Source organism: Carex rostrata, chromosome 11, assembly GCF_964058835.1.
Source record: "Carex rostrata chromosome 11, lpCarRost1.2, whole genome shotgun sequence".
In the NCBI taxonomy this organism is placed as follows: Eukaryota; Viridiplantae; Streptophyta; class Magnoliopsida; order Poales; family Cyperaceae; genus Carex; species Carex rostrata.
The window spans coordinates 2,370,934-2,433,162 of NC_135928.1; the positions used below are offsets into that span (position 1 = coordinate 2,370,934).

The 62,229-nt window shown below is 34.6% G+C and overlaps 4 protein-coding genes and 1 long non-coding RNA gene across 7 annotated transcripts; 3 read left to right on the plus strand and 2 right to left on the minus strand.

Moving 5' to 3' along the window:
* Positions 1–2,777: 2,777 nt before the first annotated feature.
* On the minus strand, positions 2,778–5,642 carry LOC144561856 (uncharacterized). Its single transcript, XM_078310955.1, has 5 exons — positions 5,400–5,642; positions 5,160–5,242; positions 4,328–4,513; positions 3,548–3,641; positions 2,778–3,331 (listed from the first exon to the last, which is right to left on the minus strand). The coding sequence occupies exons 1-4, from the start codon at positions 5,520–5,522 to the stop codon at positions 3,620–3,622; spliced, it is 414 nt and encodes a 137-aa protein (XP_078167081.1). The 5' UTR covers positions 5,523–5,642; the 3' UTR covers positions 2,778–3,331; positions 3,548–3,619.
* Positions 5,643–11,049: 5,407 nt separating this feature from the next.
* Positions 11,050–49,430, plus strand: LOC144562227 (putative ATP-dependent DNA helicase CHR719). 2 transcript variants are annotated; one of them, XM_078311410.1, is made up of 13 exons: positions 11,050–11,471; positions 12,663–12,804; positions 13,728–13,792; positions 14,540–14,734; positions 15,206–15,355; positions 16,119–16,517; positions 17,203–17,462; positions 18,368–18,586; positions 19,406–19,607; positions 19,944–20,097; positions 20,465–21,064; positions 21,432–21,594; positions 48,805–49,430. In XM_078311410.1, exons 1-13 carry the CDS (start codon positions 11,256–11,258, stop codon positions 49,205–49,207), a joined length of 3,168 nt encoding a protein of 1,055 aa, XP_078167536.1. In that variant the 5' UTR covers positions 11,050–11,255; the 3' UTR covers positions 49,208–49,430. The 2 variants fall into 2 exon arrangements, with proteins under 2 accessions (XP_078167536.1, XP_078167535.1); XM_078311409.1 differs by lacking the exon at positions 48,805–49,430 and adding an exon at positions 22,048–22,669.
* Positions 30,293–31,162, plus strand: LOC144562342 (uncharacterized). Its single transcript, XR_013514065.1, has 3 exons — positions 30,293–30,421; positions 30,551–30,662; positions 31,062–31,162. It is a non-coding gene; the product is annotated as an uncharacterized LOC144562342 (long non-coding RNA).
* Positions 43,841–48,106, plus strand: LOC144562228 (putative ATP-dependent DNA helicase CHR719). 2 transcript variants are annotated; one of them, XR_013514011.1, is made up of 6 exons: positions 43,841–44,467; positions 45,069–45,110; positions 45,686–45,752; positions 46,163–46,323; positions 46,849–47,067; positions 47,965–48,106. XR_013514011.1 is itself a non-coding variant. In XM_078311411.1 (3 exons), the coding sequence occupies exons 1-3, from the start codon at positions 46,268–46,270 to the stop codon at positions 48,041–48,043; spliced, it is 354 nt and encodes a 117-aa protein (XP_078167537.1). In that variant the 5' UTR covers positions 46,181–46,267; the 3' UTR covers positions 48,044–48,106. The 2 variants fall into 2 exon arrangements, 1 of the variants encoding a protein (XP_078167537.1); XM_078311411.1 differs by lacking the exons at positions 43,841–44,467; positions 45,069–45,110; positions 45,686–45,752 and having other exon boundaries at positions 46,181–46,323.
* A 1,045-nt stretch (positions 49,431–50,475) lies between the features above and the next one.
* On the minus strand, positions 50,476–51,549 carry LOC144561920 (histone-lysine N-methyltransferase ASHR2-like). Its single transcript, XM_078311027.1, has one exon. The coding sequence runs from the start codon at positions 51,547–51,549 to the stop codon at positions 50,476–50,478; it is 1,074 nt and encodes a 357-aa protein (XP_078167153.1).
* Between the last annotated feature and the right edge of the window lie 10,680 nt (positions 51,550–62,229).

The window sequence follows — 62,229 nt, forward strand, 5'->3', positions numbered from 1 at the left end:
ACTGTATACGTCTGTCACACAAAAGTTGAGATATATATCTCAGAGGATTAGCTATCATTAATTTGGTTTCTTCGAATAATTGCTTAGTTAGAGCCTTTGTATTTCCATAGCTAAAACTTGTATTTGATTTTGTACTATCTTTCATTATTTTCTTATTTGAACTTTGTAATCACTTAGCTACTGATAAATTAGTTGCCAGGCTGTTAGGAACTTAGCATGTAATTTTACATTTGTTAGCTTAATGAAATTTCAAAGCCCACGGGCTTTTCCCTAAAAAAAAAAAAGCTATTATTAATTTTTTAGTATGACCTTTCCAATTTGAAAAGGGTTCTTTACTTTATTTTTCTATTGTGCACACATGGCTCAATTATTCAAATAGAAATGAAAGTCAGACAGCCGGTTCATGATTTTTGTTTTTATAATTTACGTTGAAACCCTTTAACTTTGTTATATTATTATAGGGGGGTTATATATATAAAAGAAACAAATTAGTAAGATTTTTATATACTTAGTAATAAAATTTAAAAAACTTGGGATGGCTTAGCACCTCCCGGCCATTACTATGATTTGCCCCTGCCAACAACAGTTTGGAACCGTCCTAATTGCTGAGGATTTGGAAGAGATTTGAAACCTTGTTTTTTTTTTTGGAGTTGATAATAGTACCTGCGCTACAGTACTCGCACTGTACTCGCAGGGGGGACCGTCGAAAATTAAATGTGAAAATATAACTTCTTGTGGGGATCACAAAAACTGCACACTTCAATTTTTTTCCCTAAAGTATTAATACCTATGAACATAAGTATTTATACCTATGTACGAAAGTATTTATACCTATGATATGAACAATTATTTATTACGTGAATTCTTAAAGCGCGTAGATAACAATACTCGCGCTACAGTACCCGGGGACCACTAAAAATTAAATGCATAAATATAACTTTCTACAGAGACCGCAAAAACTCCACAATTTAATTTTTTTTTTCTAAATTATTAATATCTATGCAATTTTCTCTTTCAAATGAGATTCATGATGACGTACTTTCAGGCTCGTAGTCACGCAAGTGTTTATACTCGCCGTACAAGTATTTATATCTACACTTGCAAGTATTTTTTACATATGATACTGAAAGTATTAATATCTAAATAGTGAAAGTATTTATACTTATACACTGAAGTATTTATAGCTATGAGGTCAACTGTGTTTGTTAGAGAAAGGTTGACGCGGGAATGATTGGGGAATTCGAAAAGAGATTATCATAACAAGTTATGCATCAAAGTATTAATATCTTACTTTTTTAAGTTCTAATATCTTATCTTCTAAGTATTTATATCTACGAAGGTATAAATATTTAAGTATTTTTTACATACGACACTGAAAGTATTAATATCTAAGCATTGAAAATATTTATATCTATGCACTGAAATATTTATATCTATACACTGAAGTATTTATATCTATGCACTGAAATATTTATTTTTATGAAGTCAACTATTTTTGTTAGAGAAAGGTTGATGCGGAATTAGTGCTGGGACTTTGAAAGGAGACCATATAATTAGTGGAGACCATAGAGAAAGGGTGCTGCTGGGATTTTAGAATAATAATTAGTTGAGACTATATAATATCTTTTTAGAATAATAATTAATAGACACAATATAATTAGTGGGGACCATAATACATTATTCTTTTAAGTGCAGGGTACTGTAGAGCGGGTACTGAAATAATTATTCTTTTTTTTGGCTATATTAGTATTTTGTATGGGAATATGCTAATATGCTATGCGTAGCATAGAGGGCCTCTGTGCAACGACTCAATATTCGACTTTTCAAAATCCTAACGGTCGATCCGAACCGTTCATCTTGTTCTTCATATTAATATGTGTTTGGAGACCAAATTTTACATTTTTTTGGAATTTGTTTACTATTTTTTTAGATTTATTGAAAATCGTTGTTTTCAGCAAATCTGAACCATAAAAAAACAGCCATTTTCAATAAATCTAAAAAAATAGTAAGAAAATTTCAAAAAATATATAATTTAGTCTCCAAACACATATTAATATGGTAAACAAGATGAACGGTTCGGATTGACCGTTAGGATTTTAAAAAGTCAAATATTGAGACCCTCTATGCTACGCGTAGGATACTAGCAGATTCCTTTAATTTCTAATCGGTAGTTGTAAAAACATTGAAGATAGATACCAATTATTTGGTGTCTGATCCTTTTTTTTTTTATCTCTAGTTTCTATTATATGAAATCGGTGAGGTTCTGACCTCACTTTTATCAAAAAGAAATAGGCCCATTATTCAAGTCAGATAATCACCCAAAACCAACAAGATATCCTCTAAACATGTTGTGTACCTGTGCTTAAATTAATTGTGCTTTATTAAAAAATTAAGCCAGATATTATGCAAACGATTTGCAGGAATGCATCTACAGCATATTGCACATGTCTATTCTTTTTTTTTTTTTTACTATCGAGCCTGCATTTGAAGTTGTGTAATCATAAAGGTGAGATAAATATCATCTAAATATTATTTTGTACTTGAATGTGAGTTTGTTTATGTAAATAAAACAAGAAACATTAAATATTACGCAAATTGAGGCATTTTAAAATCATACAAATCACCATACTCGGCAAATATCCTATATATGTTAAATAAGAAAAAAAAAACAAAAAACAAAAAAAACATTTGGCTTTCCATCAATATCTTAGATGTTACATTGTCAGCCACAGGACAAAATGAAAATAGCTGGATTTCTTTGACAAAGGAGACCAATGTTAAATAAGAAACAGTAAAAAACAAAGGCTATATTTTTCAGTCTGTTCTCAACAAAAAGTGTGATAAAATCATAAAATGCCAGGAGTGTAGAAATACAATGCATGCCTACTGAACATCGTTCATTTATTATATGCAGTTGAGACATTTAAAATTAAACTAGCTACAAAGAAAAACCTATTTCGAACAAAATAATCTCGCAAAGCATCAACATAGCAGCTAAAAGAGGCCTAAGAGCTCATCTATTCAATATAAAGGAACATAAACTGGATAAAATGGTGAAGCATAGAGAAACCAGTCACTCATTATCACTCATTCCTAACGTTCATAATTAACCAAGCTGGAGGTCTAACAAGGTGATTTATAAAAAGAAAAAGGAAACATTAAAATGCATAAGAGAAGTACTTCAATAGTAAAATTTTGTAAAGTACTTCATTTAGTGTCCACAGCTCATTTTCTCTCCAAATGGTAGGCTGTTTACACAAAAAAAAAATGTAATTAATCTGCCGATACAGATAACTCCCAAGTAAACCTGCTGTATAACTTATGAGCCCATCTGAGAAGAAAGAGAAGTACTTCAGTAATACAATAGTGAAAACTTATGACTGGAAAGGGAAAGATAACTTCAGTCAAACAACAGAAAGCAGAGAAAGGTGAATTATACACAGTCATGGCCACAATTGTGGACTTGGCTTTTTCATGGATTTTTCATAATGCAACATAGAAGTACAAAAACAAAATTGAAGAGTGGAAAAAGAAGGAAAACTTTTACCATAATCTTGCACTGCTTTTGACTGTACTGTACAAGTCAGAATTTTCAGAATGTGAAATTGAGAGAAAAAGATCAATCACTTTCCCCAGCAAACCTGGTAAGAAGTAGAGGAAAAGTAGAGGAATGCAATTGCATTATCATATAAAAGTACAAAGCATGTAATACGATTCAAGTTTCTCATAACTAGTACCAGGTTACACTGGTATGGAACCTAGCCCACACAACAACAATACTGAAAGCACGCTTTTCTTTGCATTAATAAATTATAGTTTCCTCGCATTCTGAGACTGGTACAAACTCAATATCTTGAACCACAATATCATGTGAACAATCAGTTTCGAATTCTGAAGGGACCTTCAAAAGGGTCCCTAGCCCGCACAGAAAGATCCACTCATTTCATCAGTTACAAATAGTGTACTTCATCGAAAATCAAGGGGTACTGTTGTTAAGTAGCCTTTCAGACTTTGACACTTTTGATTGTAAATTCTACTACAATCATGAAAAATGTTCTGATCAAATTCGGTGGGTCAATCATATAGACTAGCAATTTAAATTTAAAAAGAGCTTGTCATTTTCTCATGGTTCATCATATGGCTGTAGTGAAAAACCAATAGTAGTTGGAAAAGTTCTCAGTATTGTAATAACCATAGTGCCTTTTGCAAATGATAAAAGCTAGGTCCAAATTTATTTAATTTATTCATTATTTTCCTTTTGCAAATTACCTCCAAATCCAATCCTGTTAACAGTTTTCTGAGTGAAGGGAAAAAGAGGCAAACAAACCTTGAAGGTTCACTGGATGAGCATGCCACATCAGGCAATTCATCAGGCACCAATGTTTTGTCTTTTGACATAACTGCATTATCAGTTGGTTGACAACTGGCTTCAGACATTCCAGAGGGTTCTTCTTGTACGCCCCTTAGATGTGATTCGAGAAGTGTAAGGGATGCATCTAACTTCAATATCTTTCTGTCCATAGAATTTCACAACTTTCAGTAATGCAAGTACCAAACAAGATAGTTGGATGATAAAACATACTTGTAACAAAACTAAACAAGAAAAATGATTATTCTGCTAGATAAAGCTTTGCAAAATCAGGTCAATTATGGCATTTTCTTAGCTTGGCTATCTCGTACAGTCTGCCTGCTTTGACCCAATATATCTCTTTTTACAATTTATCAAACGGATGAAATCTCTGAGCTGAGCTTGGGATCCAATTTTCTATGTCAGTTTGATAGGAAGTATCATCCAATGTGTCATTTAATTTTAATATTTCTCCAAATCCAAAACCCACAGTAAACCTTTTTTCCTGATACTTTCCAGTGATGAACTGATGGTGAGAACCAGATGGTATATGACAAAAGTTTGATAAAACATTTTAGTGAACAAATGTACCAAAGAAAATCACTTGGGTTTTTGGGGGTGTACAATTCATTCAGATTAATTTATGGTACCAGCCTTGTTCAGTCCATGGCATAGTAATCAGATTGTGTTTTCTTTTTTATTTGGTTTTCTGTATGATTAAGATTTGTCAAGAAATTCTGGTAAATCACGAAATACAACGTAGGGTTTGATACTGGTACAATTGGGTCAGCAATATACGAAATAAACAAACCTGTGAACTAAAGAAAGCTTGTCCTGGCATAGCGCAGAGAAAGAATTTAGAAACTGAGTAGCGTTTGCCACGAAAATGTTCACCTTCAAAATTAGCAAGAATCATGGTTTAGCAGTTCGACCCCTAGTATTCGAACTTTTTAATTTCCATAACTTGTCTTCATAGGACAATAATGAATTTTTTTAGGGTTACAAGTAAAAAATTTCCTAGCAAGAAATTAAGAAGAGAGGAGAAGCGAACGAGATAGAGGGTTCGCTGGTCGGAGATGGATAGTGCCTCCGCCTCATTCTCGTCTTCTTCGTCGCCAATTTTCTCTTGCTGAACTAAAAATGGCGACGGCACTTGAGATCTCCGGTGCTGCATCTACCGATATTTTTTACTGGAAGTATCCTATTACGCTTCGAGTTACGGATCGGAAGGGACGAAGTAATCAGATGAGCACGGATCCCCTGAGGCAACTCAAATCTGAGTTCAGATCCAAACCGTCCGATCAGAGTTCAGGGCAATCTGACCAAGAAGGAAGGCACGGGACCTCTTCAATAGTCGTGTCAATTCAGATCAGACGGTCCAGATTCAAAGTCAAAAATTGAGTTACCATAAGTGATTTGAATTTGTGATAAGAGGGGGGCCAGGACCGTAAAGAATGAGATCTGCGTCGTCCGTTTTAATCTGACACGAATCTCAAAGCAGATACCTATATTCCCATTGCGAGTCGACCAAGTTACCCAAGCTAATATTAGTAGTATATCGATTTTCTTTTCATTAATTAATAACGAATAGATGAAGGTTAATTGCTTCTATGCTCTTCTTAAATAAAGATTGATCGGTTAATTGCTTCTATGAATATTGATTGCTTGCAGGTCGGAACCACATAGTCAGCTATTTTTTTTTTATGGATTTTGAGATTTTTTTTTTTTTTTTTGAGAGGCATGGGAGAAACTACCAGCTTACATGGATTTTGAGATTTAGTAGAGATTTATTGGTCTCGATCGACTTTATCATTTCTAAATTTTTACTCTCTTTTGAATGTTTAATTTGTAATTTGGGTTAAATTTAGAGTTAAAATAAAAATAAAATTTTTGCATTATGATTGGTAATTAGAATTATAAGTTAGAGTATCAGAAATTATAAGTCAGGGCATTGAAAAGTATAAACCAAAAATATTATTCTTTTATCGAGTATCCAATTAGCTATTCACCCCTTATTGGTTGGTCTTATATTCTTTTGAGTAAAACTTTTTAAGTTTTTCAATTTACTTATCAAAACATCGAAATCTCCTTTTCTTCGTAAGAAATTCAAAGTTTCTAAATTTATTTTATTAAACATCAATATTTTCCCATTACAATATTCTATTTATCCTTCCTTTCAAATGAAGACACTTATTTATTCTTGATGGCCATTATTTATTTATTTTTTTTTCCGAATTCGGATATCTAATTTTAGGTGCATGTAGTTAGATTTGTTTAGGATATAAATATATAATTCAACTCCAGTTGGTATAGGATATAATCAAGAAAATTTCAACTTCTATGGTTATTTTGTTTATTTATTTTTTTACACTTAATATGGATACAACTACAAATCAATCAATATCGTCAATTTGAAATAGATGATATGGCGTAATTAGAAACTTTGAAGACTTGACCTCATATAACTGTTATACAGTTATAATATTTACATTCATTCTCCCAAATACAATAAGCAATTCGTTTGTGCGTCCTTAAACAGCAATTGTGCAGAAAGGTAACATAACATCCACAAGTAACTTTTTTTTTTTGATAAAATGAGTTGATAATAGATTAACTCGATAATTTTATAATATATTTCGAATCGAGTTAAATAAAATAAAAATATATATTTAGTAAACATGTTATTGCATTTCCATTGAATTTTCTAGACAACTGGTTGGTGTTTATCAATCTGAGTGGTCTGAGCTCATTACACAATTTCAATATTTCCAATTAGAGGATTTTAATAATAGAATTATGTGGAGATGGTCCACACATGACAGGTTTTCAGTTCATTCTTTATATACTTGAGTATGGAGGGATATCTAATTTAGAATTTACAAGTATTTGGGCAGCCAAGATACCTTTGAAATTTAAATCTTTTTTGTTGTTGCTGAAACAAAATTAAATATTAACAAAGGATAATCTACAGAAAAAGGGTTGGACAGGAGATCAAACTTGTGTATTCTGCCAGGAACCAGAAACATACAATCATTTGTTTATTCATTGTTACTATGTGAAGTATATTTGTAATTGGATAGCTAGCTATTATATATTCAATTTTGATTGTGCAACTATTTCAAATCTTTGGGACATAGATAATTATATTCCTATGGAAGATACTAATCTGGTTGAAATTATTAGGGGAGCAGTATTATGGTACATTTGGTTAGACAGAAACAGATTAATTTCTAAGGAAATATCAAAAATTTGCAAGTTATAGGATCAAATATCATTGCTTTAGTTAAAGTTGGTGTCAGAATCAGAATTATGATGCTTGTGCTAAATTAAATTGTATGTTACCTTGTGATGCAAAGGATTTAGCAGGAAATTTACTTATCATTTCAATGGAGGAAGAACAGATTATAATCTTTATGCTTGAGCAAAGGATGACTACTATTGAGGAACATGTTAAGATGATAGCAATTCATGAAGGTGGATGCAATAGTGAAGAAGAACTAATTGAAGTCTATCAGTTTTTGTGATTTTACTTTTGTGAGGGTCTTTTATGCATAATATGTAATATTGTCACTAATGAAGCCTTAATTTTGCTTGTTAGTTTTGTATCATATTTTGCATAATATGTAATTGATATGTATTTGTTTCTAGTATGTTCTTCATATTATTTTGCTTGTTAGTTTTGTATTTCAGTATTATGCGGTACCAGAGAAGTGGTACCAAGAACAAACAATGTTGTAATGATTTTCGTGTTGTAATGGAAATCGGTGAGAATACGAACACCCACTTCTTTTTAAAAAAACATAAACATGTTATTGACTTTATGGTTAATTGTATATCACAACACTTGTATCATATTTTTGATATTTTTACGGTTATAATATGAATCATAGTTCAAATATATAATGTTCTATTTAAAATTATTTCGGATGATTATCATAATTGTTAAATTATTCTACGGCCGACAGATCTCGTGCTTTACAAAATAAGTTCTCCTATTGCGTTGACCGGGCCCGTTGGAGTTCAAACATTTCATATAACAACGGACCAAATCGGGCCTTGATTGACTGTTGAGTCGTCCTAGAGTCTTACTGGACCAAACCCAAGCCCACAACAGCCCAGTTCCCATCTACTTTTTAACACAGATTTATAAAAATATTATGTTATCACAATCGAACCAAGAAAAAAAAAATCGGACCGAAAAACTGGGTCCGGATCCCTGAGTAATTCAATTTTTGAGTTTAGATCCGACCATCCGATTCAAATAATCTACTCTGAGATGAAGCATGTGACTCTTTTAATCTGACAGTTCGATTCAAATCTGATGGTTTAGATCTAGAAAAATATTGATATATAACTTCAACATATTTAAAGACGATGGTGACTTATTATGTAATCACTTAATTTAAAAAAAATAAAATTAAGATGTATACATATATCTAGAAAAAATGAAAACTAAAGAAATATAATTCTAACTTTATTTCGGAGAAATATACTCATATGTTATAATTTACAGTATAATATACTATGAGAGGGTTCAAATGCCTCTATTTTTATCTCATATGTTATAATTTACAGTATAATGTACTAAATAAATAAACTTTTATCTGAAAGGAATAAAAAATGTAAGGTAGAATTAAATGACTTTTTATCTATGAGGAGTGTTCAAATGCCTCTATTTTTTGTGCCTCCACTATACTTCCATTTTTAAAAACTCTAATAATTCAAAATTTAAAAGTTAAAATAAAACCATTGGATATAGGGGTGAAAACGGAGCGGATAATGCTGATATCATATCCGCATCCGTCGGATAATGAGCGGATACGAATACGGATACGGATAGTAAACATATATCAAAATTCAAAACCAAATCCGCCTTAAACGGATATGGATATGGAACGGATAGTCCACGGATACGGATTCGAATACGGATATAAAACGAATAATGGTCGGATAATTAAGATATATGAATTTCTAAGATACAAATATTAATTAAAACATTAAATATAAATATTAATGAACTTATAAGAGATGAGAGATAATCTATTCATATAATATATATCTCCATTCTATTATTAAGCACGTTGGGTGTCCGATCCGCCAACGGCTACGATTGAAAGTTGAAATTTCAGATTTAATCTCAACCATTCAATTACATAATCTGTCTTTTTTGATTAAATGTATCTGAATAATGTGTAGAAGTCTAAATTTAATTAAAAATATACCCGCCACACGTACCGCCACATGATGCATTACAATTAAAATTAAATAAACTCTGAAATTTAGCAATATAATATGTTTCCTTATTTCATTCATTCCTTATTTTCTTCCTCTCCAATTTAGCGATATAATTATGTTTCCTTATTTCTTTCATTCCTTATTTCTCTTCTATGTTTCTATAGCTATTGCCGTGAAAAATCTAGAAATATTATCAAATTTTTTTTCTATACATATCATGATATTTGATAATAAGTTATCTGGCTTTTAGCGATTTTTTTTCTTTGTTTTCTTGTTTCTCCTCTTCAGAATTCAAATATCTACATGCATCTCTTGCACCTTTTATTTGTATGAGAATACATTGGCATATTCTTTTATTGTTGAACAATTATTTTTTATTAGTCTATTTTTCATAAAAATATGTCATTTTGTATGAGGTTTTTTTTCTCTTATAATATATTCCGTTGCAACGCACGGGAATGATACTAGTATCAAATAAATGAATGGTAACAAAATATGTTGTGGTCTAGTGGTTTGAAACTTAGTCCAAAGACTTTGGGATGGGAGGACATGGGTTCAAAACCCACCTATAGCAAATTTAATTTCTCTTTTATATGGGTTTGGTCAAATTATCCGAATCCGGATAATCCAGATATCCGCTCCGTTTAATACTCCGTATCTGAATCCGTATCCGAATCCGGATCTTTTATGGATTTCCGATAATTATCCGAATCCGTATTCGGGAATTATCCGAATCCGAATTATCCGGATTCAGATAATTCCCGGATACGGAGCGGATATCCGCCGTATAATCCGGCTCCGTTTTCACCCCTAATTGGATATGATCTATATCATTTTATTTATGCACGTGTAAAAAATTATGACATTTCAATTTTATTTTGATTGTCATCAAGAACTTGTAAAAAATGCACTAATGTGGATGATTTTTGAACTTATTGATTCACATAAAAACAAATTTGAAATATGATAGCTTTTTATGAGTAAATAGAGAAAATAACATAGATCCCATCTAACGGTTTTATTTTGATTTTTAAGTGAGTTTTAAAAAATAGAGACATAATGAAGGCACAAAAAATTGAGGCATTTGAACTCTTTATTTATCTATATAGGATCAAAATCAATAATTTCTCTTTTGAATATATAACGTTCATAATTATTTTAAATCATACGCATAGGGAAATAAAATATAAACTAGATCTTGATTGGCAGATTACTCTCACTTTTTCCGTCTTTCGAATCCATAGAATATAAGTACGAACGAAATAGATCTAAATTAGATCATATTAAAAGATTTTGTGCACTTCCTTGTTTTATTTTTTATTTTGCTTTAATTACGTTACTTGTCAAACAAGAAAAAACCGGCTGGTTGTTTTATAAATATCCACGGGGTCGGCTTTTTAAAAAAAAACCGGCTGGTCCGATTTTAATAACAGCGATAAATACTAGGAGGACAAAATTATAGGTTACCTCGAATTTCCTTTCCTACCCTTCATCGCGTCCGCCTCTGGTAAATTGTTCGATTTCGATCCCATCCCCAACCAAAGAAGAGCGAAATCAGAAAACATAAAAGAATTGAAATCAGAAACTCGAAGAATTTCCCTCGAATTATCAACCGTTGCCTCCTCCTATTTGAATTGCGAGGGAATTAGAGCGCGAGGGCTCTCTCTCTCTCATGGCGGCGTCTGTGGAGAACCCAGCTATCCACCCCTCGTCTGTGCCTCCATCGATTTCTTCTTCTTCGTCTTCATCCGAAAGTGTTATAGAGAAAGCGAAAGTGTTGATCGCCGCGCTCAATTTGATCTCGCGAAACCTACCGCTTCCTCCAGATGTGTTCCGGGCTGTTTCAGAGATATACAATGGTCAAAATGAAGAAGAGGGAAAAGATTCGGTATGTTGAATGGAAATTTGGTTTGCATCTCTAATCGTTTTGCTTTCGACTAATGTTTATATGATAACTGTTGCAAAGACAATTAGGGCGGTTTTGAATTTCAGTTTTAGTTTTGGTTTCTCCGAAATTAATGTCTGTTAGTGCAAATTACTTTCTCAGCCTGGTACATCACTTTGATATTGCGAATTTTTGTCTGGTGATGAAGCCTAGTAGAGTAGTAGTTGTTTGTATTTTTCCATTTTCACAGTTATGAGGTTTGCTAAGGTTTTTGTTTCCATCTTAAATTTGCTCAGGCAATATTCTGAGATTCTTTGTTCATTATCTCCCCCCTCCCCCTCTTTTATTTGATTGATATATTCCAAAGCATTATTAGGTTATTGAGTTCTAAGAGTTAATTTGAATCACTGTTCTTGTAATTAGATCTCTGAATTAGTAATTTTTCATGAAAAAAAAATGTGTGCAGTTACCCTCATCCCTCTGTATTTTCAGTATAATAGTTTGTACCTGTCCAACTTAACTCTTGGTAAATGTGTTATAAACATATGGCTTTCATTGTGTACAGTGTATTAAATGTAATAGATATGGAATTCGATACGTCCTATTTTCCTACAATTTGTGACATTATTTTCTGCTCAGAATGAGATAAAATAGAATACAATTCATTTTTCTTAACATCTGTGATAAATTATTTGTAAATAGTCCCTACTCCCTACCTTAACTATAATTAGATAAACTTGTGAGCTATAAGCTCTTATCCTATAAAATTGCTTTATATTGTTATCCAATTATACATAGATATCAATATTGTCATATTATAAAATCAATTATTAATTTAATTTTGTTGTTATCTAAATATACAAACAAATTCATATTGTCATCTTGTAAAATTAAATAGTAACTTCACTGTCTGATCATGCATTGTTGCTCATAATGAATTTTCAACTCATTTATATATCCTGCTCCATGGAAAACTACTACTATCAATGACACAAATTGGAGGCCATCAAATTTCTTCTCCACTATTTTTTCTCGAAAGAATCTCTTATGTTCCAACACTTCAAGACCCTCCCAAACCCACACAGACGTGATAAAAGGAAATTCACTTTGTTCATGCCGATGTTGCTTGTGTACTGATACAGTGGTATGTCTTTTTTTTTTTTTGGGAGAGTTAATTTATTTTGCACTTTTCAGGAGTATGATGGTACCTTGATGAAAGAGCTAGAGGCTGCAATCCAAAGCTTTCAACTACAAAACATACCTAGCTCTGAGCTGAAATCCCTAGAAGAGAGACGTTTTAGCAGCTGTATCGAGCATCGCCTGATAGAGCTTGAAGGTAGGCTATTTTTTGGGTTCTGTTTACAAGTGATAACTAGTACTGAGAGGCTTTACAATTTGTACTCATATTATTGGGATATTTGGAAATAATACTTAAAATAAACAAGATTATGCTAAAGAAGAATGACAAAATATACATTTCTAGTTTGGATTAATGTGCCTATATATTTTTTTAAAAGATCTCCACTATAAAAGCCCTATCTTATTAGTACCAGAAAATGGCCTCTTTAATACACTTCTAGTTTAATTACCAAAATTTTAACTGTCCGGGTTATAATTGGTAAAGAACCAGTCACAGTTCACTACCTCAAACGGAATGAGGAGTGGTCTGGGTAGTGAGAGTCGGAATGACTACTGCTTTTGGAATGAAATGCAAATTATGGGAATAAAATATGATTTCCTGGAACATGGTCAAATCTAACGCCACATCACAATTGACACAAACTAAGACTAGGCTTGTTTATTGCTGTTTCTACTTGCTAGTCTTGGTCAATTGGTCCTGAAAATTACACTCCTTTGGAAAAGATAATACGAGTCTGCTAGGGGAGGGGGGTGAGAGAGAGAGAGAGAGGAGGGATTGCAGTTCAGAAAGAGAAATTATTGCTTGTACTTCATTTTTTTTTTGTACTTCAATGTGCTTTGAGCCTGAAGTGGGTCCTGGTACATTTTGTTGGTTGGGCCTGCTGGTACTACTTTTATAGGGAAAATGCTAAGAAATCTAGCCTTGGCGATGTTTTATACTCTTTTTGGCTGCTGAATTAGAGCTCCTAGAATTAGCAAACTTATTGATAGATGTTATTTTCTATAATTTGGCTATTTTGGTTGAACGAAATCAGTAGATCATGTATAATTTTCACATTCAGTTATTTTTTCTATATGTGCAATTTATGCATTTATTAATGCCATTATTTTCTTTATCAGCTCTACCATCAAGCAGGGGTGAAGATATGCAAATGAAATGCTTGCTGGAACTATATGGCTTAAAGGTATGTACTAACTGGAGACAACATTTGGTAGAATTAGCGAAGTGACCCAATATTTTACCTCCTTTGTAATTAATATTGCAGCATCTATTATATTAACTAAAATCCAGCATTACCACATTTTTTTAAGGAACTCCCATAAGGCTCTGTTGACATAAAGATTTGTTGAGTATATACTAATTAAAAAGGATTTCCGATGAGCTTAAGCATATCAAATTAATTGCTTGGTAAAAGCAGTACTAGTGCCAGTTCTCCATTTATGAATCAAATTCGCCAATTAACATTCTTGCACACAATGGATCCACATACAGACTAGCACTTGTGGAGGGGAGCATTAAGATTATAACAAAAATATATATATATATTCTTCATTTCCTTGTGTCTTTTTCTTTTTTCTTATATTTGGAGAATGTCTGACACCCTGGATCTTGATACTGACCTTTAAAATCTAGTCAGTCTGACTTCTAAACCTTGCCAGCCTTACTTCATACACTCTGTGATACAACAAAATTCTCGATCATCTATTGCTTTAAGAGCAATCTAAGATGTGTATATAATGCAAACACTGAATATGAAAACCCTTTAAAAAGCCATTACTCATTTGGCTGTTGAAAAACTGTATTGCAGGCTGTACTGCAATCAATATAAAGAACCCTTTCTAAATTATGGGATTTGATTTGCAAAGAAAAATAAAGAACCCTTTCTATATTCTTGTTATTTACTACTTGTATGTAATTTTGCTGTGCACAGTTGTTGGAGTTGCAGAAGAAGATCCGGACAGAGTTGAGTGGGGATTATTGGTTGACAGAGAAATGCAGGAACCCAGAGAGACAGCTTTATGACTGGGGCATGATGCGCTTGCCATTTCCTCCCACCATTTTTGGCATTGGAGATCCAACCTTTGTGAATGAGGATGACCGCCAAAGGAGGAGGAGATATAATGAGGTTTGCTCAGACATTCTTCTTTCTCTTAAGAAACAATTTTTTGTGTGCACCTACAGTACATGAAAGTTTCACGCATGCCCCTGCACAATGGGAATATTCTCACAAGCCCTTGAAGACCATGGAGTATTTCTTATTCCCTCTCCCTATTTCCTTAAAATTACCTGAAAACGCCCCCCTCCCCCTCCCCCTCCCCTTTTTTCTCCCTTGTGTTGGTTGAAGCAATTAATGAGATGGATGGTTAGTTTAGGCATGTAATGATGGATGCAGGAGTGAGCTAATGTTCTTCATGTTTGTAGGCTCGTACTGTCGTACATAATGCTCTGTATATTTTTCAGGGATGTGCATGATATTTCTCACATGAGATACTTCCTTTGTTTTCCAGGGGCATCCGCCTTCTATTTAAAATTTGTTTAATGTTTTCATTATTTAGAAGGCATCCATTAAAGTCTTGTGTCTTTTTATTTTCTCCAGAGAATGTTGAGAATGGAGGAAGAGGAGAAGAACCAGGTAGAGATGAACAAGAGGAAGTTCTTTGCTGAAATCCTTAACATTGCACGTGAATTCCAGGCGCGAGAACAGGCTTCTTTCAAGAAGAGAAAACAAAGAAATGATGGGGTTCTGGTATCTATTAGATTCAATTATCTTGTTTCTTTTTCATTCTTTTATGCAGCATTATCTGTACATGTATAGTGTTGTGTTTATAAAAATAAATGTACAGCTTTGTCTTTATTTCTATTGCAATCGTTTTTTTGCTCTTGTAGTTTAACACAACTGATTTTCTATTCTGGGTACAGTTTTGATTGATATGATAGCAGTATTTTGTTGCATATACTGATCGGTAGGTATCGTACTCGATTTTTTATGAGTTAAAATACCATGGGTTCATTTTCTGTTTCGTCAAACAATAGGTGCTTAATTGAGGAATTTGGCTTTGTACTGCTCTGTTGAGGTTAAATTGAGGGATAGTGCATAGTTGACAGTAACATGAGGGATGAAATGAAGCTTTATTGCACATGGTCAAATGTCACAATGTTGGGTTAGTTGAGTCATAATTACATAATTGAAGGTACAACAAGATGCGAATACTGAAGGGTGGAATACAGAGTACAGTATCTTGGATTGTAGGATATAGTAATGGGTGGTTTTGTGCAATCAGTGACATAGGATTGGCATTGTTGTTGCAAAAGTAGTCCCAAATCTTGGAATTAGGTAAAAGCAGTTTGGAGAACTGGGAGAAATCAGATAACTCTTACCACATTTCTGTTTTCCTGATCTGCCAATTGCCACTATATTGGGTCATCATAACCTATATTACATCCATTGAGCAGCTATCTGATTTAATGTATCTAACTCGTATATTTTTGTGTGTCTTTCTCTCATTTAGTTGTGGCACTCACGGTCAAAGCAGAGGGTGAGCCAGACAGAAAAGAAGCGACTCCAATTGTTACAAAAGGATGACCAAGAGGCATATATGCGCATGGTGGAGGAGAGCAAGAACGAGCGCCTCAAGATGCTCCTTGGCAAGACCAACGACCTACTCGTTCGGCTCGGTGCTGCAGTCCAACGCCAGAAGGACGCAGAGCATGTATCAAAAAAGCCTGGCTCTACAGACCCTTCTTCTCAGGAAAAAACAGATTCATTAGATGATGATGATGATGATGATGAAGAGGAGGATGAAGAGGAGGATGATGTTACAGAGCTCAATGAGGAGGGAGAGAAGAGTAATGCTTGGCTTGATGGGCAGAGGCAGTACAATGCCACTGTTCATGCTATTGAAGAGAAGGTGATGTTGAATTCAATTTGCTCATGCTTGTGTGGAATACATAGCCAATTATTGATAGTTAGGGTTAGATGGTTGCAAATGGTTGGGGTGAATTCTCACAATGTTAGGTGTCACACATTTCAGCCCTCAGGGGGGAGCAAAAAATAAATGAGTGGAAAACATATGGCAATTTTAAAAAAGACCACATAAATGAATAATATAAACCCAAAAGATAATCATCGAAGACTTTAGTTTCACATAAAGTAGGTAATATTGGTTTTGTACTGTAGCTGTAATAGATCAACAGAACTACAGAAAAATTCTATGCAGAATCACATGCATTAAGAATAAAAAGCTATTTTTAAAACATTAGCCAAAGCTGGCAGAATGTGCACAAAATAAAACTACAAAATAAAATATATAAAATTATGAGATCATGTTGTTATAGTGTGGATTCTGTCACTAACATTATGACCTTTAGAAGAACTTATTGTCCTCTATTTTACTACATTCTTATTGGAGAAGTGCAAGTTGCAAGCTTAACTACTGCAGCTAATAGCCTAATAGGAGAGCCATTCTTTTACTGGTACCACCTGAAATAGAAAAAACAGCACAGCAGTTAAATTTTACTGGGTCAAAGGTGGAAAATTTGTTCTTTACTCCTGTTTCTCAGTTTTTTTTTTTTTTTTTTTGCCTATTTCTTTAGGTAACTGAGCAACCTAAAAGTCTTCAGGGAGGAAAATTAAGGGATTACCAGGTTGAAGGGCTTCAATGGATGCTCTCGCTATTTAATAACAATCTAAATGGAATCTTAGCTGATGAAATGGGTCTTGGGAAGACAATTCAAACCATAGCTCTGATTGCATACTTGATTGAGAACAAAGGTGTGACAGGGCCACACATGATTATAGCCCCCAAGGCCGTCTTACCAAATTGGGCCCAAGAGTTCTCTACTTGGGCACCAAGGTTTGCCTTTATTTTTAAAATTCTGAAACAAATTTACTTCCCTTGTTTTTGTTTTTTTGTAAGCTTCCTTTCTTATTTTAACATTTGTCACTGGCAAGCTACACTATTTTATATATCCTAGTTTTGTCCCAATTAAGAGTTCATCCTAAATTTTTTTCTTACTTGCGGGGAAATTTTTTATGCTTATAAAAAAAAGAAAAAGCACTTCTATATGTGTAAATTTTTAAATGCGAAATATCATAGATACCTCATTAGTATGCACAAAATTTGACTTTAATCCATTCTTGTTTCTCATCTTTTCAAATTTATCCTAGCAAACATTGTAAACCTTGACCTCGTAAGGTTTTCTCGGTAAGAATTCTTTAATGGATCACCGTGTAAAAACTTAATTTGGTGAATGTCTAAACAATCCATACAAAGGGTTGTGCTTCAGTCAAAACACAAATTGGGAAGAACATACTTTTTTTTTTTTTTTTGGAGTAAAGGTTGGAGGTCAAGCCACCCAACTATTTAATATCCATAAGGGATCTCCCATCTGGGTTTCAAACATTCAATTTCCCACACAGGGTATTGCCTTTGCAAGAATGGTTCTCGGGAGGAACATACTTTTTATCTGATTTTGTGTGCATGATTTTTTTCCTTGTTTATCTGTAGAAAGACTAGTGAGATGAGTGGTTGCTCTGGGGGCATCTTGTGTATTATACTATTTTTTCATATTTACAGGGATATGCATGGTGATTGTTACAGTGGATTATAAGCATTATATTTTTATATTTTGCTGTGGTTACACATAAAATTGCCCTTTCCTTTGTCCAGCCACAGCTCCAAGTCTTCTGTTCTTTTTCCGTATTTGATTTATGAAGAGTGAAACATTATTATAACATAAATTCTCTCAACGCATGCAGTGTCACAGCGGTCTTGTATGATGGCCGGCCAGAACAGAGAAAAGCAATAAGGGAAGAGTATTTTGGTGATGGTAAGTTCAGTGTCTTGCTGACACACTATGACCTCATAATGAAGGACAAGAAGTATCTGAACAAGGTTCACTGGTTCTATCTGATTGTCGATGAGGGTCACCGGTTGAAAAACCATGAGTGCGCTCTTGCACGCACCTTAGTTACCGGGTATGGTAGATTCTTCTATTTTCAATCTATCAAGGATGAATTTAATTGTTACAAACGTATGTAAATTGCTCATTATTATTTTAGAACTTTCCTTTAATTCAATGTGGTCTTAAGCTTTAATTTGTTCAAGTTGTCCCTATCTTTTCTAAGGTTTCAATAAAAATCCTGTTAAATTATCAAAAGCCATCTTATCAATGCCTCTAAACCTTATTATGAAAGATGGAGGCTAGAGGGTTTAGCTAGTAGGATATTTTAGTACTCAAAGAGTTACATTAGCTTTTTGAGTTGATTTGCAATTTATAAGATGAAAAATTGAATAAGACTGTATCTCTTATCTGCTTTCTTTTTTGGCAAGTTTTTGGTTCAAAAGGTTATCTGATTCAAAACTATTGGGTTCAATTAATCTTGCCTTCCAAAAAGTAAGACCTGAAAGGACTTGACCCTTAACAACATAGTAAGCTTAAGCCATTTGAAAGCTCAAACTAGAATTCACCAAATGACAATTGTTTAGGTGTTACTCTGTTAGTAAGAAAGGAAACTTATCAAACTAATATTTGTGGCAAAAACTTCTTCTGTTGTAATTCTAACCAATGTGAAGACGGAATTGGTGCAAACCAAAAGATAACAGGTCTAACTGAAACAAATCCTTTTGACCTGATTGATTAAAATGCTAAGAGTTCAGAAGCTAATTGTAAGGCTTGTCTCTTTGAAATGAATTGGGATACATCTTAAAGGAACCATCTGTTATTTGACAAGTTGAATTGATATTGATATGTCTACATATTTTACCTAACCATTATCCAATATCTAATTTATCAGGTATAACATCCGGCGCAGGCTTCTATTGACCGGTACTCCAATACAAAACAGTCTCCAAGAGTTATGGTCCTTGCTCAACTTTCTATTACCCACAATTTTCAACTCAGTACAAAACTTTGAGGAGTGGTTCAACGCGCCATTTGCATGTGATGTTACTCTCACTGCTGAAGAGGAGCTTCTAATCATAAACCGCCTCCACCAAGTAAATATATATACATACTTTTGTTTTATTCTTGTGTTTATTTCTTATTGTCAATCTATGATTGCCATTTTACTGGAGTTAAACATTGGTACTTGTACCTTGAAAAGGATCTTTTGTTACTGTTTAGTTCCCAAAAATTTATAATCATGAATGAAGTTGTTTTCTTTTGTGGAACAAGACCAATCTATAGTTCCCTTTCAGCTTCTCTTTTATAAAAAAATGTTTTTTTTTAATCGTCTCAGGTCATTGAAATTTTATTGTATTAATTTGCAAGTTTTTAAACTACTTCTCAGGTCATCTTAAAAACATGATTTATTATTTATTTTTTGTGTTCAGGTGTTACGTCCCTTCCTACTGAGGAGGAAAAAGGACGAGGTGGAGAAGTTTCTCCCCGGAAAGACACAAGTAATACTAAAATCGGACCTCTCTGCTTGGCAAAAGATCTACTACCGTCAGGTCACCAATATGGGCCGTGTTGGGCTCCAGGCTGGTAAATATCCTTCTGAATTCTTCTAAGGGACCAATATTTGACGAAGTGTCTTTGGCAATTTGCATGTATTAAACTTGTTCGTTCCATTGTTTTATCAGTGCAACAAAATTAAGGGCCAGTAGTTATTGAAGTAGCAGATGCAATATAACATAGAAAACGCCTCTCTTCATTTACCACTTTGCACTGACACCATGTGTTACCATTATTTCATATATTTGATCGGATATGTGAAAGTCAGGGATTCTAAATCAAACTTGTCAGAATTCATGCACTTTCGGAGTTTGCTAGCTTTTCTTGACTTGAACGTTTATGTATGCCATAAGTCATCACTAATTGTACTCGTATTTTCAACTTTTATTTACACCAGGAATAAAGTCAAAGTCACTCCAAAATCTCTCAATGCAACTGCGAAAATGCTGCAACCATCCTTACCTCTTTGTCAATGATTACAATATGTGGCAGAAGGAGGAAATTGTGAGAGCATCAGGCAAGTTCGAGTTACTTGATCGGCTCCTTCCAAAACTTGAGAGAGCTGGCCATCGAGTTCTTCTTTTCTCCCAAATGACCCGCCTGATCGACATACTTGAGATATACCTCCAGCTGCATGGCTTCAAGTACCTCAGGCTTGACGGCTCAACCAAGACTGAGGAGAGAGGTGTGCTGCTCAAGAAATTCAATGCACCAGATTCACCATTCTTCATGTTTTTGCTGAGCACGCGGGCCGGTGGGTTGGGGTTGAATCTCCAGACAGCTGACACAGTGATTATTTTCGACAGCGACTGGAACCCGCAGATGGATCAGCAGGCTGAGGACCGAGCCCACAGGATTGGACAGAAGAAAGAGGTCAGGGTCTTTGTGCTGGTTAGTGTTGGGTCGATAGAGGAGGAGATTTTAGACCGTGCCAAGCAGAAAATGGGTATTGATGCCAAGGTTATTCAGGCTGGCCTGTTCAATACCACCTCCACCGGTAAAGGGTTTCTGGAACTTTGATTTGTTATTTCATTAATTTAATTCTTAAATTCAGATTTGCTAATTTTCCTGTCAGTCATGCCATTTAAACTCTTGTTTACTGGTGAAGGAGAAGAAACTATTATATATTTTATAATTTCATATTCTATAAATTGGAGGATTTCTTTGATATAAATTAATAAATTAATGAAAAATATTTTGAGCTTGTAAATAGATGTTGCTTGTTTGCAGTCAGATTTGCATCATAAATTTTGTTTGTTTGATTTTTTAGAAAATTCCATGCTTTTTTCATTTCAAGGCAATAGTCTTCTTAGACAAAGAACCTAATTTCTTTGCTTTTCTCTTTGTTTATTTTACAAATGCAGCAAAGGAGCGGAGAGCAATGTTGCAAGAAATTATGCAGAAGGGCACGAGCTCTTTAGGCACGGATGTACCGAGTGAACGTGAAATAAATCGTCTGGCAGCCCGAAATGAAGAAGAATACTGGGTTTTTGAGCAAATGGATGAAGAGAGGCGTCAAAGAGAGAGGTACTTCTATTCAATGGCTTACTCTTGAGGGTATTCTTTAAATTATACATGACTTTTTTCCTTTAAATGTGAATAATACCAACCAATATTTCAATATCTCATTTGCTATAAAATCTTTTTTTTTTTTTCTATTTTACTATTAGCTACTAATACTTCGATTGACGAGTGATACAAAGTCTATGAACCTAATGAATTTTTCGTCCTGTCAAAAAGGACGGAAATAACAAATCATTAAACAACTTAGTGTTTTTTTTTTCCTGCTTCATTTGAAGTTGGATCTCACTTTGACAGTTCAGCATTCTTGCTGTTGGTTCTTACAGCATGTTGGGTTTTATTTGTAAAAGTGAGGCATGATGGATGTTATTTTGCAAATAGCTTTGATTCAAGACCAACTGGAATCCCACAGCTCTTTAAGAAGGTTGATTCTATCCGGTTCTGTTATATTCTTAATAGGTACCGCTCGCGGCTGATGGAAGACGATGATGTGCCTGAATGGGTATTCCATGAGGACAACCCTGAATCCTCTTTAAAATTAAAGCCAGATCCACTAAGCAATCTAGTCCTTGGCAAGAGGCAGCGCAAGGAGGTGATCTACACTGACTTGTTGAGTGATGTGCAATGGATGAAAGCTGTAGAGGAAGGAGAGGATCTTAGCAAAATAAATAGTGTGGCCAGGGCTAGGCGGACCCCATCATCAGCGGCTCTAGCCTCTTCTGATGGAGAGAGGAACAGCGAGGGGAATAACGAGGAGAATAGTGAGGGTGCTGGTGGTGAGAATTGGCCGTTTGCTTGGAAAACCCACAAGAAGAAACGGTCAAGCCATAGTTATTATGCAACTACACCTGATGGGAAATAAACATCTAAAATGGAGTCTAGGGGGTATGAATCGATGTGCCATCATAGTTGGTTTCTATGTACTGTAGGGGTTCTTTTTTGATGTACAGTAGGGATTCTTTTTTTTTTCAAGTACGTAGGATTATTGTGTATCCGAATTTGAACCGTATTGGCCTTTTGTAGATGGACGTATGATTAGATGTGATTGGCAATATTAATGTTATGTTTTGTTTAGGACTTTCATATTGCTTTACTGAATTGGTCGGGAAATGGTGAACTATAGAGGAAATATCACTTGATTTCCTCATATGCTGTATCATGTGAAAGAGAAATCACGACTATTTCAGTTCGAATTTGGTTTACTGCACCAATTGTTGCAGCATGAGTTTGACAACAAAATACATTCAACACACTTGATTAAAAACTACAACAAATTTAGCATATTCAACACATTCAACAAATTCATCAAATATGTACATATAACTATCAAAACAATTAACAATTTCATCACATATTCATGTGTGTACATATAATCAACAGAGAATAATCAAGGCTAAATGTATTAATAGATTCAGCTCAACAAAATATCAAAACAAAATGTTCCAAGGTTACACCCATCTCAAATGTAAAACTCTAACAACATGTATAACTTAACGACTGCAATTATTGCACTCTATCTAATTGGATATCGCCCATCTTGCAAAGGAGGCAAATGCACCAAACAACCACCATATGGAGAAATATCATCGCTTTTCTCCAACATTTTCACTATCTCATTCTCTTACGCACTGACACTTTCTTTTCATCAGTGCCTTTTTCGTCACTCAGCTAGTTTTTGTATTTAATCACATTTTTTTTCTTCATTTAATCCTTGCAATCCATGTTAATATCGATAAAACTCCTGCATATTAGTCAACACTCTTTGATCTCATCCAAGGTTATGAATACAAAAATCATATTATCTTCTTGGTTAAGATTGGGCAAACAACTAAATTTTATTAAAGAGCCCCAGAAACAAAATCCGTAGACACAGACTCCAACAACACCACATTCTCGAAAAGTTTTTTCCTTGGGATTTGAAATTGGTAGAGTATATATCTTGTTAATAGATAGGAGATTAGATTTAATTTCACGGTTGAAGTGTCTGGGAATCTTATTTCTGGGATTAGACTTAAAAGCGTATATCTTGGAATCCTATTTCTTGTAAAACATATATATTTTTTTTAAATTACAAGGTTTAGTTATGTAGTCATATTTTATTAATTTTCTCCAATATCTCATTATAAAATTAAAAAATATATACAAATATTTTAAGCAATTTTTTTTTCCAAACTTTATTAGAACATACGAATAGATCTATTTGCTTACTTTTTATTTCATATATACAAAATATAATTATAGTTTAGTATCATTCACATAATGTATACTTAAATATAATGAACAAGTAACATATGCATGATAAGTCATGCAAACATTTCCCTTTTTCTATCTACGTGTAATTTTTTTTTTTACGTTGATTTGTAACAAAAACTCGCAAAATACATTAAGAGTAAATTCCTAGTATTCGTGGGGGAAGGGCATTCAAACTGATTAATGGGCCACTACTAGTAGGTTTTGTTTTCAATATAAAGGATGGTTGGGACATGAAGATTATTTGTCCCTATATTTAGTTTATTTATTTCAACCGCATATGGATTGAATAAAATTAAGAGAAATTTAAATAAACCATTTATCAGGTTTTGAGCCTGTGTTGAATAATCCGTGATTTTTACTCATAGGAAAATTGAAAAACAAAATATTAAAAACGAGAATGGGTCCGTGAAAATTTTAAAAAAAGAAAGGGGTACACGGCCCATGGTGTCCCTGAGGGACGCCATGCCAAATTCAAGTCTGATGAAAAAAAAAAAAATTGAGAAACCAGGGACGCCATGGCATACAGCCCAAGAATTTGAGCAAAAAAAAAAAAAATTAATTAAATTCTAGGGACGCCATGGCATACCCAGTCCCATATACAAACCTCACGAAAGCTCTTTTTTCAGCTGAAAAATGCTAAGTAAAGTTTCGTTTTCAGCTTTTGTATATGGGACTGGGTATGCCATGGCGTCTCTAGAATTTAATTATTTTTTTTTAGCTGAAATTTTTGGGCTGGAGTATGCCATGGCGTCCCGCTGGGACGCCATGGCAACCTCCTGCCTTCCCATTTTTAAAATTTCTGCGGTACCTTTCTTATTTTTAATATTTTATTTATTTATTTTCTTATATATAAAAATTTCGGTTTCTTTGTGATACAAAAACTTCTTCGCTTTTTTTATATTAAATGGCGTACACATCATTTTTAGATGCTATTTTTAAAATTTGAACCTGCATCTTGATGCAAGCTCGTACCACTATACTTAAGTTCACAATTCATAATTTTTTTTTTCTAATATGTTTATCTTACAAAACCCATCTATAAGAATGCTATAAATAACAATATCAGATTGTATATACTTTTATAAATCATGGCATGTAGCAATTAACTCTGCCCTTTCGGTTTCTCCTTCCTTACATTGTGTCTTTCCAGGTAGAAACTTCTCCAACTTACGTAACACCGGACACACACACACATCAAGTTTTTAAGATGGGCCGTGTTCTCCAGGCTGGTAAATGCTTCTCAAGCTGATATATATTTGGTTGAGAAATTTGGTATATGAGTTCATTTATTTCGAAATGAATGTCATCCAATCTGCGACCGTGCTATCGGAGATAAATTTGAGACATTTGCTCGGGGACGAACATTAGGGATGGATAAGCGATTGACTCTGTACGAAAGAGCGTTATTCTATCCTTAGAGCGGATACAACTCGATCGTCGTTCAGCGCAGTAAAAAATAACCAAGCTTGTCTCAGACTTATTTGATTATTTAATTTTATTCAAGTATAATATAAAAAGTTACTTGATTTGAATTAGGATTTTGATTTGCAAAATTATATTCTAGGTTATAAACCCTCATATTCCAACACTTCACATGTCATAATGCAATGAATTGTTACTTCGCAGGAGCCATGCAGATTGAACGTACTGATGTAATTCTAATGACCTCCGAGCAGAATATTTAAATTTGAATAACTTTCAATGACATAATGGATGATCGGCGTGCATAAAATTTAAATATTAAAATGCATTCTTCTTCTCCGCATCGATAGAGCATTTATATCGGCCGGCGTGCATAAGTTGGAAGAATTGTGATCAGTAGGGACGACTTTTCTCAACCGGACCATGTCTCTTTTCTTCCCACTTCGTGCGCGCGTATATATACTTCATTTGCTGGATGTCCAACGTGGCACTCAATTACTGGCTCACTATATAGTTATGAATTGGTCCAACTTTCACAACAAAAATGAGACACTTTTTACGAGGATAAAAAACTGACTTTTTGCAACAGACTATTCTTATTGTTGAGTTTTTTCCTTTTGCGACGGAATACCGTCATAAATGTGTTTTTTCTCTTGCAAAAAGTGTCTACTTTGTTGTAGTGTTTGCTAATTGGTCATAACTTGGAAGAAAAGAATTGGCAAAAACGTAGCGCCTTTTGTTCATTACTTGGAATTGGTCCAACGTGTCCAACTTTACTAATTGAAGAAAAAGAGGAGGCAGGACAAGAAGGAAGGGCATTTTAGTTATTAATTATTTTGAGTGACAAAATTACAAATTAATAAAGTTTGGAGTGATATTTTTATAATTTTAAATTTTGAAATGGTATTTTTACAATTTGAAAGTTTTGAAGTGACAAATAACTAATTTTTCCTATTTTTAATCCTTGTGATGGAACTCTATTTTTAGTTCTAATTATAAACTGTATTTGTTACAAGCTAGATAATAAAATTAACTCAGATGCAGCCTGCCATGCATCAACGTACTGTCTCATATGTTTTTCTTTTATTAGAAGCTGGCAAAAATTAAAATAGCTTCATTTACTTCAGGCACCGGGCATAATTAGAACTCTAAATTAAGTTGTATTCGACATATATGCTTAGGTTGCGCGCGTATTCTGACATCAGAATTTAACGTGAGTTAAAAAATAGTTTGTATATATTTAGTGACTCCTAATTTATATGACCATAGTTATTGGAGGTCCTCTCTTAATATATATATATTACATGTTGAATATGGGGAAGAGCTTATTAATTATTATCGCAGTTTCTTTTTCCTTATTTTCGAAAACTACAATTCTCTCTTCTGGAGGTTTGATCCTCACAATTTTTTCTTTATTACCCCTGCAAATGCGACCAAGGGGAATAAGTAGAATGTTGGGCATCATGGAGGAGCAAGAACAAACCCTTTGGATTGGCAACCTGCCATATTGGGTCGGCGAGAATTATCTCTGCCTCTGTTTCTTCCTCTTTGATTCAGTACATGTATGCTTTCAGAGAGATTCCCCGCATAAGTGCAAATTGGTATTTATACAATATATGTTTCATACATTTTGATTCTACAAACACAATTTACATATTTACTTATAATGTATTGTTCACAAATTTTAAAATTTTTTGTAGGGAGAATTTGTAAAGATCATAAAGGACCCGCAAACAAACCATTCCCTGGGTTATGGCTTCATGACCTTTAAATCACGTGATGATGCAGAGAAAATCTTGAACACTTACAACGGGATAAAGGTTATGCCTGGCACCAAAGACCAATTTTTTTGCTTGAAATGGGCATTTGAAAGATCAAAGGGAGAAAAGCCACAATATGAATATAGCAAAATAAGAACCATGAACGTCTTAAACGATCAAAGCCAGAGTCAAGTTGAAAACAACGTTAACCACATGCAAGTACATGAATCTTCCAATTATTTAAGATCATCGAGTAGATTACTCTACATTCCTCTTGATTTGATCTACGATATTTTCTTACGGTTACCTGCAGAGTCGATCATGAGACTTCGAAGCACGTGTAAGGCGTGGGCTTCCATGACGAGCACATCCCACTTTACCTATCAGCACTTGAAGAACCGAATGAGTCATAATGACCCGATTGTTGCATTGAAGGATTCAAACATGTTCATTTTCTCCACAAATTATATAACAAAATCACCTTGCCCTTTTAGTATATTGCACTTTAGGTTCCCTTATGGGTTTGTCACATGTTCTTATCCGACATTATCAAACTCCTGCAATGGTTTGGTGTGTGTCTCTGATAGATATTTTATAAATGTTGTTAACCCAACAATACGAGAAACTGCACAACTATGCAAAAGTTTCGCCATTTGTATGGGTCGACAAGTTAGTGATGCCTTCTCTGTGGGGATTGGATATGATGATTCCTCAGACACATACAAAATAGTGCGAATGTATGGAGGTATGTTTTTTGGTACAAGGTATGAGGTTTTTACTCTCGGCGGTAGTTCAGATGCTTCATGCAATTGGAGGCAGCTTGAAAAAATTCCTAACTACATGGCAAAAATGGGGTCTCCAGTATTCTTGAATGGTGCTATTCATTGGCTTCTCCTTGGAAACTATTATCATGAAAAAAAAAAAAAATCGAAGGTAATTCTCTCCCTCGATGTAAGGACCGACGCTACACGCATGTTACCAATTCCAGATGGACTAGAAAATTGCACATTAATAGAGCTTGGAGGATGCTTATGTATTATAGATAATGATCTGGAATCAATGAAAGCCAATTTGTATATCTTGGAGGACTATGCCAGTTGTAACTGGATAAATAAGCACACTATCGAGAGCTTCCCTAAATGTTGGCGACCTGTTACAACTCGTGACGGAAAAATCTTATTTCCCACACATTATTATGACATGAAGATTAATGGAACCTCTGAAAAGACTGTCCCTCCATCCAACTACTCATCATCTTCACAAATGTTACCTAGCTACGACTCCATTTATGGATGTGCAGAAAGTCTCGTCTCTCCTATTTCGTACCTTCAGAGAAGCAATAATCCTTGCGGAGCTTTTCCAATTTTCGGTCAAAGATGGGCTGCTCAATTATTCCCCAATGATATCGATCCTGATCATTGGTGCGTACGTACTGGAGACACTGTGCTCTATTGATTAAATTGGTACTAGTGATTACATGATGAGATTGATCGGCAAACTAGCCGTTGTCTAATTAATTTTCTAAATTTACATATTACAAATGTCTTAATTAATTACAACCAATTACATATTCTGACAGAGACATGCATGGTGCTGAATTGTTCCGTAGCATAAAATAATGAAATTGATTGCATCAAAATTCTCAAATTTACAAGCACTCGCATACATGCTGTTGCATAAATACATTATTATCTAGATTTCTGATGAATAAATATAATATAATTTATGTAAACAGATGGTAAAATTAGATATTTTTCAAATATAAATGTTCAGAAATTAATGTCATGTTACATATTGTAATCAACATTTTGATTGTTTAAATTACTATTTTATAAGATCTCATAAAATATACTGTTAAGCATAATAAATATAGAGTTTTCGACGTGAATACAATATAATTCATAAATAAAAAAATTTAATTAGAGCCGCTGCCGAAAAATAATAAGAGAAATTAATGAGAGAATAATGCATACTTTTATTAATATATATCGGAGCGTGCGGTTTTCAATTTTTCAATATTGTGGTTTCATTGCTACAGTCATTTATTTATTTATTTATATGGCGGCATCATAACATGATTGTGAGACCGAATCTCCTGCATCTTGGGGGATAGGAAATTTATGCTCTTAGAGTCACTGCTGGTGGGTTCAAAGTGGACCCAGATCAAATATTTAAATGTTAAAAATTACTCCGGCCCCACCCGACAGTGGCCCTAGGCAGGTGATCTCATTCCGACTTTGTGACCCATTACATGTATTAAATGCGGTGAAGTGCATAGGAGAGAGAAGTTTGATCTTTATACTTTGCAGTTTGCACATAACGTTCCTTTTTGTTGTGTGGCCTTACCTATTAATATTGGATTTTTGACCAACACCGAATTAAGCAGCAACAAGGATTACTATAATATTATTTATCTTTGACCGCGGTTGAAAATATTAATCTACTATGCTAAACGCTTGACTAGAATTTACCAAATGACAATTGTTTAGGTGTCAATAATTAGATAGGAAGCTTAACAAACTAATATTTTATGACAAACACTTCTTATTCTAACAAATGTGAAGACTGGTCAATTGATGCAAACTAAAAAATAACAGGCCCAACTGAAACAAAATCCTATTTAAAAGTTCAGGAGCTAATTGTAAGGCTTTTCTCTTTGAAATGAATTGGGATTTGTCTTAGATGAACATGTCAACATTTTAATCAGAACTCCTATAATAGCACCTTGAAATAAAGGGGACTGAATGGTGTATCTGTCCAGAGACGATCTCAGCCTTTCATTCACCAGATCCAACGATTCTAAACCATTCTGTTAAATATGAGATATTATGCATGTATTTTATGTATCCGTTTGTGTACAAGTCTGAAATTAATTATATATCAACCTGCAACATACAAAGCCACACGGATTTTTCTTTCTCCCTCAGTCTCTGGCAGGAAAACGGATCCACTTCTCTCTTTCTCCATCTCCATCTCCATCTCCATCTCCTCCCTCTTTCCTCTCTTGGGATCCTCTCTCTTTCCTTTTCTCTCTTCGTCTCCTCAGTCGGTGGCTTTTCTTCCCTCAATCGCCTACGCTTCCTCTTTATCTCTTGGAGACAAATTGAGGTGCTTTCCGTAATCCCATCTCTGCCTTCTCTGACCTAAGTTACTAACTCTAACCTAATCCCCACCAGCGAGACAGCGAAGCGACCAGCCCCCCAGACGCGCCGCGCACGGTGCTCTCCGCGATCCGCATCTCCGGCCTCCGTCTCCTTGGCCCTAGGTGTTTTCTTTTTTTTTTTGCTTGTGTGCCTCGGTGTCGCTTGTGTTCGTGGATTGGAAGCACGACCAGGAGGTGATGTCGCAGGGCAGCACCACGACCTTGGTACATGTCTCTACCCACTTTAGGGTATGCGGTGAGCCAATTTTTCCTTAAAAAAATGTATAGAGAAGATATGTAAAATCACAAATTGCAGGGTCCTATATGTAAAACAAGAAATTCCAATTTGTGTTTGTGATTTACAACTGTAATTGTTTTCTTTTAGGTTCTTGTAAGAAAGGGGAAGAATCAATATTCATGGATTGGGTTTTCTGGAATTCCAAAAGCCCTGCAAGATCTCGTCTGTGTCTATTTTCCTTTTTCATTAAAAAAATAAGGTAAAATATAATGTATTGTATATAGTTTTTGAGATTAAAACGAGATCTTCGTTGGTGCCTCCTTGTGCCAAGCCTAACTATTAATGTATTCTATTTGTAAACCCAGCTGCATAGTTTATCTCAGTTTCCCTTATCAAGCCTCAATTAGCATTCAGTTGCATAATGAGACCTAAGTTACACCCTAATTCTTCTGATTTAAGCATGTATACTCTCAATTTATGCTCAATTCTGGCATCAGGCAATGCTGTTGCAGATCATATATCTATGTCAAAAATGGATACCTCCAAAGTGATTAGGAACTTGTGATAATTGTACATAGACAAACTCAAGTTTATAATGTTTTTCAGAGCAAGCCTTTTGAGTGAATGCTGACTTTTCCTTGGCACGGCCTATCTGCAGGTGTTATCTTCAGTGTGGTGATATCGACTCTGGACTTAGGGTTTTTGAGGAGTACACCATCTCAAGGCCCCCAACTATTGAGTTACATGTGGTGAGTTTTGATTATTTCTTTATTTATTTTATTTATTTATTTGTTCTAATCAGCCTTCTTTCAAAATTGCAAGGGAAAGGCTGCCTAGATATTCCCTTCCCCAGATTCCCACAACGTGTGGGAGCTTTCGGCACTAGGTACATCCTTATTTATTTGTTTTGCTTTTGCATTTCCTTTTTAAAGGCTTGAGTCTGTAGAAAAGCTCTAGACTCCTTATTAGATAACCCATAATAATTACCACATACTCTAATTAGAGTTAACTACAAGTGGTTTTATTCATTTAAAATGTCACTTTAGTTTTTTTATGGAGTGCTTGCATAAGAAGAAGCTTGTGTCATATATTACATCTCTTGTTGTCATTTCATTTGTTTTTTAGTACAAATTCTATTTATACAGTTTCTTTTTGCATGAAACTACATGATAAGGGGCCTTTATACTTCCTACTAAAATAACTTCTTCAGTAGGATGCTTACAGTATCTTACTAATGTAGAAGTACTATGTATAAACTTGGAACATTGCTGACTTGCAGCAAAGCATGACTTTTGAGTCATCAGGAGAGCACAACTTAAACCTGATTTGACACAAAATGTTTATTTGGTTGTCCCTTAGGTTGGATTTTGATTGCAACTCTTTATTACTTATTTCGTTCTGTTGCGTGTTGCGTGATACTGTAGACATTTGTGGAGGGAGCCATGGTTGGTTACACTGAGAGAGGGATGCATCTTGCTCTAAAATTTATGATAATTTTGTCTTGTTTTGCGTTGTTTACTTTTATAAATCTTTTCTTAAAAAGGCATTATTTCTGGTGTCTCCTCTTGTTTCTTTAGTTTTGGCATGTTTTTTTATTTTTAAGAATAAGAGCCAATTGAGCTCTCAAAGCAACCTCAATTAAGAGACTGGAGATGTGAAAGATCAACTATTTCAAGATATGTAAATAACAAAACTGAACTGCTACCAAAAGGTTTTGACTTGCTTATTTCCTTTTTGCATTGATTATACCCATGTATGTGTAGACTGGTGGATATGTAATTGCAAATTACATATGGTTATGTTGCAAAGTCGTAAAATAGTGCCACCACTTCCTGCAGTTGAGGCTTACCACGGGTTTGAAGGTACTATTTCTTTTTGGTTTACTAAAATGTATGATAGATTACTCTACTGAAATTTTTAAATTTACATGTCTGTTTATTAGTATAGGGAGTTTTCCTTTAGGAACTGGGTTTGAAAATTTAGGATTTTGCAATTATACCTTCATTGTTGCTGAGCCTATGTGCTTTGGAAAAGGATAATTAATTGTTACTATCTCTATTGAAAAGAACTTGTGACTTAGTTATTAATCGAGATAAAAGAAATTGCAATCTAATCCCCTCCTTCCCCCCAACCCCAAAATTCTATTCCTTTTTGTTTACTATCAAAGAATTGATAATTGCAAGTGTGAATCTTTAGAATAATTCAATCAAAAAAATTTCATTGAAATTATTCTTTTTCCCTGACAAATATGCAATTCCAATTTGGAGCAGTTTTGCTTGTGGTGGATTAAATAACATTGTGAAAAATCATGTTAGATTAACATAGGATCTATCACTTCTTCCTGCTGGTCACCTATTTGACTTATCCAATAAAGAAAAAGAAATGTTTTTAATTGGATTCTCTCTAGACTAATACAAACATTCCTTAGCACATACTGTGTTTTTTTGTGCATTAAAAATCTTGATGGTACCTTGATTTTAAGAAGAGGGAGTTCTTGTAAGTTTGTCATACTGTAGATGTTGTTACTATTGCATTTTTTCTTATTTATATGTATCACCTCCTTGGTGTTCTTGATTATAATGCAGTGAAGGAAAATACCAGCAGATGATCCCCGGCTCTTAGTGGTCCAGCACACTTTAGAAGACCTACAATCTAGGGTCGGACCAAGAAGAAACAATGCTTTTACAGGCCCAAATACTTCTAAATAGACCTATTTCATTCCTTCTTTTCAAATTTTAGGTCTTTCCTTCATGGAATCTCCTCTGATGCTTATATGGCATGAGGCAGCTTTGACTGGTCTTACACACTGCACTATTTATAATTCCTTTATCTCGAAGGTGTTGAGAATAAGGATATCAGAGTGCTGCTTATACACTCGCAACAAATCCAAGGATAACTTTTAAATGAATTAGGGAATCTTTTATATTTACAATCAAACATGTGTGTCCCAAAATGAATGTAAAGCTTACGGTCATTTGAATGCAAACAAAAAAAAATTACGAATGTTTATTCTCTCCTTATTTATTTATTTATGTAATTACATTTAATATTTATTTATCTAATTCATTTGTTAAATTTAATCATAACATTGTGTCACGATCAACACAAGGAAAGAAGAAAAAACAAGAGATAATTAACAAAGCACCTATAACAATATAAATTTCATATAAATATAATTAAATTTAACAAAGTATCCATCTGTACAAACTTCATATCTAAAAAAATCAATGTTCTAAATAGCGCGCTATGATGATACAATAGCGGTGCTATAGCGTTTTTGGACTTTTAATGCTAAGCTATGGAATAAAAGTGTGCTATTTCAGCTACGACTGCTATAGCGGTAATAGCGGTCCCCTATTTACGCTACACACTACACGTTATGCACTATAGCGAATGTTATGCTACATAGGTTTTTATTTAAAAGCCCAGACTGAAAATTTATTTCAATGATCAATGTTTTTCAAGATTCATATTACTTTTGTTTTTTAAATAAAAAAAGATAGATAGCTTATTCCATAATACTTAGGTTTTTTTTAATAGAAAATGATATATAGTTTATGCCATGATTCTTAAGTTATTTTGAATGGAAAAAGATAGTTTATGATATTATTAGAGATATTTCAAATAACAATTTGAACTTTGTACTAGTTTTACATATAACCATTTTCCAATATCTAATTTATCAAGTACAACATATGTACTCCAATACGAAACAGTCTCCAAGAGTTATATATGATCGTTGCTCAACTTTCTTTTACCCACCATTTTCAACTCAGTACAACACTTTTGAGGAGTGGTTTAATGCGCCATTTGCATGTGACCGACGTTACTCTCACTACTGCAGAAGAGCTTATTATAAACCGCCTCCAACAAGTACATATATGTACTTTTTTTTAATTTATATTAAGAAAAAATATTTACAAAGTTACACAATTGCCCAGCCATAAGCCTATATACTTATTGTCATGTCAATCTATGCTTTCCATTTTATTGGATTTTTAACATTGGTACTTAATTGTAGCAGCTTGAAAAGGATCTTTTATTATTGTAAGTTTCCAAAATTAATTTTATCATCATGAATAAAGTTGTTTTCTTTTGTGGAATAAGCCACCAATCTATAGTTCCATTTCAGCTTCTCTTACATAAAATATTTCTCAGGTCTTGAAACTTTATTGTATTAATTTGCAAGTTTTTTGAACTACTGCATACATGCTGAGGTCAATTTGACGTGAGCACTATCAACAGCTTAGGAATATAGTACAGAGGAGGATTCCAAACGAATTGAACAGCTGCATAATTTTGATTTCACCCTAACAGGCCATTCCAAGCATGACTTATTTCAAACCTCAAGATACACACAAACACAATTGACAAATAACAAAACAGAAGCTATCGGGAATAACCAAAAAGGAAGAAAAAAAAAAAATAATATGTATGCATGCATGCTAGTTAACTATATTTCGTGATCAACAGACATTACACCAGTTGTACCAGTTTTCTGTACCGCGTGTAACCTTATGATATGGAGGGGTGGAGGGGTGGTCTTACTCACAAATTGGCATCCCCATCGCCACCGGGATCATCTTTTCTAACAATACCACAACCATTACATTCCCTCAAATTCGATACAGCCCCATCTTGCGAAGGAGGCAAAGGAGCCAGGTAGCCACCACAATCACAAATGTACCTCTCAAAGTATTCAGTATGCAGGAAATCATCATCATCAATGTCCGACATCTCCAATTCCTCTTCCCCCACCTCGTCTTCTTCATTATCTTGTTCAGCCTCTTCTTCTTCTACCTGGTTCTCCTTCAATTGACCCTCAAGTTTGCACCTGTTACACTCGCATTTAAACCCGTAATCCTCCATTAGCCTCCTCTGCCTTTTTCGATATCCTCTAGTAACACCAACATAACTTGTGCATATCTCGATCCCCTCTTTTATCTCATGCAAGGCCCTGAATATAAAATCAGTGTTATTTTCTCGGTGGAGGTCGTCAACGTAGTCAAACCGACATACATTAGGCAAACAATCGTGGTTGAGCATAGAAGACCAGAGGTACAGGCCATATGCACGGGCCCCAGCAACCCCGCAAACTTCAAATTTTGGATCCATGGGGATTACAAGTGCAAAAGAATTGTTCTTTTCCTTGGATATAAGAGAGGATGTGGTTTCAGTGGAGAAATGCAAGGGAACAACGTTAGAAGGCAAAAGAGAAGATAGTTCAGAATGAAGAATTTCTATAGATTCATCAGAAAAGCGTGAATTGGAATGAAGGGAGAGCAACTGGAGGAGCGAACTGGAGGGGAGGGAATAGGCGGAGAGGAGGAACAAGAGATCGTCAGGCCAAGTGACGTTGCCAGAGATAAGGGAAGGCAGAGCGTGGCAGAGGAGGGCGGGATGGGAGAGGGAGAGGCATCGGGCGGAGCAGAAGCGCGCCACGTGGCAGGATGGGCAACGGAACGGCTGGGATGGAAGGATGCGAAAGCAACGCGAGCAGAAGACGGGAAGGGAGGCGAGTGAGGAGGGGTAGACCACAAGAGGGGAGTCGACCAAGACGATCTGGCCCGGTTTGACCGGACCGGTGGTGATCAAGGCACGGCCTCGGTCCGGTTTCTCAACCAGACGAAGCAGTGGGGGTGCTGGTCCGATTGGGTTCGGGTTTGGTTGGTTCGACGACATTTGGTTTGGGCTGGCGTTCGTCGTCGGAGGAAGGAGCGCATAGGTAAGAAGCCAAGAATAAAGAAGTGGTGGATCAGACGGCGCAGGATCTGCGCTGGAGAGAGACACGGACCTGATCTCTTGATTGATGCTATTATTGGATGATGGGATGGCGGGATTCGGCACTTCTTCGCCATTGTACGAAATATTATTGGATGGCTCCACGCAAGCGGCAAGGCAGATCCGTCCATCAATTCGATTTCGATCAGACGGTTCAAAGGCTAGTAATCAGCATAACTTATTCCTAAGCTAAAATGTGAAACCACCTAAACTCATTCCAATTTCTATATTTAAGCTACTTAAATTGAGTTTCAGAAATATAACAAGATTACAATTTTAAAATAATTTATGTATATCAAGTAAGTGTGAATCTTAATGTGAATCAGATAGTTCCAATCAAATGTTAAACCGAATTTTGTATCAAAGCGATCATTACATGCCATTCCGTGGCTAGATGCCCTAAGAAAAAGATATTCGTCCGAGTTCCTTATTTCATTTGTTTATTGTGACAATGTTTGATTTTATAAGGATAGGTTTTAGAATTCGATCTAATATAATTTATAAGATTTTTTTTATTAGCTTAACAAATAAAGTACAGGTGAAAAAAAAAATCATTAACTTATCGGATAAGAATATGAATAAGAATTATTTTGTATCTTATTATCCTATTAAAAAATTGATAAATATAAAATTATATATTATAACTTTTTGTCACTACAATTAACTACATTAATATAATGCCATTGTATATAAATCAATTTCATCATCACAAAAATAATATTCTTTTAATTAGCAAATTATGAAGAGATTGATGTGTGTGTGTACTACATAAAGTATTTCAAATATATTTTTAAAGTAACATATTTATTTATTTTCTATATTAATTTTAGATCACATAACTATCAGTTTATTGAATAATTATTCTTATTAATACATTACCCGTTAAATTTAGCGAGCAGAATTATATTATAAATAAACTAATACTTAACAAATAAAAATGTAATATATATAAAATTAAATTTAAAAGGATAAGAATACAAAAATAGAATTAAATCAATCTTAATTGTTCCATTTAGACCTAAATATGCAATGGAAACTTGATTGTTCCCTCCTCACATTGTGGTCGTTCGGCAACAAAAGTAGAATTAAATCAATCTTAATCCACACTAAGAAATTCATGTTTGATTACCTTAAACTATATATAGACGCTACGAAGACTTAATCCAAGAGTAAAGATTCCCAAAATTTTATCTAGATGCTAGCATACTGCTTCAATTTCAAAAATTCAATCTATTTCGCTTAAATGTAAAAATTAAGAACTTCTGACTTCTGAGCTTGGATTAAAAAAATTCGGGATCCCAAATGTCACCAACCAACGTTTTCATGCGTCTTGTGATTCAATACATTCTTGTTGACTTGATTATGACTTTAACTGATGTTAAGATTTTGACTATCAGCTTTCTAAGAAATGAAAATAGAATTGTAATCACATAATTGTGCTTTACACTACTTGATTAACATTTCAATTTGATTTAATTAATGATCATATAGGAACAATAAACAGCTAGTGACAAAACAAATGTAATCTGAACTAACAAAATGAATGAAAGAGAAACAAAAATAAACAAATGGGGAAGTTCTTTGCCGCAATGCAAATGATGCCTCCTGAAATGTATGTGAGCAGTGCTTGAACTCCTAAGAAATCTGATATGAAAATCCAATCACCTCATTCTTATTGCCTGAAAGGAACAAATAAAACAACTAAAATAAATAACAATCCAAGAGTTAAAAAAAAGGGCTATGCTACAATGGAGGGGCACAATATGCGCAATGAGACACTCAATTTTCTTTAGAGAATCCCATAGGAATACAATGTAGTATACAAAATATGAAATTGGGTACCGTACAATAATAGGTACTGGTACATAGTTGAACGTAATTAATACAACCAATTAAATTATCCACATAAAACTTGCATGAAAAATCTGCAAATCTTTTTAGGCTGGACGCCATTTTAGGTGGTGTTATGTGCATTATTGTTTTCTTAATTTTTATCTGACTCTTCGTCTGAAATGACGTCTAGGACTATTTTTGTTTATTGGCATGGTTGCCTTTTAGTTTTAATTTTTTTTTTTCAAAATCTTTACCATTTTTTTTTATTTACCACCAATAAAAACTTCGGCAAACACTCAAGTTGAATTCAAATTAACGTATTGAAAATTGAATTCAAATATTAATTCCTCAATACTAAAATATTTTATTTCAAAAAAATGGCCAGGTTAAAGATTTTTTTTTTTAAATGCGGCTTGGAACCGACATTTTTATTTTTAACTATTTTTTAAAATATGTTAATAAAAATAATCAGGGTTCAGTCAAAATTTTAAAAATACTCAAACCGTGAAAAAAATCCACAGTCTCAAATTTTAATTCGAACCGTGAAAAAAATCCACGGTCCGGAATATAAATTCCGATTGGCAGTGAGGAGATGGGTCCACATGTTGGCTTAATAATGTTGTCGATGCTTTGAGGTTGAATGAAATCAAAGTCGGCTCATGAAGCCCAATTCAACTTATTTATTTGATTCAACTCAATTCGCATCTTTGTTGATTGGCTGAGATAAAAAGGCGGGCCCCACCTACTTGACATTTGACTAAATGAAATATAGATAGCGCCATGCATGGTTTCATTCATCATTTTTTATTTATTCATACAAATCAAAATAAGAGTATTATTATACGAAGTTATTCGTATAAATAAATGATTTCATCATTTTTTATTTATTCATATAAATAAATAAAAGAAATGGTTTCCTTTGAGTCATCATTATTTATTTATATTAATAAAAAATGGTTTCATCCATTTATTTATTTATACGAATAACTTTGCATATATTTATTTATTTATACGAATAACTTCGTATAATTATACGAAGTTATTCGTATAAATAAATAAATATATAATTCAATTCAATTATTTGTTTATTCGTACAAATAATTTTTTTTTTCTAAATGGTTCAACGGAACTTGTACAAATTTTTAAATTCACGAACTACTCGAATAATTACCATTAATTTATAGAATTTATATTTTAGATTCAAATTCTTAACTTAGTACACATTAAATTCATAGTTCGATTATATCTCGAAATTTTAGTTTCACTTTAAAATTAATCAGACAAAAATTTGAAAGGTCGTTTAATTAACTAAATTTTTTAATTTAGCAAATTAATTATGTTTTAAAATTTCGGGATATAACAGAAACCACAGTGAAGATTAAATAAAATGAGAAATTGAGGCATCCATTTATGTTTGAAATGGAGATATCTCAAAGGAAAAAAATGATGAATGAAATCATGCATGGCGCTATCTGCCTTTCATTTAGTCAAATGTCAAGTAGGTGGGGCCCGCCTTTTTACCTCAGCCAATCAACAAAGATGCGAATTGAGCTGAATCAAATAAATAAGTTGAATTGGGCTTTATGGGCCGACTTTGATTTCACTCAACCTCAAAGCATCGACAACATTATTAAGCCGACATTAGGTCCCGTCTTCTCACTGCCAATCGGAATTTATATCACGGACAGTGGATTTTTTCCACGGTTCGAATTAAAATTTGGGACCGTGAATTTTATTCACGGTTTGAGTATTTTTAAAATTTTGACTGAATTCTGATTATTTTTATTAAAATATTTTAAAAAATGATTAAAAATAAAAATGTCGGGACTTGGAATGCAAATTTTTCATAATGCTCTGCATTAATGTTTGTACAATGCTAGACTTTTTTAATTTGAAAAATATGGACAAGTTTTGATTCTTAACCATTTTTAAAGGACAAGCGTTTGTGTTAGATAAACTTTATATTATTTGTTAAATTTAGATTGACACGTGCATATAGATCAATTACATCATGGTGACATAACTTGACACCATATATTTATAAGTTATTTTTGCGATTCGAAAATTCAAACAATCGATCCGAACCGTTCAACGTGATCTTCATATTAAAATGTGTTTGGAGACAGAATTTAACATTTTTGGAAATAGTTTATTATTTTTTTTAGAATATTTTAAAATTGTTGTTTTATGATGGTTCAAAATTGTCTGAAAATGACAATTTTGTACATATCTTAATAACTACCGAAAAGTTCCAAAAAAAAATATAAAATTTGGTATCCGAGCACATTTTAATATGGAGATCATGTTAAACGGTTCGAATCAACTGTTTGAACTTTGAAATTCAAAACTGACACATAAATATGTGGTATTGAAGTACTCGTGGAAGGTGAAAGTGTATTAGCTGGTAATCACTAGTAATTACTAGTAAGATTTGTAAAATCATTTTTTTTTTTGTTTTTTTTGGAGATGTCCAAATATTTACAGAGAATGTTTAAATAAAGAATTTCTAGTAATATGTGAGATTAAGGGAAATATAACTATTTATGTGTAAAAATTGCACTTTTTTTTTTCCAGATGTGCACTATCCTCCCAACTAAATAGCATGCTAATTTTTTTAGAACCCAAACCTCTATTTGTCCAGAGAAGATCTGAGCCGTTGATTGTATAAATCTCAGCCACTCATCAAAATAGATCTTAATCTCAGCCTTTAATAAATAGTTTTAATTTTATACATCTGTTTAATGTTGTCAAGCGTGTAGAAATCTAAATTTAATTAAAATTGTATCCATTACATGAAACGCCGCATAGTAATTCAACAGAATCCCCACGCGTTTTCCCGAATTCGTATCCTCTGAGATGTCTCAAACTTTGGGTGACATTATGGAAAATCTCAACCGTTTAAATACGCTCCACACGAATCTCAAAACACACATAATACTGACCCCCTACATCACCCCGAATAGGCACCTGACACGTCGGTCAGGCAAAAGTTGGATATCTCAGAGGATACGCACTGTCGGTCACGCAAAAGTTGGGGAATTTGATGAATTCACATCCTCTGAGATATCTCATATTTTGCATGACTTTTTGGGAAATCACAACCATTAAAGTACGTTCTGCACGAATCACAAAGTTCAAACAGTACTGGCCCCCTGCGCTACACTGAATAGGCACCGGACACGTGTCACGCAAAAGTTGAAATATCTCACCGGATACGCAAAGTTACGCAAAAGTTGAGATATCTCAGAGGATACATTCCCGGATCTTCCGTGGCTTATTTGATGTGGTTGTTTGTGTTTTCATCTATTAACAATTCATTAATTTTTGTTTCTCTCATTATTAATTAATACATTATGACAAAATCAAATAAATATTAATCACATCTAAAGAAAGTAATCAAAATAATATTTCAATCCCGTTGCAACGCACGGACACTTAGCTAGTTTCAAGTAAATGTAAGTATTTTTTAAGTCATTGAATATCTAGCTCCATTCTTATATTAAGCACATAGATGTTCTAATCCGTTAACAGTTATGAGTAAAAGATGCAATTTCGGATTGACTATGAGCGCTCTAATTGAATAGTCTGTTTTTTAATTCTATGTGTCTTTTTATTTTTATTTTTTATATGTAGAAGTCTAAATTTATTTAAACAGGTGCTCGCCATACGTACTTGTTGATGTCTCTCCATCGCTTTCAATCTCACAGAATCTAAGTTTACTCATCTTTCCCTGTTTTTTGTTTTGTTCCAAAACTTTTCAAAACACCCTTATTTAACTGTCACATACTTGATTTTTTAAATGTCATTTCATAAATTTTTATTGATTGATAATTAATTAGTTATGTCTTCATTTCTTTTTAGAATATTTATATAATGTATACACTTTAATAAGATAAGAAAATATTACATAATATATACTAGGGTCTGTCTAAATTGCTGCTGGCAGCATTTCGGCAGAGGTGCTGCCGGGGCTATATTTAACCGTGTGATGTCCAAACAACAAATCCAAACCGTTAGATGTTTAATCTATATTATAATCTACTTGGAGACCAAATTTTACATTTTTTTGAATTTTTTTACTATATATTAAGCTGGTTTGAAAACCGCTGATTTCAGTAAATTTCTGCAGCATTGAAATCAGCGGTTTTCAAACCAGCTTAATATATAGTAAAAAAATTCAAAAAAATGTAAAATTTGGTCTCCAAGTAGATTATAATATAGACTAAACATCTAACGGTTTATATTTGTCGTTTGAACATAAAAAAATAGAAAAAACAGTGGCAGCACCGCCGGCAGAAATGCTGCCGGCAGCAAATTAGCCACAGCCTATATACTATGTTGAATTTCGGACATGTAAAATTTAAAATTATTGAGCATTGACACTAAATAGATCATGGCTGTGAATCTGTAATATATAGTGAATAAGACATATTGTCCTCAGTGCCCTCAATAAATAAAATAAATTGTGTTGTTACTTTGGAGTAATATATTAGTCTTTACAAATAATACTAACCTTTATGCTGATGGATGACAAACTTTGGAAGACTTGTGCTTTTCAACCTTCTCTTTTGAAGGCAATAATGAGAATAATTTAAATCCTAATTTGAACATGAAGGTTGAAATTTTTTTTTGATATAAATATGTTTTAAATTAAGCTAACGAAAAGGATTTAATTGAAGAAATCAAAGTAAAATCTCAAAACAATATCATCAAACGTATTACTTAAAATGAAAAACATAAAATATACATTTTCCAAACCAAACGGATCACAACCAAAACAAATATTTATATTCCTAGAAGTTCAAGAAAATTAAAGGTTGCATTAATTATATATAAATACTTAATGGAAAGCAGACAAACAATATAATATATGAATAGAAGTAGATCTTAATTAGAGAGCGATAAAGTAAAAGATTGCTGAATAGAGAATGAACTTAATATTAAAAAAAAAAATTGTAAACTGTACGTCTATTTCAATTTTGCAGTGTTAATTATTGAATATAGCTGCAACGACGAAACAACATATACAAATTTGTTATGTAAAATGTGAATTCTATGTTGACAATTATTAAAAAAAGGAAAAAAAAAAGCAATATTATATTTTAACTTATATGGTAAAGCAAGCAGGCTGGTAAAAGAATTTTTCAACCGAGAATTTTAATGTGTCCATATTATTTGTTTGGGTTTTATCATGACAATTAATAAAGCACAAGGATGAACAATTTCCAACGTCGGCATTTATTTAACTGATTTTTTTTTTTTTTTTTGCATGGTCTAGTATATTTCACATTGTCAAAAAATACGTCACGACGTATAACAAAAGTCATATTGAAACAGAAAGAAAAAATTGATGATCTATAAATGTATACCAAAAGTATAGTTTGCAAAGAGGTTTTGAGCATGAAATAAGATATGAACCACATAATTTTAATATTTACAATTTTATTATACATTTTCAATTGTAGTAATTGAATATTTATTTTCTCTTTGACAAATACAAGGTGTCAAATACATCTATTACTGTTGATATATTCGATTTTCATTAAGTCGATGTTGTTTCGGATTGACCTTTATTATATTAATTAACTTTATACTTATAATTTAGATTTTGAATCAATTTATTTAAATATTAATTATAAATATTATTAAATATTTTTTTTTGCTAATATTTGAAATACCAGTAAAAAAAAACAGGAACGCCCAAATTTACTCGAACAAAAGTAAAAATAAAAATAAAACCCCAGGAAAATAAAGAGAAAGAAAGAGGAATCTGGAAAGACCGATTTACCTTCGTACTCGACCTACGTTGAACAGAAAGAAAAGGGTAAAATGGAAAATCGCAAAGAAGCCAAGCCAGTTTATCACTTTTATCTCCACAAAGGTCCCAACCTCGGATGCCACGTTGGATCTGGCGCGAGATCCAATCGTTAATCCGGCCAAAGCACGACGTAGAGGGTGGCGGAGGCAGCCCTGTTAGCGGCAGGGGAAGGCGTCCGTTCTACTCTCCAGACGGGGGACACGTGGCACCTCCCAAGTGGAACGCTGTCTCAGATGGATGCGGCGTGCGAGGGGTCCACCGTGGACCAACGCAGTGCCGCAACCGTTGGTTCAACCTTATCGGAACTTTCAGGAAGATCAAGCACTGGGAGAAAGAGAGGGTAAAAGATGTAGGGAAAGGAGATGACAAGGCGAGACTGGCGCACATGGACCAGGAGCAGAAGGGGTATTGCGAGATGGGAGGAGAGGAGAGGAAGGACTAGGATTTACTAGGGCTGTTCGACAAGGTGGTGTATGAGCTCATAGAAGGAAAGGATGTTGCTGACGTGGCGGAGGCGGACCCGGTCTATGAAGAAGGGGATTAGGTCACGGATTCCGACGAGGAAGAGTATGCCAAATCGGCCCCACCTGCAGTGTCACTGAGACCCGCTATCTCTGTCAAACATATATCCAGTACGTTTCTTTTCTTTTGTTATATCATTTTTGTTTGATTAATTTATCTGATGGTAATAGAACATCTTTTTAGCTTTTATATAGAGAAGTTTTCTCACTTGTATTTCCACAATTATCACAAAAAATTGCTGGTCATGTATGTTATATTTATTTAGCAATATGGTAATGTTGTTTTGAGTTACATATAATGGTTAGTATGTTTACAAGTTAAATTGTCAGAAAGATTTGTTAAACCCTGGCATGAATGTTCTGCTGGCAATGCTCAAGTACCCAAAATGTAACTAAGATACTGGTAAAAACGTAGATGTAATTTAATGGAAATATGGACGGCTTAGATTGTCCGTGGAACGGTCGAAGCAGGTCAACGAAAACCCATTCGTAGAATTATCATACTAAGCGTATAGGAAGAAACATCTGTAGGTCCAACTGAAATATGCATGAAAGGGGATTCAGTTATGTTGAACTGAAATTCAGCGAATGGAACATTCTTGGCATAAATTTTTTGTTTATATTTTGCTATAAATTTGAGAGGGTTTTGAGCTGTAGCGGGTAGTAGCAATTTGTGATTTTTTTTTTTTAATCATATTTTTCTTGTGTGTAGTGAGGAGATTTCAGCCGTTTAAGGAAGGAAGCCCATATCCAGGTGAAATGTACCATTATAAGAGTTGGTTCTCAGTGAATTTTATTTCTATGCTGTTTTTTTTTTTTTTTGTCATTTTGAGTTGAAATAAAATTCATGACTGAGATAATCATATCAAGTAAAAGTTGGGAGCAAAAAATATATTAAAAAATTAAAATCAGAGAACAGCACTTAGACTTCTACTTTTTTTTTTAGTACCTAATGGTCTTGGTACCAGAGGGGGGCCCGGATCCTCTACCAAGGCAATATGCCGATCAATGTCTTGCATGACTAAACAAGAAATTGCAACTGTTTTATGGTAGACAGTTCCAATATGTGTAAGCACTATAATACCCTGGCCACCAAATTCTTCTTTTCTCCCAAATGAGCCGCTTGATCGACATACTTAAGTTATACCTCCAGCTGTATGGCTTCAAGTACCTCAGGCTCGATGGCTCAACGAAGACTGAGGTGAGAGGCATGCTGCTCAAGAAATTCAATGCACCAGATTCGCCGTTCTTCATTTTTTTTCTGAGCACGCAGGCCGGTGGGTTGGGGTTGAATCTCTAGACAGCTGACCCGGTGATTATTTTTGACAGAGACTGGAACCCACAGATGGACCAGCAGGCTGAAGACCGAGCCCACAGGATTGGACAGAAGAAAGAGGTCAGGGTCTTTATACTGGTTAGTGTTGAGTCGATAGATGAGGACATTTTAGACCGTGCCAAACAGAAAATGGGTAATGATGCCAAGGTTATTCAGGCTGGCCTGTTCAATACCACCTCCAACGGTAAAGGGTTATTTAGTTAATCTAACTCTTAAATTCAGATTTGCTAGTCTTCCTCTGTCAGTCATGCCATTTATACTCGTGCTTACTGGTGAAGGAGAAGATACTACTATATATTTTATCATTTAATATCCTATAAACTGGATGATTGCTTTGATATAAATTAATGAAAAATATTTCAAGCTTGAAAACAGATTTTGCTTGTTTGCACTCAGATTTGCATCATAAATTTTGTTGATTTTAGAACCTCATTTCTTTGGTTTTTACTTTGTTTGTTTTACCAATGCAGCAAAGGAGCAGAGAGCTTTGTTGTAAGAAATTATGCAGAAGGGCATGAGCTCTTTGGGCACAGATGTACCGAGTGAACGTGAAGTAAACTGTCTGGCAGCCCGAAATGAAGAAGAATTCTGGCTTTTTGAGCAAATGGATGAAGGGAGGCGTCAAAGAGAGGTACATCTATTCAATGGCTTACTCTTGAGTCTTGAGGGTATTGTGTAAATTATACCTGACATTTTTCCTTTAAATCTCTCTCTCTCTCTTTCTATTTTAGTATTAACAACTGAAACTTAGATTGACGAGTAGTACTGGTTTCAAATGTAAGATCTGAGAGAACCAAGTGTACTGGTTTCAAGTAACACTGGTTTGCTGATTTTACAACGCATGGCATCACAAACTGAAAAATAACTTGAAAGAGAAGAACAGAAACATCAAAATTTATCAAACTTGAGTTTAGCTCCAAAAGAAATATAGTTGTCCCACATCACTACTAATTTTGAGCGACTGCCTGAATCTCAAACCACCACCTGGTGGTTAAGCTGTTTTACTACATATGACAACACTACAAAGTGCATTATTTGTAGGCAAACAACTCAGCAAACTTCTATATTCCTGAAAAAAATAGAAATTTGATTTTTCCGTATTTGATATATGAAGAGTGGAACATTATTATAACATAAATTTGATTAACGCATGCAGTGTCACAGTGGTCTTGTATGATGGCCGGCCAGAACAGAGAAAAGCAGTAAGGGAAGAGTATTTTGGTGATGGTAAGTTCAGTGTCTTGCTGACACACTATGATCTCATAATGAAGGACAAGAAGTTTCTGAACAGGGTTCACTGGTTCTATCTGATTGTCGATGCGGGTCACCTGTTGAAAAACCATGAGTGTGCTCTTGCACGCACCTTAGTTACCGGGTATGGTAGATTCTACTATTTTCAATTTTTCAAGGATTAATTTAATTGTTATAAAGATATGTACATGGCTCCTGATTATTTTAGAACTTTCCTTTTATTCAATGTGGCCTTAAGCTTTAATTTGTTCAATTTGCCTCTTTTGTAAGGTTGCAATTAAATCATGTTAAATTATCAGAAGGCATCTTATCAATGCCTCTAAACGTTATTATGAAAGTTGGAGGCTAGTGGGTTTAGCTAGTAGGATATTTTAGTACTAAAAAAATTGGAGAAACTGACCACTGGCAAGACATTAGCTTTTTGAGTTGATTTGCAATTTATAAGATGAAAAATTGAATAAGACTGTACATCAATCTGTTCTTCTCTCTCTTGTCTGCTTTCTTTTTGGGCAACTTTTGGCTGAAAAGGTTATCTGATCCAAATTTTTTATAGTTAAATAACTTATTTTTCAACTAAACTTTTGGCTTTCTTTTCGGGCAACTAAATTTTAAAAGGACAGTAACAGTAACATTATAGTTAAATAACTTATTTTTCAACAAAGGGTCTTTTGCAATTTGCATGTATTAATATTGTTTCTTCCATTTTTTTTTTGTCAAGGCAACAAAATTAAGGGCCAGTAGTTGTTGAAGTAGCAGATGCAATATAACATAGCAATCGTCTCTCTTTATTTACCAATTTTGCACTAAAGCCATGTGTTGCCACTATTTCATATATTTGATCGGTGTGAAAGTCAGGGATTGGATTGAAAACCAAGATTGTCAGAGGCATACACTTTCAGAGTTTATTAGTGTTATGGTCACAACCACCTCTATCGCTACTAGCTTTTCTTGACTTGAACGTATATGTATGCCATAAGTCGTTACTAATTGTATTTATATTTTCAACTTTTATTTATACCAGGAATAAAATCAAAGTCACTCCAAAACCTCTCAATGCAACTGCGAAAATGCTGCAACCACCCTTACCTCTTTGTCAATGATTACAACATGTGGCAGGAGGAGGAAATTGTGAGAGCATCAGGCGAGTTCGAGTTACTTGATCGGCTCCTTCCAAAACTCGAGAGAGCTGGCCACCGAGTTCTTCTTTTCTCCCAAATGACACGCCTGATCGACGTACTTAAGATATACCTCCAGCTCTATGGCTTCAAGTACCTCAGGCTCGACAACCAAGACTGTGGAGAGAGGCGTGCTGCTCAAGAAATTCAATGGACCAGATTCTCCATTCTTCATGTTTTTGCTGAGCACGCGGGCTGGTGGATTGGGGTTGAATCTCCAGACAGCCGACACAGTGATTATTTTCGACAGCAACTGGATTGGGGTTGAGCAAATGGATTAAGAGGCGTCAAATAGAGAGGTACTTCTATTCAATGGCTTCTATTCTGTAAATTGTACGCGACTTTTTTTCCTTTAATTGCGAATAATACCTACTGATACTTAGATTGACGAGTGATACAAAGTCCTCGAACCTAATGAATTTTTCATCCTGAGCTAAAAAAAGACTGAAATAACAAATTAATTATTAAAGCAACTTGGTATTTTATTCGTTTCATTTGAAGCTTGGATCTCACTTTCACAATTCAATTTTCTTGCTGTTGGTTCTTACAGCATTTTGGGTTTTATTTGTAAAAGTGAGGCATGATGGATGTTGTTATTTTGCAAATAGCTTTGATTCAAGACCAACTGCAATCCCACAGCTCTTTAAGAAGGTTGATTCTATCCTGTTCTGTTATATTCTTAATAGGTACCGCTCACGGCTGATGGAAGACGATGAGGTGCCTGAATGGGTATTTCATGAGGACAACCCTGAATCCTCTTTAAAATTAAAGCCAGATCCACTAAGCAATCTAGTCCTTGGCAAGAGGCAGCGCAAGGAGGTGATCTACACTGACCTGTTGAGTGATGTGCATTGGATGAAAGCTGTAGAGGAAAGAGAGGATCTTAGCAAAATAAATAGTGTGGCCAGGGCTAGGCGGACCCCATCATCAGCGGCTCTAGCCTCTTCTGATGGAGAGAGGAATAGCGAGGGGAATAATGAGGAGAATAGTGAGGGTGCTGGTGGTGAGAATTGGCCGTTTGCTTGGAAAACCCACAAGAAGAAACGGTCAAGCCATAGTTATTATGCAACTACACCTGATGGGAAATAGGCTTCTAAAATGGAGTTTAGGAGGTGTGCATCCTATATGCGATCATACGATCATAGTTGGTTTCTATGTACTGTAGGGGTTCTTTTCTGATGTACAGTAGGGATTCTTGTTCAAGTACGTAGGATAATTATGTATCCAACATGGAAGCGTATTGGCCATTTGTGCTGCAGATGGACGTATGTTAATTGGTAATATTAATGTTATCTCTTGTTTAGGGTTTTCATATTGCTCCACTGAATTAGTTGGAAAATGGTAAACCTACAAAGGAAATATCACTTGATTTCCTCATATACTGTATCATGTCGTGCTAACATGTAGCTTGAGACTTGTAGAAATACTCGGAGAATCTATCTCTGGCCAACAATGTAAGATCTGAGAGAACCAAGTGTACTGGTTTCAACTAACACTGGTTTGCCGATTTTAGAGCGGATGGCATCACAAACTAAAAAATAACTCAGAAAGAGAAGAACAGAAACCTCAAAATTTATCAAATTTGAGATTAGCTCCAAAAGAAATATAGTTGTCCCACATCACTAATAATTCTTAGCAACTGCTTGAATCTCAAACCACCACCTGGTGGTTAAGCTGTTTTTCTCTACATCTGACAACACTACAGTGCATTATTTGTAGGCAAACTACACAGTATATTCCTAAAAAAAAAGAAAAGAAAACGCAAAACAGTTCCAAATTGCTCGGACAGCCGAAGACGTCTAGTGGCTCCATTTCGCAGTACCCTGAGAAGTAAAGGAAACTAATTAATAAAAAATAAATAACTTAACAGTTTCTAATAGTAACAAGCCTTACAGTATCAATATAAAGAACTAAAAAGGCACGACAAAAGGTTCAGAAAAAACCCTACATAGTTTAAACAATCCCAAAACAATTAGATTATTAAGTTAAAAATAGAGGTGCTTAGCCTTAGTACCTTTTTTATGTACTGTAACAAATACTACCCTTTTGTAACAAGTTCATTTCCTTCTGTATGTTTTACTACTTAGATATAGAACATTTTTATTGTTATCACCAATTAATTCGTGAAAACATATAAATTTAAGATAGAATCTAACATTTCAGTCTTATATATGCAGGGTTATCCAGCATGTATCCCCAATTGCAACAGTACATAGGAGAATTTATGATTCTCAGTACCTTGCACAAATGATCATAGGAAAATTACACGGTTTTTACAAAATTTACAACTGTGGGCCTAATAGTAAACACGATTCATAGCTGTGGTACTAACCTGTACAGGAGCCGCAATCTGACTATTACACGGTTCTACTGCTAGCATCCTCAGCAGCGGGTGGATCAGGTTGATTTTTCGTGACTTGAACACCACATTTGTTGCATTGCATAACGGTAGACACAACTCCATCTTGCGAAGGGGGCAATGGTGCCAAGCAGCCCTGGCAATGATGGCACACATGACAATCTATGAAGTGTGCATATGGTGCGATCGGTTGCCTTTTGCCTTTGTCTAGCTTGTTTTTTTCGAATATCTTCTCTGTATCACATCGGTGGCACTTGCAGTCAAAGCCTTTTAAACCCTTTATCATACGAAACCTATCATCATACTCCATATCGAGATGATCATCTACGAAACTCCTGGAGATTTCTTTGCCCTCTCCGATCCAATCTAAAGCTTTAAAAACAAAAGTGGTATCACCTTGCCGGTTGGGATCATCAACATCATTGAATACACAACTATTGGGGAGACAGCTGTGCTTTATATGAGAAGCCCGAAAGAACAGTCCATACGCGCGTATATCGTGAATATCACAGTCTATGAAATCGCTTTCCCTAGGGCCATATATGGGAAGACCATACGTCTTTTCTACAGAAAGGAGCTTGAATGTGATTCCATGGCTGAAATGCCTAGGAATCATGTTTCTTGGAATTAGCCTTACAAACTGGGTTTCAAGATACTCTATTAACGAATATGGCGGAGAGTCAGGAGATGGAAGAGAGATCAGCTGAAGGATTGAATCAGCACTTGTGGAATATATGGAAAGGAGAAATATAAGATCTGGTGTGTGGGAAGGTAATTGTAGTTCATCTGCAATGAGAGAAGGCAATGCATGGCAGAGCAGGGTGGGGTGAGAGGAGGAGTAACATCTAGCAGAGCAGAATCGTGCGATGTTGCAAGTCATGCACCTAAACTGCTCGGATGAGACAATACGGAAACAGTTGGAGCAGAAAATCTCTAGGTAGCTGAGAGAGGCTGGGTAGAGGATCAGAGGCTGGTCGGTTAAAAGAATCTCGCCTGGTTGGATTGGCCGTGTAGCACTCAAAAAGCGGTCTTTGCCAGGTATGATCTCCATCTTAGTTGAACTCGACGCCATTGCCATTAGTTAATTATCTGGAAAGCTTGTCTTGATTTTCTTTGAATAATCTTGGTAAGGAGGGAAAAGAAGTTGGGACTTTGAGAGAGAGAGAGAATTGGAATCTATATCCTCTGCATTAACGTTCTCCACCGTCCGATCATTTGTACAACATTTATTTATTCATATGGCGAGTCAGACCCGTTACATGTATTATGTTGTGAAGTGCATAGCAGATAGAAGTTACTTTTTTATTTGTGTGACTGACCGGTGACCCTACCAATTAATATTAGATTTTTTATCCCACCGAATCAGCAGGTTGACCTTGACCACGGTTGAACAAAATATTAATATGGCGATGCTAAACTTAACCGACTAGAATTGAATTCACCCAATGAGTTAGTAAGATGGGAAGCTTACCAAACTAATGCAAACTAAAATTAACAGGCCTAATTGAAACAAAATCCTAAAATGGGCCTGGATCCCATTCCATACAGAATCTCAGATAATTCAAATCAGTAAAAAATAAAAGAAACATAAAACGCTACGTGAAATAGATTTGAACAAAAAAAATTGAAAAAAAAAAAATTGAATGTTTTTTTGTCGGTTTACAGTTTTCAACGAAACTATCTACAGAGTTATGTAATAAGATTTACATAATTTAAATTAATTAAAAGTAGTATCTAGAAAGAGATTTGAAAAAAAATTTGAATATTTTTTATTAGTTTATAGGATTCAACAAAACTATCTACATAATTATGTGATAAGGTTTATAGAATTCAAAATAATTAAAAGTAGCATCTAGAAAGATATTCAAAAATAAATTTGAAAATAAATTTTGGAAAAAAATTCCTGGAAAAATTTTTGGGAAAAAAATTTCAAAAAAAATTTGGAAACAAAATTTCGGGGAAAAAACTTTTGAAAAAAAATTTGTAAAAGAAATTCGAAAAAAAAAAATTAAATTTGGAAAAAAAATTTGAAATTCAATTTATTTTTACATTTTATTTTCATAATTTTAAAGTGGTCATGCTCAAAGGTCTAAAAGTGGTTCCAGTCAAAGCAGTTAAAGTTGTTAAAGTGGATGTTAAAGTGTAAGTTATTGGGGACCACATAGAAATAAGGTTTTTATGTTGACATGATTCGTTAAGTTGGTTTACATGATTTAGTATTGAAGTTTACTGACTTTGCTCCATTAGTTTACAGGATTTTTAAAAAATATCTGGGGATTTTTGAGAGACTAGAGTTGGAGAACTATTAGTTGTTTCCTTATTTTTAATGAAAAATTAGTTATTTGTCACTCCAAAACCTTCAAATAGTAAAAATGTCATCCTAAAATTTAAAATTATAAAAATATCATTCCAAACTTCATTAATTTATAATTTTACTACTCAAAATAATTAATGACTAAAATACCATCTCTTCTTCTCTCATGGCTCCTGTGTTGGATCATAATCCGACGTTGAGCATATACGAAAATAATTATGAATTGTTTACTGTCATATATGTTGTCACAATTAAAGTGATATAATATGGATTTAAGATATTAGACAATCAATGTATTCAATATGGTGTGGTCCATAAGTGTGTAGAATAATTTGGGCAAAGATCAAATCATTGATGGACTGATTATGAAATTTGCAATTGAGAAAACTTCCTTTTGAGAGCCCAGTGCGGATGGCTCACCCGCACTGGATTTGAGTGCACCCGCACTCAGGACTTAGCCAATTTTTGGAAGTCTTTTGGGAGCCCAGTGCGGGTGGTTCACCCGCAATGGATCTGAGTGCACCCGCACTCAGTACTTAGCAAATTTTTGGGAACTTCAGGAAAAAGTCTGAGCGCAGTGCGAACGCACTGAGGACTTAGTCAATTTTCTAAAAGTTATGTTTTAAGCCCTGTGCGGATGGCTCAGCCGCACTGGATCTGAGTGCGGACGCACTCAGGATGCAGACTATTTTCGAGGCTAATTTTAAGGCGGTTACTTAGACACGTTCTGACCCAGTGCGGGTGAACCACCCGCACTCGCGCTGTCAGATGTGTACAACTATAAATAGATGGGTCCCCAAGGCACAAGATAACCAACTTTTTTCAGAAATTTTTTCTATAGAATTGAGTGCCTTTCTCCCTTCTTCTTCCATCAAAGAATAGAGAGGAGAATTCTATTTAGAATATTGGAGAGGAATTCTCAAGAGGCGATCTTGTTGCTTTGGAAGACCTAATCTAAGATTCAACCAAAAGGGCGAGAAAGGAATAGCTTGCTAGAGTCTTGTCTCGCGCTCACGGAGACGGTTGCTTCTCCAACCTAGGGTTTTGATATTCCATGGCAAACGACATGGAATCATGTATTGTATTCTGCACTAAATATTATGTTTTGGGTCTCTTTGGCATAGGACGGTCTTAGGTTAAGGTGGGGATTGTTTCTTCTTCCCCGGGATGTAAGTGTTTGACCCCTAGATGAGATGTAATTATTTGATCTCTAGATAAGGCGTAATTGTTTGGCCTTTATGATTCCCAACAAGTGGTATCAGAGCCTTCCTATGCCGAAGGATTAGGTCTTTAAGGGTCTAGAGAGAATTAGGAATTAATTTTTCGTCGATTTTTCAGATTTTTCTTATTTTTTCTTGATTTTTTCTGAAAATTAAAGTTTGGAAGCACGAAAGATGTTTTAAATTAAGATCATGACTACTTAATTTTAAGATATTAAGTTGGTTAGGATTTGCTCGAAGATTTCCATTTGGAATCGCAAAATCCTAATAAAGATTCGGTCTTGGAGTTCTTTGTCCACACAAGATTCCGCTGTCATTAGTTTGGCATTTTGAGTAGTTATGAAAATTAGGGTTTTGGAAAATTTATTCTTTTGGTAAATTTTTTGAAACAAAAATTTCAAAATTAGAAATCCTTCTAATTTTGAAAGGACATCTTAAGGTGCTTCCAATTTTAAACTCTCTCTAGACCATGTATTAATTTCAGTTTTATTTTATGTTATTTGGTATAGATAATGATTCTTACAAAGGCATTGTAGTTGTATATATATCTTGAATTGATTAATTGAGTCATTATTGTACCCTTCGGTGCCTCTTTTGACAAGATTAATTGAATTCATTATATAAAAGGAAATAAAGTGTACATTTAATGGAAGCAATCATTCATCGGCCCTCTGGAAGATAATGACTGTTGAAATTTTATGTACAATTTAGTAATATTAAAGTATAGTGATGATTATTATGATTAATTCATATGTCAATAATGTCGGCCCTCCGGAAGGCATGTTGTCAATATGTTATTGAATCATCAATACTTTATTATTGCGCCAAAGTATCATAAGAAGTTAATTCTTTTGCCCTCCGGTAATCAATTAATAGAAACCGATACTTTGTTAAGATGGTTGAGTTTAGCCTTTGTTTGAACATAATTTATAAATTTTAGAATTTATTTTGCTAAATCGTGGTTGTTTTGTGTGTTTTTTGTTCGTATTTTTCAGCTAGCATTACTACTAGCCTAAAAGACATTCCGATGTTAAATGGTACCAATTTTAAGTTTTGGCAGGAGAGTGTTATGATAACTCTCGGTGTCATGGATTTAGACTTAGCACTCAGAACAGATCGTCCCAAAATTACAGATACCTCAACCGAAAAAGAACTAAGGGTTGAGGAAAAGTGGGATAGATCTAATAGAGTGAGTCTAATGATTATAAAAAGGTACATTCCAGAGGCATTTAGAGGCTCGATTTCAGATACGATTACTAACGCTAAGGAATTTTTGGCTGAAGTTGAAACAAGGTTTGTCAAGAATGAAAAGTCTGAAATTGGTACACTCTTAACTAAACTTGTCTCAATGAAGTATAACGATAAGGGAAGTATTAGGGAGTACATCATGGAGATGTCTAATATTGTTCAAAACTAAGGGCACTTAAGTTGGAGATCTTTGATGATCTCTTGGTGCACTTGGTATTGATATCTCTTTCTCCACACTTTGGACAGTTTAGGGTGAGCTACAATTGTCAAAAGGACAAATGGCCACTCAATGAACTCATCTCCCATTGTGTGGAAGAAGAGGAAAGACTGAATCAAGTTAAGACAGAAAGTGCCCATGTTGCTACTACTTCCAAATCTAAGGCTTTAGCTAAGCGTAAAAGATCTGATCAGACTAAGGATAATAAGGATGCTGCGGTGACCACCAATAAGAAACAGGATAAGGGCAAGAAAGTTGCCACTTCGATCAATGCATGTTACTTATGTGGTGCGGTTGGACACAAGAAGATTCATTGCCAGAATTATCACGCTTAGCGTGCTAAGAAAGGTAAATCTCTTGTTATGATTTGAACGGAAGTTAATTTATCTTCTGTATCTAGATATACTTGGTAGATAGATTCAGGTGCAACTACTCACAATAAGTATATCTTTGCAGGGCTGCCTAAATTGCCGAAAGCCAAGTGATGATGAAAGATTCATTTTTGTAGGCGATGGCAATAAAGTTGAGGTGGAGGCTATTGGGACTTATAGATTATTGTTAAAATCAGGATTTTATTTGAATTTGTATGAGACTTTTGTTGTACCGTCTTTTAGACGTAACATAATTTCTATTTCTGCATTGGATAAGTATGGATTTACTTGTACTTTTGGAAATGAAAACTTTAGTTTGTTTCATGATTCAAATCAAGTTGGTTCTGGTTTTCTTTTTGTTTATGATAATCTATATTCTTTGGATGTCAATAGCTCATATATTGAAACCTTGCATGTGGATACAAATAGTAAGAAAAAAGAAAATTAACTAATGAGAATTCAGCTATATTATGGTACAAGCGATTAGGTCACATTTCTAAGAATAGAATTGAAAGACTTGTGTCAATAACATTCTCCAACCCTTTAATTTTTCAGATTTTGGCGATTGTATTAATTGCATAAAAGGGAAACAAACCAATTTCAGAAAATATGAAGCCAATAGGTGTTCGGAACTCTTGGAATTAATTCATACCGATATATGTGGTCCGTTTCCAACAACTACAAGAAATGGTCACTGGTATTTTATTAGTTTCATAGATGACTATTCAAGATATGGCTACATATATTTAATTAAGGAAAAGGCGGAAGCCCTTGACATGCTCAAAAGTTTCAAAGCGGAAGTTGAGTTACAACTTAACAAATGCATTAAGGCCATTAGATCTGACCATGGTGGTGAATATTACGGCAGATATGATGGATCAGGTGAACAGTGTAAAGGGCCTTTTGCACATTTCATAGATGAATGCGGGATTGTACGTCAGTATACATTGCCCGGTTCGCCGGCAATGAATGGTGTTTCTGAGAGACGCAATCGAACGCTTAAGGACATGGTAAGAAGTATGATTAGTCGTACTACTTTACCAAAGAATCTACAGCATCATATATCCTAAATAGAGTGCCCACTAAAGCAACTAACAAAACCCCATACGAGATGTGGAATGAGCGCAAGCCTAATTTGAAACATTTGCGTGTGTGGGGATGTCCAGCTGAAGCAAAGCCTTATAGGCCTCAAGAAAAGAAACTTGATGAAAGGACTATTAGTTGTTATTTTACTGGGTATCCCGAGCGGTCAAGGGGCTATAAGTTTACAATCCCACAAAATATTCATTTTTTGAGACGGGAAATGCAAAATTTTTTGAGGATGTTGAGTTTGTGGGGGGGGGGGGGGGGGGGATACAATAATGGATTTTGAATTTGAAGAGGAATGTGAAAATATTCCCACGGGTGTTGAGAGTTTTATGGATATTGAACCCATTTTAACTCAAAACACAATTGTCGAAAACAAAACCATTATTGAATACCAAACTCAACAAGAACAAACAACACAAAGTGAAATTCCAGAAATTCTGGATGATGCTGTTGTTGGCCAGATTGTTCAAGACAATGCTGAAAATCATCAAGAAAATTTAGAAGTGCCAATAAGAAGGTTCACTAGAGAGAAAAGGTCTGCAATATCTTTGGATTATGTAGTTTACCTTCAAGAACATGAGTTTGATGTTGGCATGTTAGAAAATGACCCCATAAATTTTTAACAAGCCATGAATGACTCTAACTCTCACGAGTGGATCGATGCCATAAATGAGGAAATAAAATCTATGGCTGACAATGACATTTGGGAAATTGTCCCATTACCTAAAGGAGCGAGACCCCATTGGTTGTAAATGGATATTTAAAACCAAAAGGGATTCGAAAGGTAATGTGGAGAAATATAAGGCTCGTCTTGTCGCTAAGGGTTTTACACAAAAGGAAGGCATCGATTATAAATAGACTTTCTCTCCAGTTTCATTGAAAGACTCTTTAATGATTATATTGGCATTAGTGGCGCATTTCGATTTGGAGCTTCATCAGATGGATGTTAAGACTATGATATGGCATGCAAAACAGTAAACCAGGACATACCCCTGTGGCAAGAGCCAATGCCCAAAGAATAATTTAGAAAAGGAAGTAATGCAAAAGTATCCATATGCCTCAGTCATTGGGAGCATCATGTATGCACAAGTGGGTACGCGTCCAGATATTGCGTTCATCACTGGCATGTTGGGCCGATACTTATCAAATCCAGGTCTAGATCATTGGAAAGCAGCCAAACGGGTCTTGAGGTACCTGAAGCGAACAAAAGACCACATGCTCACGTATTAGAGATCGGACAAGTTAGAGGTCATTGGGTATACCGATTCTAATTTTGGAGGATGTCAAGATAGCATGAAATCTACATCCGGCTATATTTACATGTTGGCTGGAGGGGCTATTTCATGGAAGAGTGCTAAACAGTCACTTATAGCATCTTCCACAATGGCTGCAGAATTTGTAGCATGTCACAAGGCATCGAATCATGGTGTATGGCTACGCAATTTTGTCACTAGGCTGCGTATAGTGGAGTCTATTAAGAGACCACTAAAATTGTATTGTGATAATAATTCGGCTGTGCTATACGCAAACAACAACCGAAGTTCGTCAAAGTCAAAGTACATTGACATCAAGTTCTTGGTTGTAAAAGAAAGAGTACAGAATGGTCAGTTGACAATAGAACATATAGGGACGGACTTCATGTTAGCGGATCCACTTACGAAAGGATTACCACCCAATAAGTTTGAAGAGCATGTTGCTCATATGAGGGTAATTGCTATTGAGGAAATTCAGTTTTAGTGGGAGTCCATTTTTGTTTATTTTGATGTTCTATTTTGTAATTTTGGATAATGAAACAAGTTATTTTTGTAATATGCATGGCATTGCAAAATGATTGTTTGTATACATTCTATCTCTAATTTAGTTTTTGACCTTACATTTGGATATGGGATTTGTGAATTGTTTATTTGAATTTTGCATTTTACAACAAGTTTATGAAATTCGGTTTCAAGATTTTAGTGGGAGACCTAGTTAGAAATTGGCACGTAAGATCACAATTGCGTGTAATTTCTATGCTACACATCCACATCATGATTCATGTCATTTGGTTATATTAGTGCTAAGATTATTGATGGTCTAGTCACGACTAAAATAAATGTGACGAAAGCTGCTTTAGTCCTTTGCTAATGTAATTGATGGATGAAATTGGTTTGGGAATACATAAGGATGACAGAAAAGTATGTGCGCACATAAGGTTGACAATACATAATTAAAAGAGTATAACATATTGCTCAAGTGGGAGATTGTTGGATCATAATCCAACGTTGAGCATATATGAATATAATTATGAATTGTTTACTGTCATATATGGTTGTCACAATTAAAGTGATCTAATATAGATTTAAGATATTAGACAATCAATGTATTCAATATGGTGTGATCCATAAGTGTGTAGAACAATTTGGGCAAAAATCAAATTATTGATGGACTAATTCTGAAATTTGCAATTGAGAAAACTGTCTTTTGGGAGCCCAGTGCGGGTGGCTCACTCGCACTTAGGACTTAGCCAATTTTTGGAAGCCTTTTGGGAGCCCAGTGCAGGTGGTTCACCCGCACTCAGTACTTAGCCAATATTTGGGAACTTCAGGAAAAAGTCCGAGCGCAGTGCGGGTGAACCACCCGCACTGAGGACTTAGTCAATTTTCTGAAAGTTCTGTTTTAAGCCCAGTGCGGGTGGCTCACCCGTACTGGATCTGAGTGCGGACGCACTCAGGATGCAGACTATTTTCGGGGCTAATTTTAAGGCGGTTACTTAGACACGTTCTGACCCAGTGCGGACGGACTGAATCCAGTGCGAGTGAACCACCCGCACTCACGCTGTCAGATGTGTATAACTATAAATAGATGGGTCCCCAAGGCACAAGATAACCAACTCTTTTCAGAAATTTTTTCTATAGAATTGAGTGCCTTTCTCTCTTCTTCTTCCATCAAAGAATAGAGAGGAGAATTCCATTTAGAATATTGGAGAGGAATTCTCAAGAGGCGATCTTGTTGCTTTGGAAGACCTAATCTAAGATTCAACTAAAATGGCGAGAAAGGAATAGCTTGCTAGAGTCTTGTCTCGCGCTCACGGAGACGGTTGCTTCTCCAACCTAGGATTTTGATATTCCATGACAAATGACATGGAATCAGGTATTGTAATCCGCACTAAAGATTATGTTTTGGGTCTCTTTGGCATAGGACGGTCTTAGGTTAAGGTGGGGATTGTTTCTTCTTCTCCGGAGTGTAAGTGTTTGATCCCTAGATGAGATGTAATTGTTTGATCTTTAGATAAGACGTAATTGTTTGACCTTTATAATTTCCAACATCCTGTTCTTGTTGGTGAAAACAACAAACACAGCATTTATATCGGCGTGCATAAAATTTAAATATTAAAATGCATTCTTCTTCTCCGCATCGATAGAGCATTTATATCGGCCGGCGTGCATAAGTTGGAAGAATTGTGATTAGTAGGGATGACTTTTCTCAACCGGACCATGTCTCTTTTCTTCCCACTTCGTGCGCGCGTATATATACTTCATTTGCTGGATGTCCAACGTGGCACTCAATTACTGGCTCACTATATAGTTATGAATTCGTCCAACTTTGCTAATTGGTCATAACTTGGAAGAAAAGAATTGGCAAAAATGTGGCGCCTTCTGTTCATTACTTGGAATTGGTCCAACGTGTCCAACTTTGCTAATTGAAGAATACGAAAAAAAGAAGAGGAGGAGGCAGGACAAGAAGGAAGGGCATTTTATTTAGGAAGCTGATATGAGTATCCGTGCTACAGTATCCGCACCTAAACTACTATAACTGTTTGTGGGGATCAAACTGCCATAACTGCAATTCAGATCTGTAACTTTTTTTTGTAATATTAATAGTCAAATCTTGAAGTATATAGTCCAAAGAATACAAGTATTTATATCTATATAGTAAACAATGTAAATGATAAATTAATTATTTTTAAATAATCGTACCCGCACTTTTTTTGAAATTTCTGATGTCATACCCGCACCTAAACTGTCATAATTACTTGTGGGGACGGCAACTATTCCAAATCTGTAACTTTATTTTAAAATATTAATAGTAAAATCTTGAAGTATATAGTTCAAAGAACACAAGTATTTATATCTATATAGTAAACAATATTGTAATTTTTACATAACTGCTTGTGGAGATCTAAACTGTCATAATGTTGTAATTTGATCCCTCCTCTTTTTACATATGACACTGAAAGTATTAATATCTAAGTATTGAAAGTATTTATATCTATGCACTGAGGTATTTATTTTTATGAGGTCAACTATTTTTGTTAGAGAAATGTTGACGCGGAATTAGTGTCGAGGCTTTGAAAGGGTGCTGCTGAGATTTTAGAATAATAATTAGTTGAGACTATATAATATCTTTTTAGAATAATAATTAGTGAACACAATATAATTAGTGGAAACCATAATACATTATTCCTCTAAATGCAGTTACTGTAGCGCGGGTACTGTAGCGCGGGTACAGAAATGATTATTCTTTTAGTTATTAATTATTTTGAGTGATAAAATTATAAATTAATAAAGTTTGGAGTGATATTTTTACAATTTTAAATTTTGAAATGATATTTTTACAATTTGAAAATTTTGAAGTGACAAATAACTAATTTTTCCTATTTTTAATCCTTGTGATGGAACTCTATTTTTAGTTCTAATTATAAACTGTATTTGTTACAAGCTAGAAAATAAAATTAACTCAGATGCAGCCTGCCAAGCATCAACGTACTGTCTCATATGTTTTTCTTTTATTAGAAGCTGGCAAAAATTAAAATAGCTTCATTTACTTCAGGCACCGGGCATAATTAGAACTCTAAATTAAGTTGTATTCGACATATATGCTTAGGTTGCGCGCGTATTCTGACATCAGAATTTAACGTGAGTTAAAAAATAGTTTGTATATATTTAGTGACTCCTAATTTATATGACCATAGTTATTGGAGGTCCTCTCTTAATATATATATATTACATGTTGAATATGGGGAAGAGCTTATTAATTATTATCGCAGTTTCTTTTTCCTTATTTTCGAAAACTACAATTCTCTCTTCTGGAGGTTTGATCCTCACAATTTTTTCTTTATTACCCCTGCAAATGCGACCAAGGGGAATAAGTAGAATGTTGGGCATCATGGAGGAGCAAGAACAAACCCTTTGGATTGGCAACCTGCCATATTGGGTCGGCGAGAATTATCTCTGCCTCTGTTTCTTCCTCTTTGATTCAGTACATGTATGCTTTCAGAGAGATTCCCCGCATAAGTGCAAATTGGTATTTATAC

What these genes read in the sequence shown, in the direction of transcription:
- LOC144562228 (XM_078311411.1), top strand. Translation starts at nt 46,268, where the DNA reads ATGAAGAAGAATTCTGGCTTTTTGAGCAAATGGATGAAGGGAGGCGTC. An exon ending in AAGGGAGGCGTCAAAGAGAG is followed by an intron (nt 46,324 to 46,848) that starts GTACATCTATTC and finishes TAACGCATGCAG; the next exon opens with TGTCACAGTGGTCTTGTATG. An exon ending in GCACGCACCTTAGTTACCGG is followed by an intron (nt 47,068 to 47,964) that starts GTATGGTAGATT and finishes TATTTATACCAG; the next exon opens with GAATAAAATCAAAGTCACTC.
- LOC144562227 (XM_078311410.1), top strand. Translation starts at nt 11,256, where the DNA reads ATGGCGGCGTCTGTGGAGAACCCAGCTATCCACCCCTCGTCTGTGCCT. An exon ending in TTCTCTACTTGGGCACCAAG is followed by an intron (nt 17,463 to 18,367) that starts GTTTGCCTTTAT and finishes CAACGCATGCAG; the next exon opens with TGTCACAGCGGTCTTGTATG. An exon ending in GCACGCACCTTAGTTACCGG is followed by an intron (nt 18,587 to 19,405) that starts GTATGGTAGATT and finishes CTAATTTATCAG; the next exon opens with GTATAACATCCGGCGCAGGC.
- LOC144561920 (XM_078311027.1), bottom strand. Translation starts at nt 51,549, where the DNA reads ATGGCGTCGAGTTCAACTAAGATGGAGATCATACCTGGCAAAGACCGC.
- LOC144561856 (XM_078310955.1), bottom strand. Translation starts at nt 5,522, where the DNA reads ATGCAGCACCGGAGATCTCAAGTGCCGTCGCCATTTTTAGTTCAGCAA. An exon ending in ACCAGCGAACCCTCTATCTC is followed by an intron (nt 5,243 to 5,399) that starts GTTCGCTTCTCC and finishes CTAATTTTGAAG; the next exon opens with GTGAACATTTTCGTGGCAAA. An exon ending in TCATCCAGTGAACCTTCAAG is followed by an intron (nt 3,642 to 4,327) that starts GTTTGTTTGCCT and finishes ACTTCTTACCAG; the next exon opens with GTTTGCTGGGGAAAGTGATT.